At 34.8% G+C, this 72089-nt stretch overlaps 6 protein-coding genes across 6 annotated transcripts; all 6 read right to left on the bottom strand.

Annotated features, from left to right (window-relative positions):
- Nucleotides 1-26078: 26078 nt before the first annotated feature.
- LOC148570023 (uncharacterized) lies at nt 26079-27155 on the bottom strand. The gene has a single exon (XM_088506577.1). It carries the CDS (start codon nt 27051-27053, stop codon nt 26079-26081), a length of 975 nt encoding a protein of 324 aa, XP_088362703.1. The 5' UTR covers nt 27054-27155.
- A 6557-nt stretch (nt 27156-33712) lies between these two features.
- On the bottom strand, nt 33713-36237 carry LOC107629884 (uncharacterized). Its single transcript, XM_016332822.3, has one exon. The coding sequence runs from the start codon at nt 35695-35697 to the stop codon at nt 34384-34386; it is 1314 nt and encodes a 437-aa protein (XP_016188308.2). The 5' UTR covers nt 35698-36237; the 3' UTR covers nt 33713-34383.
- Nucleotides 36238-40804: 4567 nt separating this feature from the next.
- LOC107632638 (F-box protein At3g60790-like) lies at nt 40805-42262 on the bottom strand. Its single transcript, XM_016336307.1, has one exon. The coding sequence runs from the start codon at nt 42260-42262 to the stop codon at nt 40805-40807; it is 1458 nt and encodes a 485-aa protein (XP_016191793.1).
- A 1528-nt stretch (nt 42263-43790) lies between these two features.
- On the bottom strand, nt 43791-44360 carry LOC148570022 (putative F-box protein At1g67390). Its single transcript, XM_088506790.1, has one exon. The coding sequence runs from the start codon at nt 44358-44360 to the stop codon at nt 43791-43793; it is 570 nt and encodes a 189-aa protein (XP_088362916.1).
- A 3011-nt stretch (nt 44361-47371) lies between these two features.
- On the bottom strand, nt 47372-51895 carry LOC148570021 (uncharacterized). The gene is made up of 3 exons (XM_088506789.1): nt 50420-51895; nt 50155-50314; nt 47372-49290 (listed from the first exon to the last, which is right to left on the bottom strand). Exons 1-3 carry the CDS (start codon nt 51893-51895, stop codon nt 47372-47374), a joined length of 3555 nt encoding a protein of 1184 aa, XP_088362915.1.
- A 15527-nt stretch (nt 51896-67422) lies between these two features.
- On the bottom strand, nt 67423-69512 carry LOC107632639 (uncharacterized). The gene is made up of 6 exons (XM_088506788.1): nt 69472-69512; nt 69248-69386; nt 69058-69161; nt 68791-68965; nt 68546-68671; nt 67423-68340 (listed from the first exon to the last, which is right to left on the bottom strand). The coding sequence occupies exons 1-6, from the start codon at nt 69510-69512 to the stop codon at nt 67423-67425; spliced, it is 1503 nt and encodes a 500-aa protein (XP_088362914.1).
- Between the last annotated feature and the right edge of the window lie 2577 nt (nt 69513-72089).

Here is a 72089-nt window from a genome sequence, read left to right as displayed (position 1 = left end):
CAACAACGTGAACCCAACTCCCCACCAGGAAGCCAGCGATCAACATCGGGAAGGCACCTCGGATGGACGAGAGTCAGGAAAGGAAGGGCCACCCCACGCAACCGAGCTAATGGGGTTGGTCCACGGCCACCAAGGCCGTTTGGAACAGTTGGAACAGGAGTTAGAACGACAACGAGAGGCGGAGCAAAATCTCAGGAAAGAGATAGAGCGACGAAAAGAGTTAGAAGAAAAACTCTTAAAACTAGAATCCTTCCTTAGAAGTCGGAACTCCCTGGCGACCGAGAAGAGTCGCCCCTGGGAGGAGGAGATCCGTTCAGTGAGGACATCATGAGGGCAAAAGTTCCAAGAAACTTCAAAAGCCCTGATATGAACCTCTATGACGGAACCACAGATCCGAAGCATCATTTAAGCAATTTCAAAAGTCAGATGTATCTGGCTGATGCTTTTGATGCGACTCGCTGCAAAGCTTTTTCGACCACCTTATCAAAAGCAGCGATGAAGTGGTTCGACAGCCTCCCACCAAGATCGGTCACCAGCTTTGAGGACCTCTCGAGAAAGTTCTTGATGAGGTTCTCCATCCAGAAGGATAAAGTAAAACATGCACCGAGCCTCCTGGGAATAAAGCAGGAGGTCGGAGAACCTTTGCAGGACTATATGGAAAGGTTCAATAAAGCGTGTTTGGAAATTCAAGACCTACCCACCAAGGCAGTCATCATGGGGTTAGTAAATGGACTCAGAGAAGGTCCCTTCTCACAGTCCATATCAAAAAGGCACCCCACCTCCCTGAGCGATGTACAAGAAAGAGCAGAGAAGTACATCAACATGGAGGAGAATGCCAGACTGCGGGAGCCGAGTTGGCGGTCCGGGCACGCCCCCTCGACAAAAGAGAAAGAGAGAGAGCCCAAGAAGAAAGAAGAACTCGGTCTCGACAGACCGAGAAAATATCACTCTTATACTCCTCTAAAGGTTTTCATGGTGGATGTATACAGAGAAATCTGCAACACTGAAAGCCTGCCGCCTCCTAGGCCCATTAAAAATAAAAAGGGAGGAATCCGCGGTGATTACTGTGAGTACCATAAGATCTATGGTCATTCAACAAATGATTGCTACGACCTTAAAAATGTGATAGAAAAGCTGGCCAGAGAAGGTCGGATTGATAGATATCTCATGGAAAGGTCGGACAATAATGGGAAGAGAAAGCAAGAGGATGACGACAGAAGAGACCCACCGCCACAAACCCCCGAGAGACACATACATATGATCTCGGGAGGATTTGCGGGTGGGGGACTCACCAAGTCCTCTCACAAGAGACACCTCAAGCGAGTTTACAAGGTCGGGAGTGAATCACCCGACCTCCCCACAATCTCATTCACAAAGGAGGATGGACAAGGAGTAATCCCTGGACATGATGATCGAGTGGTGATAACCATGATTCTAGCCAATGCCCATCTGCACAGAACCCTAGTAGACCAAGGGAGTTCGGCAGATATCCTTTTCAAGCCCGCATTCGACAAATTAGGGTTGGATGAAAAGGAGTTAAGAGCCTACCCCGACAATTTATATGGATTAGGCAACACGCCGATAAAATCACTGGGATTTCTACCCCTCTACACGACCTTCGAAAAGGGGGAAAAATCTAAAACTCTGAGTATAGACTTCATAGTCATCGACATGGGGTCAGCATATAATGCCTTGATTGGTAGAGCTACCCTAAATTGATTTGGAGCGGTGGTGTCTACCCCTCATCTTTGCATGAAATTCCCGACATTTGCGGGGATAGCAACGATACGGGGAGACCAGAAGTTGGCGAGAAAATGCTACAATAAAAGTCTGAACCTGAGAGGGAAAGGCAAGGAAGTCCACACCATAGAGCTCGGTGGCACAAGAACCAAAGAAGAACTGCGCCCACAACCAGGAGGAAAAACTGAAGAAATACAGGTCGGCGAAGAGGAAGGGAAAAATACCAACATAGGAGCTAACCTAGAAGAAAACTTAAAACAAAGGTTGACAAAGCTCCTAAAAGAAAAATCCGACCTCTTTGCCTGGAAAGCTTCCGACATGCCAGGGATAGACCCCGAGCTCATGTCCCACCGACTCTCGGTCTACCCAGGGTCTCGACCTGTACAGCAGCGAAGGCGTAAGCTCGGCCCAGAACGAGCTCAAGTGGTAGAAGAGCATGTACAAGCACTCCTAGAAGCCGGCTTCATCAGAGAAGTTAAATACCCAACATGGCTAGCAAATGTAGTGCTAGTTAAGAAACAAAACGGCAAGTGGAGGATGTGCGTCGACTATACCGACCTGAATAAGGCATGTCCCAAGGACCCATATCCGCTCTCAAGCATTGATACCCTAGTGGACTCCAGCTCAGGGTATCAATACTTGTCGTTTATGGATGCTTACTCGGGATATAACCAAATCCCGATGTACAAGCTAGATCAGGAAAAGACACCATTCATAACGCCTAGAGCAAATTATTGCTACGTGGTCATGCCTTTCGGATTAAAAAATGCAGGGGCCACGTACCAAAGGCTGATGAAGAAAGTGTTCGCTCCCCACCTCGGGCACTTAATAGAGGTCTACATAGACGACATGCTGGTAAAAACCCGGGAACAGGCTGACCTCTTTACGGACCTCGCACAAGTTTTCAACACCATAAGGGCGCATGGGATGAGGCTAAATCCCGCAAAATGCACCTTCGCGGTGGAGGCTGAAAAATTTCTAGGGTTCATGCTAACCCAAAGAGGGATCAAAGCAAATCCCGACAAGTGCAAAGCCTCCTAGAAATGAAAAGCCCAACTTACTTGAGAGAGGTCCAACAACTGAATGGCCGACTTGCAGTCCTTTCCAGGTTCTTGGCAGGGTCAGCATTAAGGTCCCTTCCACTGTTCTCTCTGCTAAGAAAAGAATGCCAGTTCGAATGGACTCCAGAATGCGAAGAAGCGCTCCAAGAGTTCAAAAAGTTCTTGAGCCAATCTCCAATCCTCACCTGACCTCTAATTGGGGAAGAACTCGTCCTATATTTGTCTGTAGTAGACAAAGCTGTCGCATCAGCCCTAATACGAGAGGATGAGGTCGGACAACATCCAGTGTACTTCACCAGCAAAGTTCTACAGGGCCCCGAGCAAAGGTACCATAAACTAGAGAAGTTTGCTTACTCCTTAGTAATAGCCTCACGGAGGTTACGGCCCTACTTCCAAGCCCACACAATAAGAGTCTGAACGAACCAACCTATGAAGCAAATCCTCCAAAAGACGGATGTTGCAGGGAGAATGGTTCAATGGACGATAGAGCTCTCCGAGTTCGACTTGAAGTATGAAACTCGGACCGCAATCAAAGCCCAATGCCTCACCGACTTCATAGCGGAGTACGCGGGAGACCAAGAGGGAAAGCCAACTACATGGGAACTATACGTAGATGGATCCTCAAACAAGACAGGAAGCGGTGTAGGCATAATACTAGTCAAAAAAGGGGGAACACAGATAGAGGTTTCCCTCAAATTTGAATTTCCAGCTTCTAACAATCAGGCAGAATATGAAGCCCTGATTGCAGGATTAAAGCTAACAAAAGAGGTCGGCGCAACCAAAGTGCTGATATTCAGCGATTCCCAAGTAGTGACCTCCCAAATAAATGGAGAGTATCAGGCCAAAGACCCGAATATAAAAAGATACTTGGAAAAAACTCTGGAGCATCTCGGGCGCTTTGCAGAAACCGAGATCAGACACATAACTCGGGATCTTAATAGCAGGGCAGACGCCCTCTCCAAGTTAGCAAGTACCAAACCAGGGGGAATAGTAGAAGCTTGATCCTGGAAACTCTCCAAGAACCTTCTGTGGTGAAAACAGAGGACAAACAGGAAGTCCTTGAAGTGACCGGGTTAAACCTCGGATGGATGAGTCCCTTGGTCGAATACCTAAAATTCGACATCTTCCCCAAAGAGGAAAAAGAGGCCAAGAAAATCCGGAGGGAAGCACAATACTACACTTTGGTGAAAAATACCCTCTATAAAAGAGGAATATTAACACCATTGCTAAAGTGCGTACCGACCTCAAGGATAACTGAAGTACTAGAGGACGTTCATAATGGAATCTGCGGAAACTACCTCGGAGCCAGGTCGCTAGCAAGAAAGGTAATCCGAGCAGGGTTCTATTGGCCAACCTTGCAGAAAGATGCCATAGAATTTGTGAAGAAATGCCAACCATGCCAGATGCACGCAAATTTCCACGTGGCTCCACCAGAGGAGCTAATCAGTATAACTTCTCCATGGCCCTTCGCAAAATGGGGGATGGACCTGTTAGGACCTTTTTCCCAGGCCCTAAGACAAGTCAAATACTTAATTGTGGGAATAGACTACTTCACAAAGTGGATAGAAGCAGAACCATTGGCCACTATCACTGCCCAGAGAAGTCGGAGGTTCCTCTACAAAAACATCATCGCAAGGTATGGGATACCCTATTCCATTACTACAGATAATGGAACCCAGTTCACCGACTCTACCTTCAGAAACCTAGTGGCCAGTATGAAGATCAAACACCAGTTCACCTCGGTGGAACATCCACAAGTAAATGGACAAGCTGAGGCGGCTAACAAAGTCATACTGGCAGGACTAAAGAAAAAACTACAAGATGCAAAAGGAGCTTGGGCTGAGGAGCTCCCGCAAGTGTTATGGGCCTACCGGACGATGCCACAATCCGCCACAGGAGAAACACCCTTCCGACTTGTCTACAGCGTAGAAGCCATGATACCAGTAGAAATCAGCAAACAAAGTCCAAGGGTGATCCTCCATGATGAGGTCGGAAATATACAGGGGCACAAAGAGAAGCTTGAATTGCTCCCCGAAGTTCGAGAGCAAGCCCAGATAAGAGAAGCAGCGTTGAAACAAAGGATGACCACCAGGTACAACAGAAAAGTCATTCGAAGGAGTTTCACCCCAGACGACTTGGTCTTGATCAGAAACGACATTGGAGTCAACAAATCTGGGGAAGGAAAACTCGCTGCCAATTGGAAGGGACCATACAAAATTAGTGAAGTCCTAGGAAAGGGTTACTACAAAGTGACCGACTTAAGCGGAGCCGAGTTACCTAGGTCTTGGCATGCTTGTAACATGAAAAGGTACTACAGTTAAAAGCAAACTCTACTCCCTGATGTACTCTTTTCCCAACTTCATGATTTTTTCCCAAAAGAGGGTTTTTTCTGAAGGGAGGTTTTTAATGAGGCATCATAGTAGAGACTAAGGGGTCATATATAGTGAAAAGCCCTTAGTAGCAGTAAAAGTACCTTCACAAATAAATAAAGATCTTTTATCTCTTATAGATTCCTTTTCGTTTTTCTTTCTACAAAACACGCCGACGTAAGCTCGACAAAACGTGAAAATCCCATGATTGACCTAGATGGTCGTCAGGATAAAACGATGAGGTACAAGTCGGCGTAAAGAGGTTATAAAAGTCCATCGTGAGAAACTCGGAAACAATCCGACTTCTAAGTCGAAATGGAAACTGTTCCAAAGGTTACCTGAAACTGGAGGTCGATCTCGGACGAGATCTTCTGTACTGGTCGGAGATAACGTGTCCGGCTGGCTGATGGAAGAAGGAGTTGTTGTATCCGACTTGTTGGATTTACAGCACTGCTGATCCTTGGTCACCGAAGGGTGGGGGGTACCTGCAAGAGACTCCGATGCTTAAGTTAGCACGGGTATTAAGCAGGTTTTATGTAGAATCAGAGTATGAGTTATACCTGGGTGCTCTAGTGTATTTATAGTAGTGTGGGCTGACCTTTCTGATAAGATAAGTTAGTTATCTTATCTTATCTTATCCTGTTTTGGATGAAGTCAGCTTATCTTCAAGGGAACCGCCTTTATCTCTATAGGCTGGGATTGCCTTTGGATTTGGGTCGTGTTCCTCTATTTGGGCCCTTTATTAGGCTTTCCTGTCGATTTGGCCGAGCTCTTTAGAAGAGGTCGGGTAGTCTGACCTGAAGAGGTCGGTCGCTTTATCGCCAATCATCCCGGGTCGGGTAGCTCGACCCAGGGTATGAACAGTGCCCCTGCTTGAGCTCGGTCTTCTTTTTTGAGGTCGAGTCCTTTTGACTTCGATCTTTAGTGAAACCGAGTTCAAGCATTTTGTCGATTTCTTCCTTTTGTAGACTCTTTTTGAATGTAGAACGTTTTCCTCTAAAAGCGCACGCTTTTATATCAGCGCTTTGTTTTTTGGGAATGTGAGAGGGTTTAATACCTTCATTAATTGGTATTAATTGTCTCGTTTTCTCTTGGCTTTTATTTTGAACCTCTCAATCAAAAAACGGTTTCTCTTATTCACTCTTCTTCGTAACTTCTTCCTTTACTCCCTCATTTTCTGTTTCTTTCGTTGTTCCTTCCCGCAACGCCTGTTCTGCTACTGCTTTCTGAGGAAGAGGGGTGATTTCCAGATTTCTCCTTCTATCTTCGCAGTTTTCCGCTTCGAGGGGTGGCTTTGGTGATTCTTCTCTTCAGCTTCCTTTTTATTTTCCAGGTTCGATTTTCTTCCTCTGTTTCTTTATATGTCTATTTTTTGAATTTTGCTCAGAGAAAGTTTGAATCTTTTCTGCTTTTACTGTACCTGATGTGTTCTGGAATTTCTTCGTTTTTGGTGTGAATCTTTTTTCTTTTCTTGTTGCCTGAATCTAAAAATTGGGGCTTTTGCATGTTTGTTGTTGTTTCTGCTTGTGCCTTCGATGGTGGTTTTGCTTGATTCTGAGAAAGTTTGCATCTTTGGTGATTTTCTGCTGGGCCTTTTTGATTTTGACAATGCTTTGGCTGATAGACTGTAGAAAGGTAGTGACTTTGTATTTTTTACTTTGTTTTCGTTTTGAAACCTTATTTTCTCCTTTGATGAGTGCCGGGACGTAAGCAGTAGAATTTTCTTGAAACCTTGCTTTGTTACTGCCTCCAAAGAATGCCCCAGGGCTTTGGTTTGAGTCTTGGGGTTTTCCTTTCCTGTTTGTTCATCTGTCGAGTTGTTTTGCCCCTTATCCGAGATGTTTTGTTAGTAACCCACTCTTCTTTTCTTATTGTAGGATTTAGTTGGCCTCATGTCTTCTCGCAATAACGTTGTAGAGATGTCTTCCCAGGTTCCCGAGGGCATGGACGATTGGGTGGACTCGATGGTTCTTATGTGTGTCTCTTTGGTTGATTCTGAGTTTTGCGCGCAGCTTAGGCAGTTTCATAGGGTCTGTAGTAATCCTGGTGATGAGAAGAATTATGAACTTGTCTCTCTTTCTTCTGAGGAGAGAGTTTGTTTCTCTACTCGGGTTGTTAATGATCGCCCTTTTTTCTATGCTTATGACTTCTTCTTTGGTCAGCTGGGTATCACCCTTCCTTTTACTGAGTTTGAGACCGACCTGTTATGGTCCTGTAATGTTGCACCCTCTCAACTTCACCCTAATTCCTGGGGTTTCATTAAAATTTTTCAATTGTTGTGTAATGATTTTGGTATCCCTGCCTCGCAATCTCTCTTTTTCTACCTATTTGTCTTGACAAAGCCTGGAGTGGTAAAAAAGAAGGCAGCGTGGGTCTCCTTCCAATCTTTCCAGGGAAAGAAGGTCTTTTCCATGTTTGATGAATCGTTTCGCGATTTTAAGAACTATTTTTTCAAGGTCCGAGCTGTTGAAGGAGCTCGGCCCTTTTTCCTGGACGAGAATGATGAGCCCGCCTTTCCCTTGGAATGGCAAAAAGATGTGAGAGTGTCCAGATATACGTGGGAAATGTTGGATGAGGCTGAGCGAGCTTTTGTGACTGTCTTGGAAGAACACTGGGGTCAATTCCCCTATCTTGATACAAAGAAATTTTTAACCAATCCCTTCTTCTTCAAACTGAGCTGGGTATTTTGCGTTTCCTTTGTTATCTGTTTATATTGCTTGTGAATGCCTTTCCGACTTGTAGCTTAATTTCTTACTATTGTGTCTTATTTGCAGAGGCGATGAAGAATAATGAATCCATGAAGGCTTTTAAGAGGGCACAGAAGGCGACTGCTGCCAAAAACATCTCGGCTAAGGCAGTCGGGGAGGGATCTTCCCAAGTGCGTGTGAAGCCGTCCATGCCGAGTTCTCCCGAGATGAGGAAGGTGATCCCTACTCCCCGAGTTCGTCTGGCTGACCCTCTTCCAACTTCTGCTGCTACTTCTGTCGCTCCTCCCAATAAGAAACAAAAGACAGTTGAGCCCTTCGACCTCGATGCTCCCGACTTTAATGCTATTGAATTTGTAAATCAGCAAATCGGCCCCTATGGCTCCCTTTCTATGGACGATGTGTCCATCCTTCATCATTTGGAATTTATGACCCGAAACAGCATAAAGATGGTGTATATGGGGGCTGCTCTGCACCGAACTGCTCAGAACCTATCTCTCCATGCCACCAAAGCATTTATGAAGGAGGCAAAGCAAGAGTTCGACCGGATGAAGGGGCTGAAGGAGGAGCTCGAGGTGAAGGTGGCCAAGCTGGAAAAAGATCTAGAGAACGAGAAGGCGAGTTCCCTTTCTCTGGCAGCTTCTGTGCGGTTGGCCGAGGACACGGCAATGATGCATAAGGATAGTTACGTTACGTCCTATTGGGAGGTGATGCGCCTGAGGGGGGAGCTGGAGAGTGTACGGGAAGATTATTCTGAACTTCAAGGTCATCTTGTTGGCAGCGTGACTGCTGCTTATGAGAACCTGAAGGAGCACGTTCGGGTTATTGCTCCCGAGGCCGACCTGACCCTCTTCAGCCTGGATAATGTTGTCAAAGATGGCAAGATTGTCCCAGATGACGAGGATGATGATAATGTCGAACTTCCCCCTGTGTCCTCTGCTAAGGTGTCGACTTCTGCTGTTCCTACCGAGGTCGACCCTCCCGCCTCTGATCCTGACTGCCAGATCTTAAACCGAGATGACGGTACTGTGGATGCTGTTCCTCTCCAGACTCGCCCTCCGTCTCCTGCTAAAAAGTCTTTTGACCCTTAGCTTCATTCATTCTGGATATTTATATAGTTGGCCCGGCTTGTGGGCTTTTTAAACTCTTTATGTTTTGTTAACTGCTGACACTTTCTTGTTGCTTGCCTAGTAACTTTTATTTTTGAAAAACAAAAGGTAGCTCGCTTAGCTTTTTAAGGTAGGTTTTGGTGGCCTCCAAGGCTTTTATAACTTTTTGTAGACTATATCATGCTTTTTGTGCTTGATTTGGTATCTCTTCTATTTTCTGAGAATGTTGGAACCTTGCAACTCGACCTTTTTGGATTTGCTTTGTACTTTTGTAGCTTGAATCCTTTGTGGTTGTGGTAGTCCTGTTCCGGTTTTCTCAGGGGTTACCTTTGTAACTTGCTTTGTAGTAGGGCGACTTCTTTACGTCGTTCTTTTCTAAGTTATTTTTGTAATCCTCTTTCTTGGATCTTTGTCAGATCTCTTTTAGGGATTGCTTTTATAACTTTTTAGTAGTAGGAGTCCGACTTCGTTATATCGGTCTCTTTTGAGTTATTTTTGCAGATAACTTTTTAGTAGTAGGAGTCCGACTTTGTTATATCGGTCTCCTTTAAGTTATTTTTGCAAATAACTTTTTAGTAGTAGGAGTCCGACTTCGTTATATCGGTCTCCTTTAAGTTATTTTTGCAAATAACTTTTTAGTAGTAGGAGTCCGACTTCGTTATATCGGTCTCCTTTAAGTTATTTTTGCAAATAACTTTTTAGTAGTAGGAGTCCGACTTCGTTATGTCGGTCTCCTTTAAGTTATTTTCGTAGTCCTCTTTTTTGGACCTGTGTCAGGTCTCTTTCAGGGACTACTTGTATAACTTTTTAGTAGTAGGAGTCCGACTTCGTTATGTCGGTCTCCTTTAAGTTATTTTTGTAGTCCTCTTTTTTGGACCTGTGTCAGGTCTCTTTCAGGGACTACTTGTATAACTTTTTAGTTTTGGGCTGACTTTGTTATGTCGGGCCCTTCTAAGTTAAAGTAATCCTCTTTAATAGGGTTGGCCAGACCTCTTTTCAGGGTTTACTTATAACTTGGGTTGACTTGGTCCGACTTCTTAATGTCGGCCAGTCTTTAAGTTATTATTTTAGCAATCCGTAAGACCTCGTCAGGTTCTTTTTTAGATCACTTTCGATAACTTCTTACATTATTCTGTGTTCATCTTTGCCGATTTGTAAAAAGTGGTTGTCATCTCTAGATCGTCCTTTGGGTGAATCGCGTTTTCACCTTTATCAGACGGTTATCTTTATCGTGATCGTGCAGTGAAATTTTTTTTCACTTTCTGCCGATCTGTTGCTTTATAATTGGACGATGAATGCTTCAGATTAATGCGTCTTGAAATCTCGTAGAATATCTAAAATATATATTTATTCAAAGGAAAGTGCAAATATGTACATGTGGGAATTTTTCATCCCTTTATGTCGAATAGTGTTTGAGTCTCAACTTGGTGCCTCATTAAGAAACCTTTTCAGGAAAAAGAGTGCATCCAATGGTGAGATCTTTTACTTTTCTAGCTGTAGTACCTTCTTAGGTTGCAGGCGTGCCATGATCTGGGAAGCTCTCGTCCATCGAGTTCGGACAGTCTGTAGTAGCCCTTTCCGAGTACTTTTACAACTCGGTAGGGTCCTTTCCACTTTGCTGCCAACTTTCCTTCTCCTGGTCGAGTTGTTCCAATATCATTTCGGATTAGGATGAGATCGTTCTTTGTGAAACTTCTTGGCACTACCTTTTGATTATATCTGGAAGCCATTCGACGTTTTAGTGCTTCTTCCCTGATCCGAGCTCTTTCCTGAATTTCAGGTAGTAGGTCGAGTTCTTCCTTCTGAAGTTGAGAGTTGGCCTTTTCATTGTAGTGGACTACTCTGGGTGACCCTTCCTCGATCTCTACTGGGACCATTGCCTGCACCTCGTATGCTAGTCGAAAGGGTGATTCATTTGTCGTGGAGTGGGGCGTTGTTCGATATGCCCATAGGACTTGCGGAAGTTCTTCGGCCCAAGCTCCCTTTGCATCTTGTAGTCTCCATTTTAGCCCTGCCAATATGACTTTGTTGGCAGCTTCGGCCTGTCCATTGGCTTGAGGGTGTTCGACGGAGGTGAACTGGTGCTTTATATTCAAGTCGGCTACTAGTCTCCTGAAGTCTGTGTCTGTGAATTGAGTGCCATTGTCTGTGGTTATGGAGTATGGAACCCCGAACCTCGTGACAATATTCCTGTATAGGAATTTCCGACTTCTTTGAGCGGTGGCGCTGGCTAGGGGCTCTGTCTCAATCCATTTTGTAAAATAGTCTACTCCGACTTTGAGGAATTTTACTTGTCCTGATCCCTGGGGAAAGGGTCCGAGAAAATCAAGTCCCCATTTTGCAAATGGTCAGGGCGAGGTTACACTGATGAGCTCTTCTGGCGGGGCGATGTGGAAGTTGGCATGTTTTTCACATGGTGGACATGTCTTTACAAATTCTATAGCTTCCTTCTTTAGGGTTGGCCAATAAAATCCCGCTCGAAGTATTTTTTTGGCAAGAGCTCGTGCTCCGAGATGATTGCCGCACATGCCGCCGTGTACTTCTTCTAACACTTCCTTTGTGTTGTTGGTTGGCACGCATTTAAGTAGTAGTATTGAGATCCCTCTTTTGTACAAGGTGTTGTTTATAATAGTGTAGTACTGTGCCTCCCTTTTTAATCTTTTCGCCTCTTTTTCCTCCGTGGGGAGCGTCTCTTCTTTGAGGTAGTTAATTATGGGGGTCATCCATCCTTGGTCCTGACTTATGATGGCTAGGATTTTTTCTGCTTTCCGATATTGACGGGTTCTGTAGCATTTCCTAGATGAGGCTTCTATTGTTGCCCCCTGGTTTGGTGCTGGCTAGTTTTGAGAGTGCGTCAGCTCGGGCATTTTGTTCGTGGGGTATGTGGTAGATTTTATATTCCCTGAGTTGTCCGAGCTGTTCCTTGGTTTTATCCAAATACTTTTTCATGGTGGGGTCTTTGGCTTGATAGCTCCCTGTTATCTGCGAGGTGACTACTTGTGAATCGCTGTAAATGTTGAGTTTTTTAGCTCCAACCTCTGTAGCCAGCTTCAAACCAGCTAATAACGCTTCGTATTCCTCCTGGTTGTTTGAGGCCGGGAACCCGAACTTGAGGGAGAGCTCAACTTGGGTTCCTTGGTTGCTTTCTATTATCATGTCTGCGCCGCTTCCAGTCTTATTTGAAGAACCGTCCACGTAGAGATTCCATTCTGTGGGGGTCTCCAAGGCATCTGTGAATTCTGCGATAAAATCGGTTAGGTACTGTGATTTAATGGCCGTCCGAGCTTCATATTGGAGGTCGAATTCTGATAACTCGACTGCCCATTGTAAAATTCTGCCAGCTAAATCTGTTTTCTGCAATATTCCTTTTATGGGCTGGTTGGTTCGAACCTTAATGGTGTGAGCCTGGAAGTACGGGCGAAGTCGTCGAGATGTTAGAATGAGAGTATAGGCAAACTTTTCTATTTTCTGGTAGTTCAGCTCGGATCCTTGTAGTGCTTTGCTAATGAAGTAGACGGGTTGTTGCCCATTTTTGTCTTCTCTGACTAGTGCTGAGGCTATTGCCCGGCTTCCTACTGCGAGATATAGTACGAGTGGTTCTCCTTCTCATGGTCGAGATAAGATAGGCGGTCGTCCTAAGAACTCCTTGAAGTCTTGGAAGGCTTATTCGCATTATGTCGTCCATTCGAACTGTTTTCCCTTCCTTAAAGTAGCATAGAAGGGGAGAGATCTTATCGCTGCCCCTGCTAAGAATCTGGATAGGGCGGCCAATCTCCCGTTGAGTTGCTGCACTTCTTTGACACAGGTCGGGCTCTTCATGTTGAGTATGGCTTGGCATTTATCTGGGTTTGCTTCAATTCCTCTTTGTGTGTGCATGAAACCTAGAATTTGCATGCTTCTACCGCAAAGGTGCATTTTGCCGGATTAAGTCGCATGTCGTGCTTCCTTATGGTGTGGAACACTTGAGCCAGGTCGGATAATAATGTATCTTCGCTTTGTGTCTTTAACAACATGTCGTCCACATAGACTTCCATAATCTTTCCAATGTGGTCTGAGAAAACTTTATTCATCAGCCTTTGATAAGTAGCTCCTGCGTTCTTGAGACCGAAGGGCATTACGATGTAGCAGTAATTTGCTTTTGGCGTTAAAAACGAGGTATTTTCTTGATCTGGTGGATACATGGGGATTTGGTTGTATCCCGAGTATGCGTCCATAAACGAGAGGTATCTATACATGGTGGATTAGCATGTTTAATGTTATTCTCATATAACCCCATATATATATATTATTGATGATTTATATTATGATGATTCTGAGTGATTAAAGTTAGATTCATGCATTATGACACAGTGCAGTTGTAGTTGTTGCTTCCAATGAAATGCTTAAATATCGCACATATGAAATCTTGTCCTATTATTTAACGAGAAATAAACGCTACATGCCTCGATATTAAATTAAAGTTCATTCATTAAATTTTACTATTAAGAAAGAAGAATCTACCAGAGCGTCGATACTTGGGAGTGGGTAAGGATCTTTTGGGCAGGCTTTGTTGAGATCGGTGTAATCGGTACACATTCGCCACTTCCCATTTGATTTTTTCACCAAGACGACATTGGCTAGCCATAATGGATACTTGACTTCTCTTATGAATCCTGCCTCCAGCAGTACCTGTACTTGCTCTTCCACTGCTTGGGATCGCTCTGGCCCAAGTTTTCTTCATTTCTGCTGCACCGGCTGAGATCCCGGATAGACCGCCAACTTGTGGCACATTAGCTTGGGGTCTATACCTGGCATATCTGCAGCTTTCCATGCGAAGAGATCGACATTATCGCGTAAGAATTGTATCAGTAATTCTTTTGAGTCTCCTCTTAGGATCGTTCCGATATTAGTTGTTTTGTCCGAGGTGTCTCCAATCTGAACCTTCTCTATCTCGCCTTCCGGCTGCGGACAGAGTTCTTCTCGTCGCTGAACTCTGCCAAGCTCAATTGTATGAAACTCTTCTCCTCTTCCTCCGAGGTTTAGACTTTTACCGTGGCTATCCCCTCTGTAGTTGGGAATTTCATGCATAGATGTGGAGTTGAGACTATTGCGCCAAGTTGATTGAGTGTTGTCCGACCTATTAGGGCATTGTAGGCTGAACTTACGTCGACCACGATGTAGTCTATCTTGAGGGTCCTGGATTGGTTCCCTTTTCCGAAGGTTGTGTGTAGCGATATGTATCCCAGTGGTTGTACCGGGGTATCCCCTAGTCCGAACAGACTGTTCGGGTATGCTCTAAGCTCCTTTTCGTCTAAGCCGAGTTTGTCGAAGGCTGTTTTGAATAAGATATCGGCAGAATTCCCTTGGTCTACTAATGTGCGGTGTAGATTGGCGTTTGCCAGTATGATAGTGATGACCATGGGGTCGTCGTGTCCCGAGATGATGCCGGATGCGTCATCTTTAGTGAATGTTATCGCAGGGATGTCGGGTGCTTCCTCCTTTCCCTCGACATGATATACTTCTTTGAGATATATTTTTCGGGATGATTTGGAGATCCCGCCTCCTGCGAATCCCCCGTGTATCATGTGGACGTGTCTTTCTGGTGTCCGAGGTGATCGCTCAGCTCGTCCGTCATCTTCTTCCCTTCGTCTCTTTCTTTGGTCATCATCTCGGGTAGCCAGAAAGCGATCTAATCTTCCTTCTCTCACAAATTTTTCTATGATATTCTTTAAGTCGAAGCACTCGTTGGTGGAGTGCCCTCGAACTCGGTGGTATTCACAATATTCCTTCCGGTTTCCTCCTTCTCTTTTGCCTTTGAGTGGCCGTGCTGGGGGAATTTTCTCCGTATGGCAGACCTCTTTGTATACATCGACCAGGGATACTCTGAGAGGAGTGTAATTATGGTATTTTTTGATTTTCTCCCCTTGTCGATCTTCTTTCCTTTTGGATTCCTTGTCTTTGTCTCGGTAGGAGGCCTTGGATTTTGAGGTTTCTCCCAGCCGAGCATTCTCTTCCATGTTGATGTATTTTTCTGCTCGCTCTTGTACTTCGTCTAAGGAGGTGGGGTACTTCTTTGATATAGATTGGCTAAAAGGTCCCTCTCGTAGGCCATTGATGAGTCCCATGATGGCGGCCTCTGTTGGTAAACTTTGTATGTCGATGCATGTTTTGTTAAATCTTTCCATGTAGTTGCGGAGACTCTCCCGATCTCCTTGCTTGATCCCTAGTAAACTGGGTGCATGCTTGGCCTTATCCTTCTGGATGGAGAATCTGGCCAGGAACTTTTTGGCCAGGTCATCAAAGTCTGAGATGGACTTTGGAGGTAAGTTGTCGAACCATCTGATCGCTGTCTTCGTGAGGGTTGTTGGAAAAGCTTTGCAGCGAACGGCATCTGAGGCGTCGGTAAGGTACATTCTGCTTCTGAAATTGCTGAGATGATGGTTGGGATCTGTGGTGCCGTCGTACAAAATCATATCCGGGAGTTTGAAGTCTTTTGGAATTTTGGTTTTCATGATTTCCCTGGTGAATGGATCTTGTTCTTTGCGTGAATTTTCCTCAGGAGTAGTCCGAGGAGTTTTCGATTTGAGATCGGCTTCTAATTGCTGTAGTTTTTCTTCCAATTCTCGACGTCGTCGTACCTCTCTTTGTAGATCCTTTCCGATTTCTCGTTGTTGTTGGGTTTCTTTCTCAAGTTGTTTCAAACGATCTTGAAATGCCTCTATTGCTCCCGGATTTGATGAATTTTTGTCTCCGTTGGATTCCGGGGTGTCTTTCAGTGTGGTGTCCGCGTTTTTGTGTGGCATTCTGTTTTCTAGATCTGAATCGTGGTCATTGTCATGGCCGTCCGCCATGGTGGTGGGATGACTTCCAGGTTCCCCGGCAACGGCGCCAATGTTCCAAGGGTTACCTGAAACTGGAGGTCGATCTCGGACGAGATCTTCTGTACTGGTCAGAGATAACGTTTCCGGCTGGCTGATGGAGGCCGGAGCTATTGTATCCGACTTGTTGGATTTACAACACTGCTGATCCTTGGTCACCGAAGGATGGGGGTACCTGCAAGAGACTCCGATGCTTAAGTTAGCACGGGTATTAAGCAGGTTTTATGTAGAATCAGAGTATGAGTTATACCTGGGTGCTCCAGTGTATTTATAGTAGTGTGGGCTGACCTTTCTGATAAGATAAGTTAGTTATCTTATCTTATCTTATCCTGTTTTGAATGAAGTCAGATTATCTTCAAGGGAACCGCCTTTATCTCTATAGGCTAGGATTGCCTTTGGATTTGGGTCGTGTTCCTCTATTTGGGCCCTTTATTGGGCTTTTCTGTCGATTTGGCCGAGCTCTTTAGAAGAGGTCGGGTAGTCTGACCTGAAGAGGTCGGTCGCTTTATCGCCAATCATCCCGGGTCGGGTAGCTCGACCCAGGGTATGAACAGAAACCGAGCAGCAAAGAAAACGCATCGCAAAAATAACCTAAGTCATAGGAACTCAATAAATAAATAAAAATTGATTATAAGGAATACCAAAAAGAGATTGAAAAACCTATTAAAAGTGCCAAAGCAAAAGACTGTCCCAAGTTCTTAAAGAAAAAAGAAACTTAAAAGAAAGGACAGTCGGCCAAGAAAAAGGGTTTTCAGATCAAAGGGGTTTTCCAAAAACCTAAAATCAGAAAAGCATGCACACAAACAGACAAAGAAAGGTAACTTAAACCCTTATCCAAAAAAGGGGGTATTTTTTGTTAACTTAAACCCTTATCCAAAAAAGGGTATTTCTAAAATATTTTGTTTACGGCCTTAAAAGGCCAAGAAATGTGTCAGCAGACCATCACCACAAATATAAAAATAAATAGTTTAAAAATGAGGGGACCCACAGGCCGGGCCCCTATATAGCCACAATCAATTTTTCAAAGTTCATTGCCACCAGAGCCGAGAGGAGTAGTCGGAGCACCACTGGAGTTAGGAAGAGCGCCATCAGGACCAGGGAGGGAAGTGTCCATAGGAGAAGGAGTGGAGGTTCCCGGAGCCTTCGAGGAACTCGAAGCATCCTTAGGTCGGGGAGGAGACTCCATTATCCTCTGCCCCCGAGTCTTCAAATCCGATTCGGTAACATATTGGGGAGAGGGAGGAGAGACTATAGCCCGATCAATAACGACCTTGTCAGGATCCAAGGGAGAGAGATCTAAGTCGGGAGCAAGAACTCCGACTTGTTCCTTAAAGATCCTCCAGGCTTCCTCGGCCTCATCAGCAATGGAGTCCTCCAACTCGGTATAAGCCTCCCGAGCTCTCACCAAATCCCTCTTCACCACCACGAGATCCTCAAACAGACTCGAATAACTCTCCTGCGCCTTCAGCCTCAGGCCCTCCTCCATGTTGCACCGAGCCTACAACTTCCGCTCACTCTCCTGAAGGCCATCCCTTTCCTCCTTCAATTTGGCGACCTCCTCCCTCAGCGCCTTCTCATGCTCCTGATACATGAGAAGCCTCCCCTCCAGCTCTTCAACCCTCGAGGATGAACCCAGAGAGCTAAGAGGAGTCTTCTCAAAAATATCAAGGAACTCCGTGCACACCCCCAGCGCCCTGATACTCTCCTGAGCCAGAATAGTAAGGTGGTTCCGAATAGAAACATCATCCATACCTATACGGGTATGAGGATAGATGTACTTTCGAACAAACTGAGGCGCATCCACTTTAGCCTCACCTTCAAAAGAAGAGCTAGACTCAAGAGTCTTGTGCTTCTTCTTTTTTGGCTCAGGGGAAGATCGGGGAGGAGGAGACGGCTGAGAAGAAGCCGAGGAAGGAATAACAATAGGTCGGGAAGGGGTCCCCAAATTGTGAGAAAGGGGGAGGAGAAGGAAGAGGAGAGTTAGTTACCCTGGCGCCACCAACTCTGGCGCGGGATCTCTCCTTGGCCTCCTGAACTCGCTGGTAAGACTCCCTGGAATTCTTCTTCGCCATCTCTGTACAAAACAATAGGTAGCCAAAGTCAGCAAAACAAGTCGGAAGAAACGAAGTCAGAAAATATAAACAAACCAAAAGCTACCTAATTGTGTCTGGACAAAGGACGGAGCCCCCTGGAGAAATTTTTTGGTATCCAGATAGGGGCCCTCCCCCACACTTCTCGGAGGAACCCCACAATGGCTGCCTCCACTTCTTCCAGGTCATCCAAACTATATTTCTCACATGGGGAGGCCTCTAACCAGTACAGAGGAAAGCGAGGAGAAGAACTCTCATCCAGGAAAAAGGGGTGGTGACCCTCTACAGCTTGAACTTTGAAAAAATAATTTTTAAAGTCATGGAAGGATTCATCAAAAAGGGTGAAGACTCTCCGACCTTGTATAGCTCGGAAAGACACCCATTGCTGCTTGTTGTTTTGCCCACTAAAGGGCTTCGTCATGTGGAAAAGGAAAAAGAAAATCCTCAAAGAAGTCGGAAAGTCTAAGACATGGCTGATAAACTGGTAAATTTTTAGGAAACCCCAGGAATTGGGGTGAAGCTGGGTAGGAGCAACACGGCAGTGACGTAAAACAGCAATTTCGAAATCAGAAAAAGGGAGAAAAATGCCCAGGCGACTGATCATACTATCATACATATAGAAGAAATGAGGAGCCGCCTCAGACGCCCTCCCGAAACAAACCCGATCTTCCGGACCCGGGGCAAGAAGTTCATACTTGGGCTCATCCTCATCAGAGGTGCAGAACCTATGATGAGTGCGAAGGTTGATGATAAAATCGGTATCAACAAAAGGTTCTTCCCCCAGAACCGTGACATCCACCCACTGAGCCAGAATTTCTATGGAAGACATTTTTTCCTAAAAAGGATTAGTGAAACCTACAAAGGAAAAAAGAAAAAGAATAAAAAATAGGGTCTCTAAGGGGATCAAACAGAAGCCTACTCTCCTCTCTAAAATAAAGACATGCAAATAAAAGCATTTCGTAAAAAGAAAGTAAAGAAAAACTAACCTTTGCTTGGGGAAGGATAGGGGTAGAGAAAGAAAAATCCCTTCGAGCACAAGTTTCTTACGAACAGGGGAGAAGAAGTGTAAAAGTTTTCAGAAACGAAACAAGGAAAAAGAGGGAAAAGTATTTATAAAGACGTTGGGGGAATAATGGTAAAAGCGGAAGCCGTCATTTAAAGATAGGCACCATTTCCAATGTAACTGACCCCGCGTATGAATACACAAATCCCTAACGGACGCGACATTTGATTAGACGCGACTGTTTAGAATTTTTAAAACACGTCGGTTCTGAAACATCATATCGTTTCCTCATCAGGTCGGCTACAGCCCTGAGTTAAATACTCGACCACAATTCTTAAAAGAAATTGGGCTCGAGTAGGGGCACTGTTCATACCCTGCCCCAACGCTAAGGCCCAGGTCCAAACGAAAGACCCAATCCAAACGATAGACCCAATCCAAATGATTGAGCCTCACCCCACGCCGACCTTCCCCTAAAGAAGTCGGTTCCAGCCACGTCTTGCTCTAAAAGAAGTCGGGGACGAGAGTTAGCTGGCAGATAAACACTCATTCAAATGGGTAACTGCCCCTAAAATCTCTCAACCCACTTCCAAGAGCCATATCCCAACTCCCCTAAGATAAAGGGACGGTTATCCACCTTAAAAGGTGGAACTACTTCAACGATGGTTATTGGTTCACCACTATAAGTACACTGACACCCCTCAGGTATCTCTAAGTCCCAATACTCTCTAGACCTGCTCACACCCTTGCTGACTTAGGCATCGGAGTGTCTTTGCAGGTACCACCCCCCATTCGTTCATACTCACAAGTCGGACGAAGGCCCCCAAGACGCGAACCCGCTCAAAGGCTTCCTTTCTCAGACGATTGGGCTAACCCAGCGAGTCCAGCCCAATAATCTCCGGTTACCCAACGTAACAAACTATAATATATTTTTTATTTTTAGATTGTTATTTTTATTTTTTTCTATAAATACTTAAAGAGTATAATAAATATGAATTTATAAATATTTGAAGAGGATAATAACTATAAATTAATTGATGAGTTATAAAATTTAGAAATAACAATTAATTGAATACAACATGAAACTAAAGAAAAAAGGCATTTATTATGGACAAATAATAAAATAAAATTTTATATAATTATTTAATTATGACCGGATCAACTTGTGATTTACTGATTGAACCAATAACTCAATGACTCGATAGCGTAACGGTTCAATAAATTTTCTTATATTACATTAATATAATATAAAATGATGATTGAAATGTAAATAATATAGCACAAATTAACAACAATATTACATTCTATTGATCAATTAGTATTATAGAGTTACATAACGTCTAATTTTTTAATTTTTTTTTATCCACGGTACTCTTCATTTCGACACTTACTTAAGTGAACGAGTAAGCTAGTCATTCGGCGGCCAACCTAAGTTAGTTAATTTTAATCCACAAAAAAGTTACATTTTTTCGCCAAATTATAATGTTTTTAACAATTTTTTTTTTCGCTACTTATGATTTTCATATGTAGTCTTTTTTTTTTTTTGACACAATTTTGATTCCAACAAAATGAAAAAGAAAAAAGTAACGCCTCCAGCAAATTTAAAAAAAAAATAAAAAAAAAAACACCGCAGCTAGCAAATTTTCATAGTCCATTTGTATTTCCTATACTATACCCATTCTTGTGCATTTCAGACATTACTGCCGTTTCCAAATTTTTGAGCCTCTATATTTCTGCTATTAGGGGTACATATATAATTTGTGTTTTTCATTTATACGATATGTAATTTGATATACTATATTGTAGGTTCAAATCCTTTTCAATGCAAATTTTTTAATATTAAACACAATTACTCAAAATCTATTACATTTGTTTTCGATTTACGGTAATAAATAAGGAAATCTGAAAGAAAATAGGAAATGAATGGAGACAATATTAATGATACATTTGAGGATGATAAGAGTGGAGTGGGTGATAAAAGTGGCTTTAGCACGCAATACTATATATAAGTTGAAAAAATTGATAGTAGTTATATATGTGCTGATTTAGAACCTGATTTTTAATATATCCGTAATATGATTGAACTGAAAAATATAATTATTCTTTGCTCTTTTATTCATGTGGTTGTTCGTTGTTTCTTCTTGCATCTTAAATCCAACTTGGTTATGTAATTTGTAAAGTTGTTTTGATCTTGAGTGCTTTTATCTCATATATATATATATATATATATATATATATATATATATATAGTTAATTAGTTAGTTAGATCGGATAAAACAGACATATATCTACGATAAAGAATATGAAATTGTGATTCATGTGTAATGATAAAATTAGTTAGTTAATGAAAACCACTGTACGTGAATATTCATCGTTTTAATTATAAAAATAATTTTTTTTAATATATTTATTGTCTATACTTTCATTTTTATTACCTTTTAACTTTTTACCAAAAAAACACAAAAATCTATTCAAAACGGAATATATTCATAAATTTTGCTTTGGCGTGTTCTATTGTTTAGACAAAATTAATATGAAAAATATTAGAAATCTGTTGTGAAATAAAAGATATATATAATAGAGATGTACAAATAGAAGACTCTAGTATTAAAATAATTAGCCCAATAATAATTTATATATGTATAATAATATTATATGTTGTAATGTGTATATATATACAAAGATAGAAAGAAGTATTAAAAATAAAGAGAGAGAGAATCGCATCTGTTTATTGTTGCAATTTCAATATAATAAAGATGGTTAATATTGCTATTAATATTATATGTAAAGAGTAATAGAAAATAGAATTTAAAATACTTATAAAATAAAATAGGAGAAAGAATTGTAGTAGAAATATAAGGAGAATAGTATTTGATTGTAGCATAAAGAGGGAATAGATTTCTTGCTTCTGTGTAAGAAAGAAAAGAGAGAGTATTTTTATTTCTTGTTGTGTGTTATACGTAAAGGCTATGATGCCTTATTTATAGTAGTACAAAATCAACCTTCATTAAAGGTTGGTCTTCAAATTTCTTCCTTGAAAATAAATCTTTGCATGGGAAAGATTATTAACCGCCCAATTGATAAATGGGCATTCATTTCATGTTTATCCCAACACTCCCCCTTGAATGCCCATTAAGGATTATGCCTCGTTAAAACCTTACTAAAGAAAACCCAATGGGAAAAAACCTTAGTGAAGGAAAAAGAGTACAATATCCTTTAGTGATGGGGACTGCCTCATTAAAAACCTTGTCAAGAAAAACCCAATGGGAAAAAACCTGACCAAGGGAAAAAGAGTACAGTCTCCCCCTCTTGCCGACATCATCTAATGTCTCGAAATCGGCGCATTCCAATCTCATGTACCAATCTTTCAAAGGAGGATTTCGGGAGTGACTTTGTGAATAAATCTGCCAGATTGTCACTTGAACGGATCTGTTGGACATCAATTGTCCCTTGATTTTGAAGGTCATGAGTGAAAAAGAATTTGGGAGAAATATGCTTTGTTCTATCACCTTTGATGTATCCACCCTTAAGTTGAGCAATGCATGCTGTATTATCTTCAAACAGGACAGTTGGAGCTATCTTATGATCAATCAGTCCACATGATGACATAATATATTGAATCAAACTCCTCAGCCAAAAACACTCGCGACTAGCTTCATGAATCGCCAGTATTTCAGCATGATTAGAGGAGGTTGCTGCAATCGTTTGTTTCGTGGACCTCCATGAGATAGCTGTACCACCATATGTGAACAGGTATCCTGTTTGAGACCTCCCTTTATGTGGATCAGACAGGTATCCGGCATCTGCATAGCCAACTAGTTGTGACTTGGATCCATAGGGATAAAATAATCCCATATCAACCGTCCCATGAAGATATCGAAAAATTTGCTTGATTCCACTCCAATGTCTTCTGGTTGGAGAGGAACTATACCTTGCTAGTAAATTCACCGCGAATGATATATCGGGTCGCGTATTATTAGCAAGATACATTAGTGCTCCAATGGCACTAAGATATGGTACTTCAGGACCAAGGATATCTTCATTTTCTTCTTTAGGACGGAATTGATCCTTTTTCACATCTAAAGATCTTACAATCATTGGGGTACTTAATGGATGTGACTTATCCATATAAAATCTTTTCAAGATCTTTTCTGTGTATGTTGTTTGATGAATAAAGATCCCACTTTTTATATGCTCGATCTGCAGGCCGAGACAAAATTTAGTTCTTCCAAGATCTTTCATCTCAAACTCTTCTTTTAGAATTTTTATAATTGTTGGAATCTCTTCAGGAGTCCCAATGATATTTAAATCATCAACGTACACAGCAATTATAATGAATCCGGATGCAGATTTCTTTATGAAAACACACGGGCAGATATCATCATTCTTGAATCCGTTTTTGGCCAGATACTCAGTAAGACGATTATACCACATTCGTCCAGATTGCTTTAGACCATATAAAGATCTTTGCAATTTGACTGAGTATAACCCTTGCGAATATTCATTGGATGGTTTAGATATCTTTAGTCCTTCAGGGACTTTCATATAGATATCACGATCTAATGAGCCGTATAAATAGGCTGTTACCACATCCATTAAATGCATATGCAGTTTATGATATGCAGATAAACTGACCAAATAACGCAATGTTATCGCATCCACTACAGGGGAATACGTTTCTTCATAATCTATACCGGGCCTTTGTGAAAAACCTTGTGCCACAAGTCGGGCTTTATAGCGCACAACTTCATTTTTCTCATTTCGTTTTCTCACAAATACCCACTTATATCCAACAGGTTTTACATCTTCAGGGGTACGGACTACAGGTCCAAAGACTTCACGTTTTGCAAGTGAGTCTAATTCAGCCTTCATGGCTGCTTCCCATTTTGGCCAATCATTTCTTTGTCGACATTCTTCAACTGATCTTGGCTCAAGATCCTTACTTTCATGCATGATATCTAATGCCACATTATATGCAAATATTTCATTGACAATTGTCTTATTTCGGTCCCATTTCTCTCCTGTAAAGACATAATTTATCGAGATCTCGTCATTTTCACAATTTTCAGGTATCTGAACGTCTTCTGGCGTTATATCAGAATTTTGGACAACTGCGGGTGTCTCTACTATGTCTTTTTCAACAGGAATCATATTTACCTCTTTTCTCTTTCGAGGATTTTTGTCTTTGGAACCGACAGGCCTGCCACGCTTCTGGCGTGTATTTGCTTCAGTGGCAGTTTGTCCAACTGGGACATCAATTCGAATTGGGGCATTTTCCGCCCTGCCACGCTTCTGGCGTGAATTTGCTTCAGTGGCTACTTGTCCTACTGGGACATCAATTCGAATTGGGGCATTTTCCGCTGGTATATACGACTTGGTTATCCTCTTTGTATCGGAAAATGCATCAGGCAATTCATTTGCTATTCTTTGCAAATGTATAATCTTTTGAACTTCCAGTTCACATTGCCCTGATCGAGGATCTAAATGCATCAATGATGATGCATTCCAATTAAGTTCCTTTTCAGGAAGCTTATTCTCTCCCCCTAATGTTGGAAATTTTGATTCATCAAAATGACAATCCGCAAACCGGGCTTTAAACACATCACCAGTTTGTATCTCAAGATACCTCACTATAGAGGGAGAATCATATCCAACATATATCCCCAATTTTCTTTGAGGTCCCATTTTGGTGCGATTAGGTGGTGCAATGGGAACATATATCGCACACCCAAATATTCTTAAATGGGAAACATTTGGCTGCTGGCCAAAAGCTAATTGTATAGGAGAGAATTGATGATAACTCGTTGGCCTCAAACGAATAAGTGCTGCGGCATGTAAAATAGCATGCCCCCAAACCGAGGTTGGGAGATTTGTTCTCATAAGCAAGGGTCTAGCAATTAATTGGAGGCGCTTAATAAGTGATTCTGCTAACCCATTTTGTGTGTGAACATAAGCTACTGGATGTTCAACACTTATTCCATTAGCCATACAATAAGCATCAAAAGCTTGGGAAGTAAATTCACCAGCATTATCAAGACGAATTGCTTTAATTGGATTTTCTGGAAATTGTGCTTTTAATCGAATAATTTGAGCCAGTAATCTCGCAAACGCCAGGTTGCGAGAAGATAATAAGCACACATGTGACCATCTCGAAGATGCGTCTATCAGGACCATAAAATATCTAAAGGATCCACATGGTGGATGAATAGGTCCACATATATCACCTTGAATCCTTTCTAGGAATTCAGGGGACTCAAATCCAATCTTTACTGGTGATGGCCTTAAAATTAATTTCCCTTGAGAACATGCAGCACAACAAAATTCACTAGATTTAAGAATCTTCTGGTTCTTTAGTGAATGTCCATGAGAGTTTTCAATAATTCTTCTCATCATGGTTGTTCCCGGATGACCCAATCGGTCGTGCCAAGTTATGAACTCATTTGAGTTAGTAAACTTCTGGTTTACAGTGGCATGTGATTCAATTGCACTAATCTTGGTATAATACAACCCAGATGAAAGAGAGGGTAATTTTTCTAATATAACTTTCTTATTTGAATCATGAGTTGTTATACATAAATACTCATGATTTCCCTCATTCATCGTCTCAACATGATATCCATTTCGGCGAATATCTTTGAAACTCAACAGGTTTCTCAGAGACTTGGTAGATAATAGTGCATTATTTATTATAAATTTTGTTCCTCCAGGAAACAAAATTATAGCTCTTCCGGAGCCTTCTATCACATTGCCTGAGCCAATAATAGTGTTAACATATTCCTCTTTTGGCACAAGATGGGTAAAATATATATCACTTTTGAGAATAGTGTGTGAACTTGCACTATCCGCAAGGCATACATCTTCATTACATATCCTTGCCATTCTTCAAAAAACAAATAATAATTAAATGAGTAGTATGCACAGTTAAATTGAATACTTGATCAGAATTATTTTTCTAAGAAACACTGTACATAAAATAATGTCATATACTGAAATTTTATTTTAAAATTTGACACAATTAATAATTTCAAAATTCATAAATATTAATATTTCATTATTTATGTACATCACATTTGAAACTTAAATACATAGAAAATAAAACTTAACAATAAGTTCTTTACATTATTTATATACTTCACAATCCCATAGATTAAACTATTCCATCATTGATCAAATGACCAATATTTCCTTCAGGATCCTCAAAGAAATCAGATACATCATAATGAGTGGTGGAGTTCTCAGCATCATTTGAAACAAAATTTGTTTCCTTTCCTTTGTCGTTCTTTTTCAAAGATGCCTGGTAAAGATCGACTAGGTGCCTTGGGGTACGACAGGTACGAGACCAATGGCCTTTTCCACCACAGCGGAAACACTTCTCCTCGGTTGATTTATTCTGCCCGATATTCTTTTCTTTGTCCCACTTCTGGTGAGATCCTCTCTTTTGAACATAATTCTTTTTCCTTCCATAATTTTTCTTGTTATTAAAAGCTTGCCATTTACCTCTTCTGGGGTAATGATTTGCCGCATTTACTTCAGGAAATGGGGCGGCGCCAGCTGGGCGCGCTTCATGATTTTTCAATAACAACTCATTGTTGCGTTCGGCAACAAGAAGGCAAGAAATTAACTCAGAATATTTCTTAAACCCTTTCTCTCGATACTGCTGCTGCAGGAGCACATTCGAGGCATGAAAGGTTGAGAAAGTTTTCTCCAACATATCATGATCAGTTATTTTTTCCCCACACAATTTCATTCGTGAGGTGATTCGAAACATTGCAGAATTATATTCATTTATAGATTTAAAATCTTGTAAACGCAAATGCGTCCATTCATATCGGGCCTGAGGAAGTATCACCGTTTTCTGATGATTATACCTTTCTTCAAGGTCTTTCCAAAGATCTGCAGGATCTTTTAATGTAAGATACTCATTTTTCAATCCTTCGTCAAGATGACGACGGAGAAAAATCATGGCTTTAGCTTTATCCTTCTGGGATGCATTATTTTCAGCCTTAATGGTATCTCCAAGATCCATTGAATCAAGATGGATTTCAGCATCTAGTATCCATGATAAATAATTGTTTCCAGATATATCGAGAGCATTGAATTCAAGATGAGAGAGTTTCGACATAATGAAAATTTGTTACCTGAGTCTTCCTAAAGATTTGATCAGAGTCTCGTGCTGATAACGTGTTGTGAAATAAAAGATATATATAATAGAGATGTACAAATAGAAGACTCTAGTATTAAAATAATTAGCCCAATAATAATTTATATATGTATAATAATATTATATGTTGTAATGTGTATATATATACAAAGATAGAAAGAAGTATTAAAAATAAAGAGAGAGAGAATCGCATCTGTTTATTGTTGCAATTTCAATATAATAAAGATGGTTAATATTGCTATTAATATTATATGTAAAGAGTAATAGAAAATAGAATTTAAAATACTTATAAAATAAAATAGGAGAAAGAATTGTAGTAGAAATATAAGGAGAATAGTATTTGATTGTAGCATAAAGAGGGAATAGATTTCTTGCTTCTGTGTAAGAAAGAAAAGAGAGAGTATTTTTATTTCTTGTTGTGTGTTATACGTAAAGGCTATGATGCCTTATTTATAGTAGTACAAAATCAACCTTCATTAAAGGTTGGTCTTCAAATTTCTTCCTTGAAAATAAATCTTTGCATGGGAAAGATTATTAACCGCCCAATTGATAAATGGGCATTCATTTCATGTTTATCCCAACAAAATCTAAGTTAATATTAGTTTTTTTTTTTCCAGGAAAACTGTGTCAACGAATTCTATTGACTTATACATACCATTGAGTCGTACAATATAAGGTGTGGCTTTGAATCACACAGCTTCCATACTAGTTCTTTAATAAAAATCTTATGCTATTAGCTTTAATAGTCTCTATAATTTATCATTTTGAATAAATTAATCATATCTTCCATATATGGGTCAACACATAAAATAATAGATTGGTTAAGAAAGGTAGAAAACTCAAAGATGTCCTACCGTCACGATTAAGAAATGTAGATGATCTCATGGGCCGGTGAATGGGCCCACATCCTTCCATCAACCAGTCAATCTTTGTTCTAAGATATGTATATTAATTACAATAATTAATGTGAAAAGTTGTTACTTACTTTTGTCCTTATTACTCAATCAAATCATCGTTTAAGACTTAAAAAATTGAGACAATTCGGTATTCCCTATTTGGTGGGATTCCTAATGGACACTATCAAACTAGAACTATATTCTTCATCCGTATATTATATTTGGAGATAGAGGTTTTAAAAAATAATTTATAATTGTCAACGAACTATAATTTAAATGGTATAATATTTCTATTCTTATTTAAAAGTTTTGAATTAAAATGTCATTTCTAATTTTAGAAAAAAAAAATTTACAATTGATGTAAGATAAGAATGGTAGAGCTCAACATTGCTGATCATCAATTATATAACAGTACTAATTTATTATCATTTTGTTAACCAAGAGGTTTAGAATTCAAGTTTTACTTTAAACATGAAAACATGTCTTCACTCTTTATCTAGCAATAGATACTTTTCTTTATATTTGAGCTTCGCAAATAACTGAATATAGTGCTGCTAGGTTAATTTTACTTGAAATCTCATACTTTATTTTGTAGAAGGGTATGTTTGACATGCCATTAATGTAAGGAAATAATTCTTTTTTATTTTTCAAATCTAGTAAGATAAAGATTAATTTGTCATTAAAATCTGACATAGAGGGAGAAATAGGGGTGAGCACGGGTAGCAGGTACCCGATTACCCGTCCGAACCCGAACCAAACTAATTAAATTGGATCTGGAACCAACGGGTAATCAAGTTCAACCCGAACTAAACCGATGGCTATTTCTAGTGATTAGTTCGGATATCGGTTCTGGGGGTGCGGAACCCGAACCAACCCGTGAATCCGATCATATATTAATTAAATAAAAAATATATATTTCTATTACACTTTTGTATTTAGCTTCTAATATGTTTGGTATTTAATATGTTTGGATTTTAATGAGTTTAGTGTTTAATATGTTTGGATTTTAATGTGTTTAGTTTTTAATGTATTTTGTGTTTAACATGTTTGGATTATTTCTATTGATGTTACATGTTTATTGTACTTGCTGAATTTTTAAGATAAAAATTTGGATTTTTTTATGAATTTCAAAGTCATCGGGTACCCAATTATCCGAACTGAACCAATCCATTCTTAATCGGTTTAGTTTGGTCCAAATACATACACAAAAAAACACAAATCCAAACCAAACCAAGCCAATTACATTTTAATTGGTTTGGTTCTAATTTTACCTTGAACCCGAACCAAACCGACCCATGCTCACCCCTAGAGAGAAATGAGTGGAGGTCTCAGATCCTCCAACTTAAAATAATAATAATAATAATAATAATAATAAGGTATTAAGTATGGTTTAATTTTTAAAAAAATATATTTAATATTTAGTTTATTATAAATAAAAGTCTAATTCAATTTAAATATTAAAAAGTTTTAATATCTAAAAATAAGTAATAATATTAAAAAATTCTAAAAAAGATATTATTACTATTATTTTTTAGTTAAATAAAATTTTTTAAATTACATAAAGTGGATTTTTTTTATGATCGTCTTTCTTAATTCGTTTTATATTAATTCTTTTTTTTTAAATATTACAATTGAGAGATATTTTTCAACTATGAATATTGTGAAGAATAACTCAGAAACAACGTAGAAAATTAATTTCTTGCTAATTGTCTTTTAATTACATTGAAAAGAAAATTACTGAAAATTTTGATACAGATTTTATTATCGATAAATTTTATGATACAAAGAATCGATCACTTCCTTAGTAAAAAGTACAGACATATCTTTTATACTTTAAAATATATTTTCTATTGATATATTTTTATAATACATCTTATATTATATACTTTTTTCATATTTTTTTAATATTATATATATTATTGACTCCTAATAATATTTTTAGATTCATTCCTGTCTGTTATGAATTTGAGTTATATTTAAAAATTTATTGTTGATCAATATATTACTGTACAAATCAAAATTTAAATTTTTAAAATTTAATTAAATGAACAAGTGAAGTAACTACCCTAGGCACAAATTAGTTGCAAGAAAGTAAATCTTAATCTAGTTAATTTGAAATCTTAATTATGTTTGGTTCACAAACTATAGAGTTTCTTCCTACCATTTTTTTGGTTATAAGTTTCTCTCATATTTTATCCGCGCTAATGGATCTCATTCACATCACCTCTTGAAGTCAGTCGTGCAGTATACAAAATTAGATGAATATAATGAAATCAAATTCTAAATCAAATCATTAATTAAAAAAAAAAATCAACTTAGTAGATATGGTCAAATGTCAATAAAATGGGAAAGCAATGGAGTCATTTATTTATTTATTTCATCCAACTCAACTGTCCTCTTAAATAAAGTGAAGTCATGTTGCTAATTTGATAAATGATTATGTGGTCAAGCAAAGTGCCATTGCTTACAAGAAATTCTCAGGGATCCTAAAATAATACTGTATTCTTACCTTCTTGGTATGTAAGTTTCTTGAAGTCAAAGATTATCTTCATTCTTCACCGAAGGTTTTAAATCTTAAATTAGATATATAGATATGCTTGGTGCAAGTGTATAAGGTTACATTACATCACACTATTAATGCATGCATGTCAATATGTCATATTAGTTCATCATTATCTTTATCTATAACCGCATTTAGTTTGACAACTTAAATTTTCCTTTTGGTAATATTGGATCATTTGAACAATTGATATTATTTTTTAATGATCTTGAGTATGGTTGGAAATGAATCAAATTAAGTTGGGCAAAAATTTAATTTGGCTCATAAAACACTCACCACTTAGTTTAAATAATATGAATATAATTTATAATTTGGGTTAATACTCAAATTTGTCCATGAAAGATCACGCGATCTTTATTTTCGTCCTCGAATGATTTTTTTAATCAAATTAGTCCCTGAAAGATAAAATGTAAGTCAAATTAGTCTTTTGTCAGAAAGTGTCACGTGACAGGCCAGCGACACGTGTCATGCCACGTGGCAGGTCAGTGACACGTGGCACTTGACATGTAAAAAAGTTTTTAATAGTCAAAATAGTTCTTGAAAGTCCAGATGTAAATTATTTTCATCCCTCAAATTTTAAAAATTAGTCAAACTAGTCCTTATATAATTTTTTTATTTTTTTCATAATATTAAATTTGAAATATTTTTTGATACTACTAATTTTAATAGAAATATAATTGACAAACAAAACATTAGTAATAGTATATTTTTTTCTTAAATTTTTTTTCAATAAAATTATCTCTCTTCTTTAATTCTTCTCAAAATCTCTCTTATTCTTTTATATTCTAAAATCTTTTTCTTACATTATTACATTTTGCTGGAATATATATATACTCAAAATTAAAATGTATGTATTTATTAACTTAAACAAAGTTATATACTCAAAATCAAAATTTATTTATGTTAAACTAAACAAAGTTATATCACTATTTTTTTCTATTACATCTTTTTTTTTTCATTATAGTATTACATCCTATATGTAAGTTATACCATTACATCCTATATGTTTTAAAAAGATGTAGTAGAAAAAAAAAATAGTGGTACAACTTTATTTAGTTTAACATACATAAATTTTGATTTTGAGCATATAACTTTGTTTAGGTTAATAAATACATACATTTTAATTTTGAGTATATATATATATATTCCAGCAAAATGTAATAATGTAAGAAAAATGTTTTAGAATAGAAAAGAATAAGAGAGATTTTGAGAAGAATTAAAGGAGAGAGATAATTTTATTGAAAAAATTTTTAAGAAGAAAATATACGATTACTAATGTTTTGTTTGTCAATTACATTTCTATTAAAATTAGTAGTATCAAAAAATATTTCAAATTTAATATTATGAAGAAAAAATAAAAAAAATATATAAGGACTAGTTTGACTAATTTTTAAAATTTGAGGGATGAAAATAACTTATGTCTAGACTTTCAAGGACTATTTTGACTATTAAAAACTTTTTTACATGTCAAGTGACACGTGGCATACCACGTGGCACTGACCTGCCACGTGTCGCTGACCTGCCATGTGGCGTGCCACTTGTCGTTGACCTGTCATGTGGCGTGTCACGTCATCATGCCACATGACACTTTCTGACAAAATGACTAATTTGACTTACATTTTATTTTTTAGGGACTAATTTGATTAAAAAAATCATTCAAGAACGAAAATGAAGATCGCATGATCTTTTAGGGATGAATTTGAGTATTAACCCTTTATAATTTTATATAAACAAATTATAACTTTTTTTTTAAAGATAGAAATGAAACTCAAATTCGAGATCTCTAAATGAAAATGGAGATATTATGCCATTTGAGTTAGAGTTCATTGGCATAATTATAACTTATATATAAAAAAATTATCTATTATACATGTTGTTTATCTATTAATTATAATTTATATCGTCTATAATAATTATATATAAAATTATGGGGTTAAGTACGATTTTGGTCCCTAAGGTATAGGCCGAAATTTTTTTTCGTCCCCAACCTTTTTTTGCATACAAAATTGTCCCTAAGGTTTAAAACCAAGTTTTAAAATCGTCCTTTTTACTTAAATATTAAAATTTTGGACCAAATCACCCATAACAAAAAAAATTATAAAAAAAAAAAAAAAAAAATAAGAGAAAGAAAGTGTTTCTGCTCCTGCAAAGGGAGAAGGAAAGAAGAAAAAGGAGGAAGGGAAGAAGAAGAAGAAGAAGCTGTCCACGATTCACCTCTGCTTCGCTGTCGTCACCACCTCCGTATAATTTTGGTCCCTAAGGTAAAGATGATTTTAATACGTTAAAGTTTATGGACAATTTTTGTATGCAAAAAAAGGTTCGAAACGGAAAAATTTTCAACTTATACATTAGGAACCAAAATCACACTTTACCCTAAAATTATGCATATGTAAAATTATATATTATTACTATAAATTAAAAGTATAAAATTCATAATATATTATTTAATATAAGTAATTATAATAAGTACTATATAATCGAGTAAGCTTACGAGTCAATGAGTCAAGTTTACCGAAATTTAAATTTAGCTCATTTAATATATGAGCTCAAATCTAGGTTCAAACTTAGCTTACAAGTTCATGAATTTAGCTGATTAAGCTGTTAACTAGTCGAATTCGAGTTAGCTCACGAATTAGTTTGACTCATTTTCAATTTTAGTCTTGAGTTAGAATTTTGCAAATTAAAAAAAATTAGTGCAGAAAAGGCAATCATAATTTATTATATCAAATCATTAAATTTTAGTCACAAAAAAACATTAAATTTTGATAATAAAATTTAAAATAATACTACACGTCAAAATCTTTTTGTTAATTAAGTCTAACAAAATTAGTATAATATAATAAAAATCAGTTATAATTAACATTATTTTAGGTCTTATTGTTTAATTTAATTAGACTTAATTTATAAAAACACTTGAATGTACAGCATTACTCTAAAATTCGGGAGCCTATAAAAAATATACAAGATCCTTTTAGTTAAAAAATAGTCACAACTCACATGTTTGTGTTGTTATGATTAGTGGAATACACTTCACAAATATTGTGTTCAATGAGAATCTCAGCTTTTTATTACTTCATTTTGGATGTTTAAGGGAGGGGGGGGATCCGAAGTGTTAAATGTTACTTCATTTATGGACGACCATTCCATAAACAAAGAATAAAAACTTCCAATAACATGGATTAAAATTCTACATGGTTCTTGATTTGTTAATGACTAGAACTAGAAAGGATACATTACATTATACCAGTTCAAACTAGAAGCAGCATGAAAATGTACATAAACTATAAAATTAAGTAGTAATATTATACAATCACACCCTTGGAGCTGAAAAATAAATAGCTCATAATGGGTTGGACCATTGGAGAAGGAAATCACAAAAACGTCTCCTTCAACCTTGGTCATGCTAAACTACAACTACTACATAATAAAAGGCAACAAATGATGTAAATGAACTAAGATTAAAAAATAGAAAAATGAAAATTACCACTAGGGACAAGGGTATATTTAATATAACTATAAGGCTCATAAGTCATAAAGTATGAACCATGCATATGCTGAAAGGCCTATAAAAATATGCAGCCTTTATTACAGCAGAAAATTTTGAAGTAGTGAAAAACTATGCTTCAAGGATCCAAGATTCACAGGTTGTTTTATGAAATATCTGCAACCAGTGAGAAATTAGAATAGAAGTTTGGTGGGTTTTGGTGATCAAATTTGTCACTAATATGTGAAAGGTGTAGAAGTTTGAATTATTATCTGATAAGAAGAATCTTCAAGAGATGAATAAGACCCACAATTTTGATCACTGAAAAGAACCAAACTTTGGAGTGAAGTTTCAATCTTGATCCTTCCAGAAGAAGGGTCTAACAGGGCAAGAAGAAGAGGAAGAAGAACCTGGTTTTCTGTTATTATCTCCTTCTATTGTTCTATGAGCTTCAGGATCATCATCGTCATTGAATTCTTGCTGATTGTGATTCATAAATGGAATTTGTGATTGAAACAGAAGATTGTTGTTTGAGTCCAAATCATCCCACACAGGACTACCAGGACCCCAAGCTGCAGGAATTGCATTAAACCAAGCAGCCATTTCCCCCCAAACCAACTCCTGAGACTGCGGAGCTCCTGAATCATTATCAGCATTGTCATCAATCATTGAAGCCGGAGGCAATGGTGGCGCTGGCGGCGGCGGCACGCTCTCAGTGTTCAAATCCTGCTGCATAGTGATGTCTTCTTCTGGCTCCGGCTCTGGCTCTGGCTGCTCTGCCTCTGGTACCTTTGATGCCGAAGCAGAAGAAGAAGAAGAATCTTGTGCCATTTTTGTTGATTGATCTTTCTCCTTGTTGAGAAAGAGCTCAGGGAAATTTAGCCTAGCATTCTCCCCTCTAAGCTTGAAGGCCTCGCGGTCATAGGCCATGGCGGCGTCCTCAGCCGTGTCGAATGTCCCAAGCCATAGGCGAGTCCTATTGCGAGGGAGGCGAATCTCTGCTACCCATTTCCCCCAATGGCGCTGCCTCACACCTCTATAGAGCTTTGTAGCATTCAAAGGCACCGGAGGTGAAGGCGAAAACAATGGCCTTCCATCAGGCCCTATTCTGTTGTTCATCATGGCCATGGCTCTCCCTCTTGGACTTAGATTCAGTGTGTCACTCCAATACTGAAGATTTTGAAGGTGTTGTTGGTGTTGAGACCCAAAAGATATCATGTTTTGATGTAATGGTAGTTGTGATGGCTGAATTTGTGGTGGTGGTGGATGGAAGAGAGGCATGTTTGTGGTTCCAAATTGGTGTGGGAATTGCATTGCTTGATTCTGAGTTTGAGAGCCTTCAAATGCAAAAGGGAACACTATTCTTGAAGAAGAAGAAGAAGAAGAAGAAGAAGAGGAAGAAAAATGAGGTGGTTGTTGTTTTAAAAATGACGATGATGGTGATGGTGGTGATTGATTAATCTTTTTATGAGGCCTGGTTGACATGGAAGCTTCATCAAAAACTGGCTTCCATTGCCGCCTCTCAACGCCTTTTCCCTTATCCATCATCATCATCTCCAAATCTTGTTGGCTTCCACTTTCAGCAATTACCCTTTGATGATGAGAATCTTCAACAACAGCATCCTTTGTGGATTTACCACTGTTCCTTGCAGCAGAAGCAGCCATGATCACACCAACAATTGAAATCTTCAATAATCTTTCAAGCTCCCTCCTCCTCTCTCAGAAGCTCCACCAAGAACTTTCTTGTTCAGTGTTTTGTTTTACAACAAATAGAACAGAGATATATTGAGAAGGGTGCAGTGTGAAAAATCGAATTATAAATATATGAATCAAAATGAAAGCGAAACACAAAAAGGAAGTGGATTTTGGAAATCAGAATCAGATATGGTCAAAGAATATAAGGAAAAAACAATGGAAAAGAAAATATTGAATTTTGAAATCTGGGTTCTGATTTGCAAGCTTGATCCGATCAAAATCAAAAACAGAATCGGATGCCAAAAAACGTCTTCACTTTGAATTGACCCATTTCTCAATACTCTGTTCTTTCTTATTTTGTGTATACCGCAAGAAAGCGCAGAACCACGGGAGAGAAGAGAGAGAGAGAAAAGCGTGAATCAAAAGAGAAGCAAAGTTATGAGTTATGTGTTTGTGTGTTTTCTTCTTTTCTGCAATGAAAGAATTTGGGGAAGTGAAGGTGGAAGGAAAGCAGGGGAAGAGTATGGAAGGAAAAGAGTGGGAGAGTGAGTGGGGTTTATATAAGACCAGAAAAAATCAATAAAATTCATTGGTTGGTTGAGGACTTACACTTCAGTATGGAAGTTTAGTTTATGTTCTAGAAAAAAAAAAAAACATATGTACAAAGTTTAATTTTGATGAACTGATAATATAAAATATTTTATACAATCATATAATTGTATTTATTTTTTAAATAATTATTTATGTAATAAATGTAAAATATAGTTTTTTTTGTTAATATTATATAATTAAATATACGTATAAAATTATTTTATACTGAAAATACATCAAAATTAAATTTATATATGAATTTAGAAGGTTGAGTTGATTGATTTTAGATGTTACTAGAATCATGAAAAGGTATTGTGTATTACGTTATTTATACTATTGATTTGTTTTCTCTGGTTTTTTTTTAATATTATTTTGTCTTTTAAACTTATAGATAACATTTATATAAATAAAAAAATCGTTCATTAATCAATCAATATATAAAAAAATGTTTGATTAAGATGTTGTAAAATAATTTAATTATTCGCCAACGAGTTATAGCTCAAATGATATAATATCTCTATATTTATCTAGAAGTCTAGAGTTTGAGTCTCATTTTTAATTTAAAAAAAAAATAATTTAATTATTCTTAGATTTGATTATTTTGTTATAAAAAAGTTTAACTATTCTAATAACTTGTTATTTTACTAAAAGAAATATGTAAAACATGTATAAATATATAGTAATTTATTTAGTAATTAATTTTTTATATTCATTGAGTATTATTTTATTTATTAATTTTATATTAAATGAAACACATGTTTAATAAAAAATTCCAAAACAAATATTTATCGTTTTCACTTTCCTTTTAATAAGTTTGGATGCATGTAGTATTTTACTCAATGTTTAATTGAAATTCAATACTTAAAATTTATAGTTAAGTTCTTATAAGTTTACGATCAATTTTTTATAGTATAAATGCTTTTAATTATGTCTTTATAATTGTATAAAAATACTTTCAAATAAAGTTTTTGTAATATACACATATTAAAAAATCAATTTTATATCAAATATAAAGGTTTATTGATTAACAACTAATTATACAATATACAAAATTTGATTAAAAAGATACTTACAGAATAAAGAATCAATTACGGAAGCTTTTGTATAACTTAATCAAAATTTAAAAAAATATTCCAACTTATAAAATAATTTAACCTTATTTGTAATGCAATATGAGAAAAAAAAAAAGGGAAAAGTATGTAAAAAGAAAGGAAGGAAATGGGATAGAAATTCGGAAAAACTTTTGAGAATTAATGCATGAAAAGAGAATTAGTTTAGGAATTAGAATTGAGATTAGAAGATTGAGATTTAATGTTGTATTTTATGGTTAGAAATTTAAACTAAAATTTTAATTTTGAGATATAAAATTTTAATTTTTTTAATTAATTTTAAAGAGTGAAAACACATATTTTTTAGAAAAAAATTTAAAATTTTAATAATATTTCTTCTCAAACATATTTTTATTTTATTTTTTAATTTTTTATTTATCTTAAACTAAATATTATATGTCACCAAAAAAAAAACTAAATATTATATTAAAATATAATTCAATTTAATATATTTTATAATAAACACAATATAAAAAATTTAATCTATTTTTTATCTTTCAATATTTATTTTCTAATTTGAATTTCTAAGGTAGTGTTTGTTTTGAGGTACTGAGACAGAAACTGAGAGATTAAAACTCAGTATCATATTTGTTGGTTCAGAGACTGGTACTAAAATTTCTGTCTCTGTATCCAAAATTTCAATATTTCAGTACCTTCAAAAAGTGAGAACACGGACGACTAAAATTTTTAGAAATGGAAACTGAAATTTTAATAACATTTTATGCCTAAAATATTCTCATTTCAATTAATTAATTTTAATTTTATGCTTTGTGCAAATAAATTTTTTTTTTCAATTTCTGTCTCTCATTTTACACCAAATAAAACACTAAGATTTATTTCAATCTTTCTATCTCTGTCTCTCTACCAAACACTACTTCAATGGATTAAGGAATGAAGGGTGATGATGAGTGGTTGACAAGAAAGGGTCCCACACGGGTGAATAAGCTGTGGTTACGTTTTGATCACTCAAACTGAAATTGTGTGCGTCTCTTTCTTTTTCCTTGGTTCTTCGTTCTTAGGCTTTCCAACTGTTGTGTTGTTTTGTTTTGTTGCATAACGTACCAGGTGTGCTACTCCTATAACTATTATGAGGTCACAACTCACAACAAGATATTATTAATACAGTTATTTAACTGTCTCTCATTACTGTGGCGACCACCCATTGGTGACTTGGTCATCCTAAGATATTTTCTCTCCCCCTCTCTCATCTCTCTCCTCCACTTTCTTTATTAGAAAAATAATAATATAATTCTCAAATTAATAATATTATTTCTTTTTAATTATATATATATTTTATCTTTTTTAAAATTATTTTAAATGTTTATTTTGTTATATTAATATTTTATTATAAACTTTATAATATTCATAAGAATTGTACATAATCTTGAAAAAGATAAAAAAAATATAATTAAAAAAATAATATAATCCATTTGAAAGTAATATGTTACTTTTTTATTATTAAAATTATTTATCTTATAAAGTTATTTATTTCAAAAATTTATCATAATAAATTTTTATTTGAAATATATTTTTTTATATATTTTTCTTTTTGTGTTGTTTTATATATTAGAATTTTTTTAATAATAATTAAACTCTAAACTATTTTTATATTTTTTAAAAATTAGTTATATTTTACATTTTATTACCTATTTTTTTACAATAAAAAACTTTTTCGTTTACATTGCTATTGAGATAAATAATAGATTTGTATTATTTGTCTATTTAATTTGAAGTGTAAACTTGTTTATAATAACAACAAAATGCAAAAATATAATTAACTTTCAAAAATCATATATGTGAAAATAATTTGTTTTATTTATTTAAAATATCCATTATAATATTGAGTTTATAATTAAGTATTTCTCCTTAAGAACTAGGTTTCAACCATCTTCCTTCTTTAAAGCATGTTATGATCAATAATTAAAAAATAGAAATATTATATCGTTTACCCGCATAAATTAAGCTGAAATGTTCTTAGGATAAGAAGACAGAAAAGAGATGACTAGAGCAGCAGAAACCGACATTTTTCTAAACGTTGGCGTGATCATAGAGTAACCTTAATCAAAACAATCTCCTTACCAAATGCTATATTAAATTAATTGACTGATAGGTGTTTTATACTTTTATATTTATATAGCAAAGTTATGGTTGGAAGATATTTTTATAGTGAACGAAGCCCTATCAAGGAAACTTCAATTTGTGGTTGCTCAGTGCAATATTATATTATATTATATATTATCATTTTCTTAAACCCTCCATCGATATCAAGATGATTTTAAAATACCATTCATTGGCTGGAGAGCTTAAATTAGATCCATATACCTAACATAAAAAAAAGACACTAAACTATGAGTTACGAGTACGACTAATTTGATCTTTAAAATTTTCTTTTCTCAGTTTCATCAAGTCCGTAAAACATATAACAAAGCTATTGTTTAAGTTGTGCAACAACTTATTTTAGAACAGTTTATTAAACTACTCTCTCACTTTAGTCCATGATAACAATTAAAAAGTTTTGTGGTCCACAAATTCAACCCAAACAAAATACATAAATTTGATTATCATTTTTGTTTTTATTATTTTATCTTATATTTTTTTTATCTTATCTTTAGTTGTTCTTATATCTTTATTTGCTTATATATATATATATATATAGTTTTTACCCTCATAGTTTACAATACAATTCAATCAATCAACAATCAATAAAATTTCTTTATCTTTTCTTTTCTTATTCTTTCACAATTTTGTCATGGTATCAGAGCCTTAGTATCCTCCTTAAAGAGGATACATAACCTATCATCTTTCTGGTGAAAAATCACCTTACTTCTTTTTCAACCTCTTCCCACGATGAATAATTAATCTTTTAATTTAGCTCAGAATCCAACCAATCTCTATTACATCCATCCAAGTAAAGATCCAACATCAGTCTTGGTTACACCCGTTCTAACAGGAAACAACTATCATTCATGGAATAGTCACTATGGACTGTTTGCGCCTTCTTCCAACAGTTTCATCTGCACCTTCTTCCGAGAGTTTCATCTGCATTCTGTTTCAGCAGTCATGTCTGCATTCTATTTCAACAAGTTCAATCTATATCTGTTTTAGCAATTTCATCTGTACTCTTATTGCGCTCACGCGCCCTCTTTTATTGCGCTCCACGCGTTCTTTAAAGACCACTCTTATTGCGCCATACGCGCCCTTTAAAGATCAATCTTATTGCGCTCTACGCGCTTATTTTTTTTCTTTTTTCTTTTTTTTGAAAGTGATCTATAATGCAATTTCACAATTAAAAGTTGTATTACAATTAAAAAAATATTTGATGATTTACAGTTAAATAACAAAAATTAAGAAGATTGAAACACTACTAATCATAATTACTATAAAAATGACATCTTATTCTGGACTTGGGAAGTGAGCTGAGCAACATCATTTGATTCTGACTTGAATACTATGGAGAGGTAAATTGAATTTCTTGGTAATCTAAATAGAGCTTTCGCCTCTTTCACTATTGTTGCTGAATCACTGATTATGGTAATCTTTTTTATTATTGTGGCCTTTTTTATGATGTGCTCGATAAATTTGACCTCTTGTTCTTTTCCTGTGAATCCTTTTATGGTTGCAAACTTTAATGTGTGATAAATACAATTGTACAGGTTGTTCCTCTCCGAAAACATTGACGTTGGAAATGGCAAACAGACATTATCATAAGAATTATTTGCACCCGCGGAGCATTCTTCTTCCTCTACCGGCGGTATTGTTATTTCAAGAGTTTCAAGGCAGGGGAATAATCTTAGTATGTAGGAAAATGCCATAGATTCTCTTATGTTATTCAAATCCAAGTCAATTGACGTAATCAGTATATTTTGAAAAATGTTAAATGAGTTATATCCCAAAAGATTACTGCAATATTCAAAAATATCTTGCATTTTCAGAAGAGGTTGGTCATGTGAACGGATACGTATTCTCTGAGCAATTGAGTTGCAAGAAACGTGTAAAATCCTCAGGTTAACTGTATAGATTTTCAAACCCTTTGGTGGACACATTAAAGAATCAACAACCAAGGTTTCAAGTCCCTCAATACTGACATCAACCTCATTCACAATCAACCACCCAAGCTCCAAGAACTTAAGCCATGGATTGTTGATCTCAAGTGTCTTAAACCCCTTTGACTCAACAATACTCAAACTCTCCAAACCCAAACATTTGCGCAAAACCCCATTGATGACGTCATCACTCATACGCATGTTCTTCAACTTTAGGATTTTCAATTTCCCGCCACACCCATTAAAAGCTTCTGGCGTTGACATAGTCATCGTGTAATTGGTCAACTCTAACGAATTCAGATTTGAAAAAATCATAGGGCGGAAATTAAGTTTGACTGTTCTAGACCCCTTAGGAAAAAATGGGGGTTTAGGTTCTACAACCAAACACTCACATTCTAAACTCAAAGAATTTATCTTTTTGAATTTATTTAGAACAAAGTCAACCCAAAATTCCAATTCGCCAACGTCAATGCTCCTAGGGAACTGTTTGAAGCTAATACTTGTTAAATCACCAACATAGCCATTAAAGACCACACCTATGACGGTGCCACATAGGCTACCAGTACCATGTTGTCTCTCAGGCAATATGAAAGGTCCTGGCATGGTTGTTTCATCGAATTCGAGGCGTTCGGCGTGCCTCCACAATCCCTGCCATGATTTCGCCAGGGTGCTTGTCCTCACGGCTTCGGCAACAACGAGGGAAGAGCTGACCATAGTCAACGGCTCGTTTGGGAGGTAGCTGAGCCTGTCTGACGGTGCATCATGGGCAGTTTCATTTTCTTCTTTTCTCATGATTTTAGTTTCTCTTGCCATCGAGAGGGAAGCTTGTTAGTATCTTATGTGTTGTCAGAGTCTTAGTATCCTCCTTGAAGAGGATACATAAGCTATCATCTTTCTGGTAAAAAATCACCCTACTTCTTTTTCAACCTCCTCCCACGATGAATAATCAATATTTTAATTTAGCTCAGAATCCAACTAATCTCTATTACATCCATCCAAGTAAAAATCCAACATCAGTCTTGGTTACACCTGTTCTAATAGGAAACAACTATCATTCATGGAATAGTCACTATGGCCTGTCTGCGCCTTCTTCCAGCAATTTCATCTGCACCTTCTTCCGAGAGTTTCGTCTGCCTTCTGTTTCAGCAGTCATGTCTGCATTCTATTTCAACAAGTTTAATCTACATCTGTTTTAGCAGTTCCGTCTGCAATCTTATTGCACTCCACGCCCCCTTTAAAGACCACTTTTATTGCGCCATACGCGCCCTCTAAAGATCAATCTTATTGCGCTCTACGCCCTTACTTTTTTCTTTTTTTTTTTGAAAGTGATCTATAATGCAATTTCACAATTAAAAGTTGTATAATAATTAAAAAAAATATTTGATGATTTACAGTTAAATAACAAAAATTAAGAAGATTGAAACACTACTAATCATAATTACTATAAAAATGACATCTTATTCTGGACTTGGGAAGTGAGCTGAGCAACAGCATTCGATTCTGACTTGAATACTATGGAGAGGTAAATTGAAATTCTTGGTAATCTAGCCTCTTTCACTATTGTTATTGAATCACTGATTATAGTAATCTTTTTTATTATTGTGGCATTTTTTATGACGTGCTCGATAAATTTGACCTCTTGTTCTTTTCCTATGAAGCTTTTTATCGTTGCAAACTTTAATGTGTGATAAATACAATTGTACAGCTTATTCATCTCCCAAAACATTGACGTTGCAAATGGCAAACATACATTATCACAAGAATTATTTGCACCCGCGGAGCATTCGTCTTCCTCTACCGGCGGTATTGTTATTTCAAGAGTTTCAAGGCAGAGGGATAATCTTAGTATGTAGGAAAGTGTCATAAATTCTCTTATGTTATTCAAATCCAAGTCAATTGACGCAATCAGTATATTTTGAAAAATGTTGAATGAGTTATATCCCAAAAGATCACTGCAATATTCAAAAATATCTTGTGTTTTCAAAAGAGGTTGGTCATGTGAACAGATACGCATTCTTTGAGCAATTGAGTTGCAAGAAACGTGTAAAATACTCAGGTTAACTGTATAGATTTTCAAACCCTTTGGTGGACACATTAAAGAATCAACAACCAAGGTTTCAAGTACCTCAACACTGACATCAACCTCATTCACGATCAACCACCCAAGCTCCAAGAACTTAAGCCATGGATTGTTAATCTCAAGAGTCTTAAACCCGGCTCTTTGACTCAACAATACTCAAACTCTCCAAACCCAAACATTTGTGCAAAACCCCATTGATGACGTCATCGCTCATACGCATGTTCTTCAACTTTAGAATTTTCAGTTTCCCGCCACACCCTTAAAAGCTTCTAGCGTTGACGTAGCTATCGTGTAATTGGTCAACTCTAACGAATTCAAGTTTGAAAAAATCATAGGGCGGAAATTAAATTTGATTGTTCTAGACCCCTTAGGAAAAAACGGGGGTTTAGGTTTTGCAACCAAACGCTCACATTCTAAGCTCCAAAATTTTATCTTTTTGAATTTATTCAGAACAAAGTCAATCCGAAATTCCAATTCGCCAACGTCAATGCTCTTAGGGAAGTGTTTGAAGCTAACACTTGTTAAATCACCAACATAGCCATTAAAGACCATACCTATGACGGTGCCATATAGGCTACCAGTACCAAGTTGTCTCTCAGACAATATGGAAGGTCTTGGCATGGTTGTTTCATCGAATTCGAGGCATTTAGCGTGCCTCCACAATCCCTGCCATGATTTCGCCAGGGTGCTTGTCCTCGTGGCTTCAGTGATGGAGAGGGAAGAGATGACCATAGTCAATAGCTCGTTTGGGAGGTAGCTGAGCCTGTCTGACAGTGCATCATGGGAAATTTCATCTTCTTCTTTTCTCATGATTTTAGTTTCTCCTGCCATTGAGAGGGAAGCTTGTTAGTATCTTATGTGTTGTCAGAGCCTTGGTATCCTCCTTGAAGAGGATACATAAGCTATCATCTTTCTGGTGAAAAATCACCCTACTTTTTCAACCTCCTCCCACGATGAATAATCAATCTTTTAATTTAGCTCAGAATCCAACCAATCTCTATTACATCAATCCAAGTAAAAATCCAACATCAGTCTTGGTTACACCTTTGAAGACCACTCTTATTGCACCATACGCGTCCTCTAAAGATCAATCTTATTGCGTTCTACCCCTCTAAAGATCAATCTTATTGCGTTCTACGCGCTTATTTTTTTCTTTTTTTTTTTTGAAGATCGCTGCTCAAGCACATCATCTCCTTTTATATTTTTGCCGCCGGCAGCTCAAGCTCTGCCGCACGCATCTTCCTTCGCGTCACCACGTCAGACGGTCAACAATTTCATCGGAACTTATCCAAACTGTGGATTATTGACATTTTCCATCTACTAGCTTGCAGGGGCGTATTAAACTACTCTTCCACCTTAATCCTTGACAACAATAAAGAAGTCTCGTGACCCACAAATTCAGCTTAACAAAATACATAAATTCAATTACAATTTTAGTTTTTATTATCTTTTCTTATCTTTTCTTTATCTTATCTTTAGTTGTTCTTATCTTATCTTATCTTTATTTGCTTTTATCTTTCATAGGACAATGCTCTATATATATTTAGTTTTATCCTCATAGTTTAGAATATAATTCAATCAATCAACAATCAATAAAATTTTTTCATCTTTTCTTTTTTTATTCTTTCACAATTTTATCACATTTATATATGGGTTTCATTCTTTTCTCCTTTTTTTTTTACCCTTTCTTGTTAACTTATTTATTTTCCCCTGCCTTTTATAAGTCACGAACTTTGTTAAAATATTATATTAAACTTTTAAACTAAAATTACAAACTATATCCATAAATAATCCGGTAATAATTTTCTAGTCGATAACTTTATTTTCAAGGTTGTTGAAATAGCAGTATTGAAGGAAAATATAATTATTATCAATTTAGATTACTAAAGTATTAAATTTATCTTTAAAATTGTACAAAATTAGAGACCAATTTAGTGTATTAACAATAATGATACAGTAGATGACACATACACGAATAATTTTGCGACATAAATTGACACATGAGCAAATAATATTGTGACACATGATAAGATCATCCACATCATCATATTATGTGTAACTGACCGATCTGTTCCCGTATCATTACATGTGGTCAAATTATGATATAATACGTGTCACTAAAGATCTACGTTATCGAGCTATATTAGCAATGCAAACCGCTAATTGAAAACGTGTTAGAGTGTAATATGATGCATTTTTGTCAATTTTAAAGACATAATTGATGCAGTTTTAATCTCAGAAACGATTTTAGAAACGATTTTAATGTACACTCCAATCTCATATACCATTTTAAAAATTTACTTAATTAATTGACTTTTAATATATCAGTTTAATAAATCCCTTAAAGATACATATAATGTCATTTTAGATTTTAATCTCTAAAATAAAATTATTGAGTGCATAGAAAATAAGCAATCGTGTTATGTATATTAAAATTAGTCACTAATATAGAATATATAGATTAAAATACATTAAAAATAAATTAAATTATACAGATATTTATATATAAATATATAGTAATTAATTTGATGACTAATATTTAGTGTGTAATAATGTGTACGTAATATTTTTAAATGAAAATGTTTGATAACAAAAAATATTAACAAAATAAAACAATTAGAATTTGTCTTATTTAATATTTATTAATTGTTCTAATTAATTGTTAACAATTAATAAATACTAAATTAAAAAAGTTCTGACTATTTTTTTTATTTTTTAATTAGCATTACTGACTTTAAAAAAATAAAATATTAAAGGAATATAATGTGTATCTTTCAAAAACTAATAATTAATGTGACACATTATTAATTATATGTTTCTCTAAAGGGACTAAATTGATACAAATATAGTATTTTAGAGAGTGAATTGATGATGGCATGTAAAAGCTTTTTCAGATACATGTTCCTTTGCTGCTCCATATATGTCTCAAAATTTCAGCCACAAGCTAGCATCCCTCCTCGACCAAAAAGAAAAGCTTCTCTTCTTCACACTGTTCAATTACATGTCTTTATTATTACTATATTATTCATTACCACCATATCCGCGTGTGTGTGATCGTAGAATCGGGAACACATTCACAAGTTTTGCTTTCATAATTATTGAAGACTTGTGTCGGAAATTAAATGAAAATACCTTTATTATTCTCATCCTTATCATCACTCGCTCTTTCAATTTCATCGGATACTACGCGCACACACACATACAATAATGAATAATGAACTCTGTCTTCATGCACCATATAGTTGTGTGTATTATTCTTTAAATTTTTAGCAAATTTATCGACTATAAATTTAGTTAGATCAGTTATATTGATCTTATTTAAAATTAGGTGATATTTAACATAATTTTAAATTTCTAATTATACTAACTTTCGATTCGTTTTGAGTATGATAGTATCATGTTAAAAAAATTTCTAGAAAACCAATATTAATTCAGCCGACTAATTTTGTAAAATGATACAAAGCTTAAAATTCAAGTGAATTACAAAAATAATTATAAGAAAATAAGAAGGTTGGTGATGTATTCTCAGGTCATTGAAATTTAAAGTAATGGAAGAAGAATTAGAAAGAAGTGAAAAGAGAGAATAATTGATTAAAAGAACCACACTCTGAGTACCAATTACAATATATATAGCAAAAGGGAAAATAAATTACTAACTAATAGTGCTATAATTATGTCTAACAAACTAATCAACTTGACAGGTATACAAAAAACAAACTCTATTATGTTACATCCCCCGCAAGCTGGTATTACGTGGTTTGTGCAAATCAAGTAATCCCAGCTTGGAAAGCAAATGAGAGAATGGTCCTGGAGGAAGGAATTTAGTGAATAGACAGCCGGACAACGTGCCTAAGATTAGAAACCCCTTCTTTGAACTTGTTTCGAGCCACATGACAATCAACCTCAACATGCTTGGTTCTTTCATGAAAGACAGGATTTGAAGCAATATAGATAGCAGATTTATTATCACAGAAGATATCAACTGGAAGAGGAGGAAGAATGTTGAATTCTTTTAGTAGTTTGAGTAACCAAACCAGTTCACAAGTGCCATTAGCAAGGGCGCGATATTCTGCTTCTGAGGACGACCTTGAAACTGTAGCCTGCTTCTTACTCTTCCAAGAAATAAGAGTTTGGTCAAGGAAGAAACAATAACCACTGATGGATTTTCGGGTGTCTTTACAAGTCCCCCAATCAGAATCAGTGTAACCAGATAGTGTGAAAGAATTGTTGACAGAGAAAAATAAGCCAGTTGCTGGTGATTGTTTTAGATACCGGATGATCCTATAGGCAGCCTTCAAGTGGGCATCAGTTGGTGAATCCATGAACTGAGATAGGCATCCAACAGAGTAGCTGAGATCTGGTCTTGTGTTAGTAAGGTACAGAAGTCTGCCCACCAATCTACGATAGATGGTTGCATCAGGAAGAGGGGAGCCTGAAGCCTTAGACAGAGAAGTAGTGTACTCCATAGGAGTAGATGCTGGTTTTGCACCAAACAAACCGCAGTCTGTGATCAAATCCAATGCATACTTTCTTTGATACAGTGCAATACCAGCATTGCTTCGTGCTACCTCCATCCCAATAAAGAACTTAAGAAGGCCAAGGTCTTTAATTTTGAACTTATCATCCAAAAACATTTTGACAGCTTGAATTTCACTCAAATCATCTCCAGCTAACACAAGATCATCAACATAAACAAGAATAGCTGTGAAAGTTGTACCTGTGGATTTGGTAAAAAGCGAGTGATCATTTTCAGATGGAGTAAACCCCAGATCAGCAAGTGCAGCAGACAACTTGATGTTCCATTGGCGACTAGCTTGTTTCAAACCGTACAAAGATTTTGTCAACTTGCAGACTAAGTTTGGATTGGAACACTGTAACCCCTTTGGAAGTTTCATATAAACGTCCTCATGTAGGTCTCCATGGAGAAAAGCTGTATTCACATCAAGTTGATGAAGATGCCAATTCTTTGCTGCTGCAACGGTAAGAAGAACACGCACAGTGCTCATTTTCACAACGGGACTAAATGTGTCAATGTAATCGACTCCAGGAATTTGAGTGAAACCTTGGGCAACAAGACGTGCCTTATGCCTCTCGATAGTGCCATCTGGGTGGAATTTTGTGCGAAAAATCCACTTACAACCAACTGCATTCTTTCCAGGAGGAAGAGAAGTGATGATCCAGGTTTTGTTTTGCTCAAGAGCAGTGAGTTCTGCCTCAATAGCCTTCCTCCAACAATCATGCATAACAGCCTCAGAATAGTGTTTGGGGTCCGAGTTATTTATGAGAGCAAAAGTGAAGGCCTGGTGCTTGGGAGTAAACAATGAATATGACAAATGGTGAGAAAGTGGATACTTACATGTTGAAGGTAATTGGGCCGCATTGATTGGATCTCTATGTGATGAAATATGGAAACAATGAAAATCTTTAAGATAAGAGGGTGTTTTTCTTTCTCGTTCAGACCTTCTCAAAACTGGTGCAGCAGATTGTGACTCAATATGAATGGATGAATGTTCCAATGGTGCCAATGCAAATGCTGAGTCTAAGGTGGCGGGTGATGCAGAATCTGTTATATCATGAAGAGATGCCATAGGTGATGTAGAAGTGGCAGATAAATCAGGTGTAGTGTGTATGGTGTGAGGTGCAATTATGCCATGAGTATGCTCATATGAAGAAGTATGTGCAGAGTTATTATAAAAGAATGCAAAAGGGTCAAAATTGGATGATTCAATTGAAGGCTGATCTATAGAAAAATCAGTGCTTGGTATTTGTTTGAATGGGAAATAGTGTTCATAAAATTCAGTGTTTCTTGATATAAAAATTTCTTTTGATTTTAAATCAAACAAAATGGACCCTTTTGTTCCTGATTGATAACCAAGAAAAACACATTTTCTAGCTCTAGGATCTAATTTTCTTCTATTAGTACTCAAAGTGGTAGCAAAAACAAGACAACCAAACACCTTGAGATGAGTCAAATCTGGTTTATTCTTGAAAAGTGCCTCATAAGGCGTTTGATGATTCAAGAAGGTGCTTGGTAGTCTATTTATTAAATGTACTGAATGTTGCATAGCATAGTGCCAAAAACATTTTGGCACATTAGAATGAAACAAAAGTGCTCTTGCAATATTCAGTATATGTTGATGCTTCCTCTCAACAATTCCATTTTGTTGAGGAGTTTCAACACAAGATGTTTGATGTAATATTCCTTTTGAGTTATAGAAGGAGTTCATTTTAAATTCCATCCCATTATCTGTTCTAATTTGTTTCACAACTTTATGAAATTGAGTTTGCACCATTTGAACAAAATTTTCTACTAACACTCTAGTTTCGGATTTTAGTTTCATGCAATAAATCCAAGTAAACCTCGTTTTATCTTCCACAATTGTAAGAAAATATTTATGGCCAGCAGTAGATAAAAGTGAGAGTGGTCCCCAAATATCTATATGTAACAAATCAAAAATATATTCTGATTGTGTATTACTAATGGGAAAAGACAATTTCTTTTGTCTAGCCAAGTGGCAAGAATCACAAACATGAGATGATGAAATGCATTCAATAAATGGAAATGTATTTTTCATGATTGACATTCTTTTGGATGGTAAATGACCTAGTCTAGCATGCCATAGAGTTCCTAAATCTTGCTGCACTGTGACATTTACAGAATGTGTGTTAACTTCTGGTGTAGTTAGTTTCCAAGGTTGAGCATCCATCACATAAAGATCACCAACGACTTTAGCTTGCCCAATCATCTTCAATGATGGGAGTACCTGTATCTCACAAAAAGAATTAGTAAATTTTAATTCACAATGTAATGACTTTGTGAGTTTAGACACTGAAATCAAATTATATTTAAAGTGAGGTATGAATAAAACATTGGTAAGAATCAAATATTTAGAGAGTTGCACAGTGCCACAAATGTTTGTTGTAGTGGTAGAACCATCAGGTAGATTTACCAAAACTGGTCTCATATAATGAAAAGTTTTGAAAGACTCTTGAATATAGGATGCATGATCAGTAGTTCCACTGTCAAGTATCCAAGAAGTTTTAGTAAAATTTGATGATACACTCAAGCAATGCCTACCTTTTGGTTGAGTAAGGGTGGCGGAAGAAGTAATGTGGTTTACACTATTTGAAGTTGGCATGCGTGGTTGTTGAAGGAGTGCTAGTAAGGTTTCCTTCTGATCTGGAGTCAACACAAGTACTGTATCATCGCTCTTTTTATCCTGGTTAGAATCAGCAATCTCAGCACTAGAATTCTCAACTATCTCGTCAGTGCTAAGTTGATTGGCTACTCGCTGCTTTTGGTGAGTAGGAAAGCCATTTTTCTTATAGCATGTCTCTGCTAAATGACCAATTCGATTACAGTAGCTACACTTTGAAGTGTAGCCTCGACTATAAGATTTTTGATTTCCTCCTCTGCCTGAATTTCTTCCACGGCCTCTGCCTCTTCCAGAAAATGAACCGCCTCCAGTTGAAGTTTGCACCTCTAAAGAGTTAGTCACTATGTTGCTATTTGACGGGTCACAATTCAATTCTTGCTCTTGTTGGGTTAACATAGATAGTACTGTGTTGATTTCAGGTAACGGCTTCATTAGCATGATTTGTGATTTAACATTTGAATATTGCTCATTCAATCCTTTTAAGAATTTGACAACATATTCCTCAGAAGCATAGTCTCGAACAATTCGTAATCCACATGAACATCCATTAACACAAGCAACACAACTAGGAATAGCACGTAAATTTTCTAATTCTTTCCAAATAGCTTTCAACATAGCAAAGTAAGAGGTAACAGTAAGATCACCTTGTTTGAGTGCATAAAATTCTTCTTTTAATGCACCAACTCGAAAGACATCTCCCTGTGAGTAACGACGTTTTAAATCATTCCACAAGTCTGGAGCTGAGCTAATCCACATCACGCTCTTAGCGATTTCAGGGCTGAGAGAGAGGTTGATCCAGAAGAGGAGAAAATTGTTACACCTATCCCATGCTTCAAAATTAGGATCACCTTCACCTGGTTTTAGAATGGATCCATCGAGGAATTTTACCTTGTTCTTCGATCTGAGTGCTCTCCACATATCGTGCGACCACTGATAATAATTTTGAGGTGTCAATTTAAGCGGAATTAGAGCCAAACCAGGACTTTCTCCTGGATGAAGAAAATAAGGGCTAATCGGATCAGAAATTGCAGAAGAGGAACTAGATCTGCCAAGATGTGCCTGGAACTGAGAGAATTGACGCATGAAAGCGGTGAAATTCTCAAAATCTGCAGCGGAATTTGATGAAGGGCTTGCATTCGGATTAACTAAATTATCTGCCATAGTTGGATCTTCTCGCTCTGATACCATGTAAAATGATACCAAGCTTAAAATTCAAATGAATTACAAAAATAATTATAAGAAAATAAGAAGGTTGGTGATGTACTCTCAGGTCATTGAAATTTAAAGTAATGGAAGAAGAATTAGAAAGAAGTGAAAAGAGAGAATAATTGATTAAAAGAACCACCGCAGAGTATTGAGTACCAATTACAATATATATAGCAAAAGGGAAAATAAATTACTAACTAATAGTGCTATAATTATGTCTAACAAACTAACCAACTTGACAGCTATACAAAAAACAAACTCTATTATATTACAAATTTAAAAATAAGTTAATAATTGAAAAGAAGTGAACATAAAAAAGAAAACTCAAATTAAAAACAAGAAAAATATCCAAAACTTAAGTAAAAAGAATATTTAAAAGTGAAACAAAATAAAACTAATTAAGAGTATCTGATTTAGGATTTAAGTTTAAAATTTAATGTTAGATTTTCATTTCTAAGATTTAAAACCTTTTAAGTTTATTTTAAAGGGAAAGTCTCGGGGGCAGCAAGTTTTTAAAAAGTTGGCCAGCATTTAACCATTAAAAAAAAAATTGAATGATTCCACACCATTGGATTTAATCTCACACCATTAAAAACACTATTGATGGCCAATTGATAGTTACAAAACACAAAAATTGCTGGCCCTAGCACTCCTCTATTTTAAAATTATGAAAAAAGATGGCACGGCAAGCGGCGGACGTGGGAGAGGGGGTGCGGTGTGCAGCGACCGTGGAAAAGAAGGATAAAAAAGGAGGGATAAGGTGCGTGATAAAAAAATTAGCACTTTTATTAAAATTTGGCAAGCACTTAACTAGCAAAAGAAAAATAAGTAATCCTAAACCATTAAATAAAATCTCACACCATTAAAAATACCAATAATAACTAATTGATTACTACAAACACAAAATTTGTTGGCTCCTAACGCTCCTCACAGTCTGTGACGGTAAGAAAAAGGAATAAAAATTTATATGGTTTTGTTTTTTGTACTGTGAATAGAGTGTGAGTGAAATTAAATTAACTATTTGAATTTTTTTTAGATATTTAAAATTGAACAAAACAAACCAAACGTATATGAAAAATATATTGTTGTGCCTTGTTTTTGTTTCGATACACAATATATATTCTCTACTATTTTATCAACGTTATGTCCTTGTTTGCAAACTTTAATGGATAAATATATAACAACTTCGAATCCGATTGATCCAGAGGAGACTCTGGAAGGTATAGAGATTAAAGTGGATAGAAGGGAGAACAGAATTCTCACAAGGCCGATCTGTGATAAGGAAATCAAGCGTGCAGTCTTTTCTATTAACCCATTTTTAGCACCAGGAGAGGATGGATTCACGGCAAAGTTTTATCAATTTTACTGGAGTATTATTAAAGAAGATGTAAACATGGCTGTCAGAAATTTTTTCTCAGGGGAAAAGATGCTGCGCTCCCTCAATCACACCCAAATTTGTTTGATTCCAAAGGTTTTAGGGGCAAATACTATGGGGCAGATCAGACCAATCAGTTTGAGCACGGTATTTTATAAGATAATAGCCAAAATTTTGGTGCATCAGATGCAAGGAGTGATGGATAAAGTAATTAGTGGGAACTAAAGTGCATTTATCAAAGGGCGGTTAATTAGTGATAACATATTAATAGCCCACGAATACATGCATTACTTGAAGAATAAGAAGTACGACGAGTACGACTTAGCTCTTAAACTTGACATGAACAAAGCCTATGACCGGGTTGAATGGAGTTTTGTGTGGGAGGTTATGAAGAGGCTTGGCTTTTGCAAAAAATGGATAGACTGAATGAAGGAATGTGTTACGACGGTTTCTTACTCTGTTACTGTGGAAGGACACTCTCACGGCTTGTTTAAGCCAACAAGAGGACTCCGACAAGGAGATCCTCTTTCCCCTATCTATTCCTAGTCTGTGCAGATGGTTTATCTTATATGCTCCACAGAGGAGAACAGAGACAACAATTTTCTGGACTTAAATTAAACTGGAGGTGCCCTACAATCAGTCATCATTTTTTCACAGACGACTCCATCCCCTTTAGTAAAGCAAATGTTCAAACATGCCAAAGATTAATGCAAATCCTACAAGACTACACCAGAGTAAGCGGCTAGATTGTTAACCTGAATAAATTATCAGTCTTTTTCAGTCAAAATACTCCTCAGCAGATCCGGGCAGAGCTTGCACAATTCCTTCAGGTTCCACACGTTGGAGCCCAAGATAAATATCTGGGTCTACCTGCAATTATGTCACGATCAAAACGGAAAACAGTTAAATACATAGAAGATAAGACTGCGAAGAAACTGAGCTTGTGAAAAAGATCGCTATTATAAGTGAGTGGGAGGGAAGTGCTGATTAAGGCAGTGGGACTGCTATTCCTATTTACACATTAAGCTGCTTTAAGATGCCAGAATCTCTCCTAGAAAATATTCAAAGAAAGATGATGCTGTTTTGGTAGGGCCAAAGAGGTGATGAAAGAAAGATGTAATGGCTGAGTTGGGACACTGTATGTCGAGACAAAAGTCATGAGGGACTAGGATTTAAAGATCTCAAAGCTTTCAATCTAGCTATGCTAGGCAAACAAGGCTGGCGGCTACTCTCTAAGACAAATTCTCTAGTTTACAAGATATTTAAAAGTAGATATTTTTCTTTCTCCAATTTCTTAAAAGCCTTACCAGGTAACAACCTATCTTAGACCTGGAGAAGTGCTAGAAGGCAGAAAGATTATTGAAAAGGGTGTTAAATGACGAGTGGGGAGTGGCAGTATGATTCTTATCTTTGAAGAGTCTTGGGGCGATAACAAAGAAAAGATTCAGAGATCCCAATTAATCAATCCCATTCACAACCTACACTGGGTGAACCAATTGCTGCTTCCAGACGGGAGTTGGAATATACAACTCATCAACGATAGTTTTCCCCCCAATATAGCTCAGCAGATTACCCAGACTCAAAGAACAGAGCAACAAGATAAACTGATTTGGGCAAAAGACAGAAGTGGTTCTTACAAAGTGAACTCAGGATACCGAATTGCATTCCAATTTTTTCACTCACCAATAGAGTTCCTCCCGGAAGTCTTCAAGCAAAAAGATGTGTGGCAATCGATCTGGTCCTTATATTCCCCAGCAAAAGTGAAGGTATTTTTGTGGAAAGCTATTCATGGAGGACTCCCAGTTAAGCTCAAGCTGTAGTCCAGGTTTTCGAATGTGAATCTCCAGTGTCCTAGATGCATAAATGAACCAGAATCAATTATTCATTGTTTAATTCATTGCCCTCATGCTGACCAAGTATGGAAAAAAATTGATAATTTTAGCTTACTTGAAAATACCACAGTATTATGAAAATGGTGGAGAGAGATAGTAATTCGATGCGGTGGTGGAATCCACGGAAAACAGCGACGGAGCCTTGCTACAATCACCTTATGGAAGATTTGGTTGGCGCGTAACATGCAAATCTTTGAACATAAAACGATCCCATGTGTTGAAGTTGTTAAAGAGGCCAGGAAGCTCATAGAAAATTTCTTCTCCAGCAAGAACCCTTGTTTCTAATTTCCTACTTTTTCCTAATGTTATTTCCTATTTATTTATTTCTTTCTTAAAGTTAACTTTTGCTCATGTTAATTAATATAATTGGTGGAACCATCTTCTTTTAGTTTTGTCCTATTTTGAACCGTTTATTTTAATAAATCAATAAAATATTTCCTTTGTTAAAAAAAATGGCTTAGGTTTTTAGAAAATAAAATAATATTATATTAAAAATTTCATAAAAAAATATTTTTTATTTCTTAAAAATAATTATTTCAAGAAAAAGACTCAATTTTCTGTAATTTTGTTCCTATATATTCTTGCCTTGCTCTTATTATAAACTACTTTTGATTTATAATTGACGGTCTATGTATAATTGAAAAATAGATTCTCTTAAATTTTTTTTTCAACTGAAAATGTAAATTATGATTTATAATTTTTTAATATTTTTTCTTTTGTTATGAAATGTATAATAAGAGATTATACTTTATATCTTGAAGTGTAAAATTTTTTTTTGAGAGAATTTAATTTCTGTATAATTATTAATTGATAATAAGTATAAAATCGCACATGCAAATAGAAAATTGGTTGACTCACCACATTAAAAATTAAGCAAGTATTTTGTGTAAGCTATCTATCATTCTAATAATTTTTGCTAACCTGTAAGCAATTACATGATTAATTAACAAAGTATTTGATCAATGTAACAAACTTCATCCATATCATCATCACTTATCATGATGACTAATTAAACTAAAAATTAAACTTCAATCTGTATCAGACTTTTAAGATGATGGGCAACATATAGATCCAAATCTCTAACCTACTTTTTTAATATAGAAATTTATCTTCTTATTATGATAAGCCATCCATGCCTTTTATGTTTAAATTAAAAATTGGATACATAGAAGAGTTCAATTGAAGCACGAGTTACATTGAGTTGGTCAATCACACAATTTAAAGTCCATATAATATTGCAAAATTGGTGGTCTTAATATCTACGAACTATATATCCTATTAGTATTTAGCTTCAACGAACTATGATTTTAAATTACAATTGCAAATGTGTTATATTACCAATTGATTCTCTTTTTATTTTTTTTAAATTACTCTTAATATCTAAATTGTCATCATCATTATTTTACACTCAACGTTTGTTAATATTTTCAAATATATCTAGGAAACAGTATATGTAAATTTTATATAATTTAAATATTAAAAGCAAAATTACAAAATTTCAATAATATCACCCTTAAATTCAACTCTAAAAACCATGGTTAGGAGAATCAGATCAAATTGGTCAAATCAATTAGATTGACTCGGAATAGGAAGTTGTTAAATCCGTTTTGTTTAGGCAAAAAATTAGTTGACAATGAATTAGTCAAAAAACCAGAAAAAAAAATCAAAGAATTAATTAATCGATCGAACCAATATAATTTTTTAGTAAATAATTAATTTAAAATAATAAAATAAAAATTTAATTTTTACTAAAAATTATATTTTATATATAAATATATTATTTTATTAGATTAAAACTGATTAAATTTAATTAAATTTTGTATTTTATCGATCTAATGATTGGTTCGATTTTATAACGGCCTAAAAACTAAAGGATCGAAATTAAGAATGGAAAGATAATTTTTGTTTAAGAGGCGCATGTGTAAAGGGGGGTGAGGTAAGCAGTGCAAGTTTTGTGTTAGGGAAAATATCCACGTAATGCAAGGTGCTTTCACTTTCGGTGTAATGGCTAATACCAAAGGGGATTTGAAACATATATGAAAACCACTCTGATCTGGGATTTGCATTGTCCTCACAAAGTCAACACCAAACAACGCTGTCTTTCTAAACAGGTCGGCGAGAATCGGCACCGGTGCTGGTCCACACATACAAACATCTCCATCATTTTGTTCTTCCATTATTATTCTAATTATTTTAATAATGCTGATATTTTCTTTTACCATATATTATAATTTTTCTTGGTTCACGTTTTACCGCATAAACATGTCAGTTTTTATTTGTCCACCAATGTACGCCAAGCAAGCCCATGCCAACACTTTGACATTGGGAAAAAAATATTATTTTTCTATTTGATTTGATGACATATAGTCACATACATTGAGCAACATTGCAAACACCTGGTCATTTTATTTATTTATTTATTTTCGTTACCCCGGCTTGATGATTAGATCTAATGCGATGATTTGGACTTATTCAATTCAAGTATAAATCTTGCTATCCTATAAACGAAAGTATATTGGAAGTTATTGTATTTTCGAACCAATAGTACTAGAGAGCCAGCAGCCCGGCACATTTAGTAATTTATAGTTATTATTAATATTAAAAATAAACACTGTTTTAATTCTTAAAATTTAAGATCAAAATCAAATTTATTCTTAATATTTTATTAAATTTAAAATTATTTTTAATATTTTATTTGATATTAAAATTATTTTTAATAAAATTTTTAATTTTATTACTAAATTAGTCTATTCTAATAAAAAATGATAAAATAAAATAAAAATGAAAAAAAAGAAAGAAAAAGAGAAAATGAGGGGAGAGAAAGAAAAAAGGAAAAGGAAGAAGAAGAAGGGACAAAGTAGGAAAGGAGAAGGGGAGGATGAGGGAAAAGAAGAAGAGGGGGAGAGGGGATGTCACCGGCAAAGTTTAGAGTCGTTGTCGCCGTCGGAAATCAAAATCAGAGGGAGAGAGAGCTCGTGAGGGAGAATGGAGACACGAGCCAGGGAGAGAGAGCTCGCCATCGCGTTCCGCCACTGCCGTCGCTGCTATCGACCTCGCCGACACTTCACGTTCTCGCTGCTGTACCTTGCCGATTCGGCTTCTGCTTCGGCTTCGGCTTCGACTCCGGCTTCTAGGTCTGCGTCTGCTTCTGCTTCTGCTTTTGATTTGTTATTTTTCTGATTTTATTGTTGTTGTGTGTTGGTTTTGTTGTTGAATTTGATGTTATTGTTTCTGAATTTGAATAATGTGTTATTATTGGTGTTCTTGAATCTGATTATTGGTATTTGGTAGGAGTAAGGGAGGTGGTGGTGGTGATAAAGATGGTAGTAGTGGAGGATATTTTTATCCGTAAAAAGTCAAAAGGACGATTTTAATACCAAATAAAATGCTGGGGACGATTTTAAATCCAAAATAATATTGGGACGAATTTGATTCTGACCCTAAACTTTAGGGACCAAAATATATAGTACTTATCCCTTAATATTATTAATGGTGTAAAATTATATCTAATAGTATAGAATTTCATATTTTTTAATAATTAAATACTGGCTAAATTTTAATAAAAGTGCTGACCTTAAAACTTTCTCTTTTCGAACGATAAAAACTTACGTGCAGTTATTTTTATGTAAAATATTAAATAAAAATTTAAGATAATTTAATATATTTAAATAAATTATTATCTTACAATTTTTTATTATTAATTTTATATAAAGACAATCGTATATAAATTTCTACTTTTTGTATATGTAATTTTTTTAAAATTATTTTTATTTGATAAAAATGTAACTTATTTCTTTTTATTAGATAAGACATGCACAAATAATTGCTTATAAATTTTAATGGTCAATTGATGACGTTTTGTAAGTAAAGAAAATTTTAAAAATTCAACCAGTTATTAAACTAATAAAATTAAAAATTAAAAGATTTAAAAATCTTAATTGAAATTTAATTTAAGTTAAATGGAATATAATAAAAGAATATCTTTTTAACTAACATTTTACATCAATTTTTTGTTAGAAAAAACTAGCAATTCACCGATTTTTTATCTATTCACCTGCTGCAACTGATTTTTTTATGCTAAATTATATTCGTTAAATAATCGATTATTCTCACTTAACCTGATTGAACTTATAATCAGTCCTATTCATGAACCAAGCTTTGTCACATAGCTTTTATTATGTACATACACAAAATAAGAAAAAAAAAAGACTAGAAAATCAAGTATGCCGTCTCTCCTCTTTGTGAAGGAAAGAGAATAACAATAGAATTATTAATTATATATTGATTAAAAAATTATTGTACACCAATTTTTTTTTTTCATGAAAAAATATCAAATCAAAGTTGAATGGAGCAATAACGAAACTTCCCTTTGAAGTTGGACTAGCCATTTTAGTTGACATACATGCGCTTTCAATTTCATAGTTTGTGGATCCAATCACAATTTATCTATGTATCTAGACAAATGAAATGAAAGATTATGATTTCTTAAATTCTTTATTATTATCGTGCGATCCATGGGGAAAGCCGAAAGAAAGGGTTTATACAATATAATAATACTGGGTGTCATTTTCTTTGACCAAAAAAGACCAGACAACAATTCACCCACTTCTCTTTGTTTAGGGTTCCCTACGATGTATACAAATTTAGGAACACATATATGAATGATGGATCCGATAATGTTGGGGAATCAAAATGGCGACTTACGTTGACATGTCTTATAGTTATGTTGTGATATGTGAAAACATGCATGCATGACTATGTCACAAAATCATAGAGGCTATGTTTTACTTTAATTTCAAAGCCACTATCATGTATGTTGGGTCTAAATAATTAGCTATAAAAAGTATGTTTCTTGAGAAATACTTCTAATAATGAAATGAAATACCATTGTTGCTATCCTTTCTACTTAGCTTGTCTATGAAAACTCAAGTAGAGTTACGTTGCACACTTGTAGCCTAGCTTGGCATCTCAATCTCATGATAGCTACTACTATATATATAGATTAAACAGCTGTGAAATTTGTTAACAAAAGAAAACGGTCCTCAAGGAAAATACGGAGAAAAAATAATGGCAATATCCCAAATATTAAATATCATAGTTAGAGAAGCGGATCAATAATAGTAATATAGTATCGGGCAGACGACTAGATTATTAAGTCATAAATTCAACCAATAAATCACAAATTGAACTTCGTAATTAAATAAAATATAAAATAAAAAAAAACAAATTTATAATTAAAATTTTAAATATATATCTTTACAAATATATTAATAAAATATTAATTTTTAGTCATAACTAATAATAATAAAAAGGTAAATACTAAATTAATACTCGAAAATTCACAAATGGTACCTTAAAGATTTTACCGATAAAAAAAATCCTTAAAAAAGGTTAATTTTAACAAAAGAAACCATCAGTCAATTGAGTTATCTGGAGCTAAGGTTAAATGTTGAGATGTCAGTTATCATAATTACAAAAATTATTCATATTTTTAATTTTTATAATCTTAAAAATATTCTAATTTTAATTTTCTAAAAATCCTAATTCATTTTTTTTCTTCTTGAAACTCTCATCTCTTCCTCTTCCTCTTCCTCATCATAATTCACTCATGTTTTCTTCTTCTTCCCCAATAAACTCCTTATTTCTATTTGTCGTCGTCTAAATTAAATTACCTGGGGTTAAGGTTAAATGCTGCGGTATCAATTATCATAATTACAAAAATTACCCATACTTTTAATTTTTATAATTTAAAAATAACCCAATTTTAATTTTCTAAAAATTTTAATTCCTTTTTTTTTGAAACTCTCGTTATCTCTTCTTCTTCCTCGTTATCATTCACTCATGTTTTCTTCTTCTTCCCCAATAAACTCTTCCTTATTTTCATTTGTCGCCGCCACTACCTTCCTCCTCGACAGCGATGACCCATCCTCTGATAGCTAATCTATTCGGAGAGGTGTTCTCTGGACCGAAAATGTGGGCTAGACCCAGGAACCCGTGCTTACCTTCAACAACTAGATTTTGTGAAGATGATGCAAGATATTCAGAAAGATCCGAACAATTTAAATCTTTATCTGAAAAATTCAGATCCGGGATGATGGCGACAAAAATATGGGGGAGGCAAAGGCGGCTCCTTTAGCTTCATCTCAACTGCCGTAGGCCCAGGCGCAAGAGAGGAAGTGAACTGCTATTGTAAAAAAGGACGCTCACTCATACAAGCGTGTTAATACGCGCTATTCAACGGTTTTCATAGTTCGCTTCGCGTTCCTCCTCTTCCTTCTTCTCCTCATCTTCCTTCTTCTTTGATTTCTCCTCCTTTTTCTTCGCGTGTTTCATCTTCATCGTCATTTTTTTATTACTGTTGTTATTGCTGCATTTTTTTCCTCCTCTTTCTATTGATTTTGCAACATTATGTATTTTTTTTCTTTATTTGATTTTTTCCTCCCAAGAAGAATTATGAGAATATGAAATAAGAAGGTGAAGAAGAAGAAGCAGCAGAAGATGAGGAAGAGGAAGAGTTTTGAATTATGCAGAACTTATCAACACATATACCGAAAATTCTTAAACAATACACCCAAATATCTTCGTGTTACATCCAAATTTGCTGCAAATACAGAAAAATGTTTCCTCTAATGCTGCATTTTTTTGTTCTTATTTTTTGTTCTTATTTCTTTCTTTCTTTTAGTTGAACGAATGTAAGTTTATCCTCTTCCAAGTAATTTTGTACCATTATATGTTTCTTCTTCTTCTTTGTTCGATTTTTTTTGTTTTTATTCTTGTTAAAAGAGTAAAATAAGAAGAAACTTGAGAAGATAAAACAAGAAAAAAAAGATGAATAAGAAAAAAAAGAAGATGATGATGAAAAAGAAGAAGAAAAAGCAACAGAAGATGAGAAGGAGGAAGAAGAAGAGTTTTGAATTATGCAAAACTTATCAGCACACATACACTGAAAATTCTTAAATAATACACTCAAATATCTTCGCGTTACACCCAAATACAGAAAAATATTTTCTTTAATGCAGAATTTTTACATTACATTCAATTCAAACCATAAACGATGAACAACAATTTTCACAAACAAAAATAACATTATTCACCTACAGAATCATAAACTATTAACTAGAATCGAACCATACCTCAGCCACTTGATTGGATTCAAAATAATCAATTTTGTGCTGGTTCAATTGACAATCTGAACTTGAATTATTCATTATCTTCAACAACGAGATAACTGATGATGGAGGATAAGGAGGAAAAGGAAGGAGGAGAAGAAATTCCAATGAAAAAAAGAAGGAAAAAGAGGAGGAGGAGGAGGTGGTGGTGTTGGTGAGAGAGTAAAACAAGAAGAAACTTGAGAAGGTAAAATAAAAAAGAAAAGATGAATAAGAAAAATAGAAGAAGATGGTGATGGTGATGAAAAAAGAAGAAGAAGAAGAAGAAGCAGAAGATGAGGAGGAGGAAGAGGAAGAGTTTTGAATTATACAGAACTTATCAACAGTTCAACACATATATACCGAAAATTCGTAAACAATACACTCAAATATCTTCGTGTTACACCCAAATTTGCTGCAAATATAGAAAAATATTTCCTCTAATGCTGCATTTTTTCTTCTTTTTTTTCTTATTTCTTTCTTTCTTTTAGTTGAATGAATGTAAGTTCATCATCTTCCAAATAATTTTGTACCATTATGTGTTTCTTCTTTTTCTTTGTTTGATTTTTTGGTTTTTATTCTTATTAAAAGATTAAAACAAGAAGAAACTTGAGAAGATAAAATAAGAAAAAAAAGATGAATAAGACGAAAAAAGAAAGATGATGATGATGAAAAAGAAGAAGAAATAGCAACAGAAGATGAGGAGATGAGGAGGAGGGAGAAGAAGAGTTTTGAATTATGCAGAATTTATCAGCACACATATACCGAAAATTTTTAAAGAATACACCCAAATATCTTCGTGTTACATCCAAATTTACTACAAATACAGAAAAATATTTTCTTCAATGCAAAACTTTTACATTACATTCAATTCAAACTATGCATCAACGATGAAACATTATTCACTTACAAAATCATAAATTACTGACGAAAAAATTAACTAGAATCAAACCATACCTCAGCTACTTGATTGGAATCAAAACAATAATAAATTTTGTTTTGGTTCAATTGATAATCTGAACTTGAATTATTCATTATTTTCAACAACGAGATAAGGAGAAGGAGGAGGAAAAGGAAGGAGAAAAAGAAATTTCAATAAAAAAATGAGGAAGAGGAGGTGGTGTTGGTAATGACGATAACGAAAGAGAAGAAGAAGAAGAACGTACAGTAACAACTTGAAAAAGAACGTGCGCACATTGATTGAAAAATCTGTTAAATTAGGAGGCGCATGAAATCGACGTACTAAAAGAGGCACGTCTGATGTAAAATAGAATATATAGACTTGTACAACTTGTATAGGTAAAATGTTTGTACGTGGAGAATAATTGTATTTCATATATTAAAACATTTATTGATGTTACTGTCTGGATATTTAAAAAGTGGGTCTTTTAACTTCCTTTTTTGGTAATATCTTTTTGTGGGGTTAAAAATTGTGCTAATTATTTTAACGATTTGCATTATTCTGTCTGTTTCTATGCTAATGAAGCACAAGTAATGTGTTAGCATTGGGTTTCGATGATATAGATTTTCCATGATTTAAATTGAGCATTTATTTCTGTTAAACTATGTTCTTGTGTATGGTCATAATGTTTAGTAAAGTATTGTCAACCGGACTTGCATTGCGTGTAATTACATTTGTGACTTGCTTGAAATGACCTTGCTCGTCAGCAGAGCACAATATTAGCTTATGTAGATTGGGAAAAACTTATACACATGGTTTGTACAAATTTTGAATTTTTTTTTTAGAAATGTTATACTAGTTATATTAATTTGAGATGTTATACTAGTTATGTTAGTTATAAGTTTTGATGGTATGTGTAAACTTATGAAAGTTATATTTGAGTTATATGGTTCAATTAAGTTATATGGAAGTTATATTTAAGTTATATGGTTTAATTAAGTTATATTTAAGTTATATAGTTTAATTAAGGATCCGTTTAAAAAGCTTCAAAAGTTAATTTTTTGAGTTTTTAACTTATGAAAAGTAGTAGTATTAATGTTTAGTGTAATTTTTAAAATTAAATTGTAACTTTTTAAAAATCTATTTAAGTGTTTATGAAAAAGTTAAAAAAATAATTTTTTTCATAATAAATTTTTTTTATTATATTTCTTTTAAAATAAGCACTTTTAGAACTAAAAAATCAAACACAAAATAACTTATTTATAAGCTACTACTTTTAATATAAGTATTTATTATTTAAGTTATTTTTTGTAAAGAAGCTTAATTAATCTGTTTATCCAAACTGGACATAAGTATATTTAAGTTATGAATTTAATTTTGATGTATTGACAATGTAAAAAATTTCACACACTCGAACAATTACATCCGTTTTTTTAGATAACCATTCACACCGTCAATAAAAATAGTAATTATTTTTTATGATATGACGTTATATACGTAATTGGATGTATGTGTAAAATTATTTTACACCGATAATACATCAAAATTAAATTCTTAAGTTATATGGTTACATTTTATGATTTCTTCTAATTTTACAACGTCATCTTCGGTGTAAGCCACTAAACCCTCAACCAGTGGCGGAGTTTAAAACAAAATTTTGGGAAGACAAAAATTTAACATAAAAATTTAATAATAATATTTATATTAAAATAAAATTTATAGATATAATTATTCTTTAAGTTTGTTACTAATAAAATAATAAATAAATAATTCTACAGATAAAAAATATAAAATAGTTTATAACGGTACTTTTCGAGTTTTCAGTGACTTAAACTTTTCAATAATTGAATTAGAACTAAACTTTTCAACAATTTATAATATTTATTGAATTATTTTTATCAATTTATACAAATAAAATAATATCAATACTTATTGAATATTCTAATATTTTTTATCATATAAAAAATTAAATTAAATAAATAATAAAATATAAAATAATATTAAATTAAATAAATAAAAATACCTAATTTTTTATATTTTAACTCAAAGGTAAAGGGAGTATTACTTGTTGAATAGAGAGTTGCGAAATGCAAATAGAGAAGCTACTTTTTTTGTTAGATAACTTTTTTGATTTGATTTGATTATTAGATGATCTTTTTTTATTCTTATCTTTTTTGGTTAGATAACTTTTTTATTTAATTTGATTTTATCTTTTAATTTTGATGTGTTGTAAAAGTCAACAAAAATCACCCAATTCAGTCCAAATCTAATATGTTTTTAATATTATGAGAATTGAATGCTTTAAATCATAATAAAATATGTGAGTCAACTGAACTATTTTTTATTTTTTAAAAAAATACTATTAATTTTTTTATAAAAAATTTGAAAAGATTATGACCCCTATTATCTCAATTAAACTCTGCCCTGCCTCAACCATGCCAATCTTGATTATTAAAGGAGTAAAACTCCTCCTCGATCTCTAACCATTTACGAAATTGACCTGGCGCCCCCTCACCATTGGAAATTAACAACGCGGTCCTTAACCATTTTCTCCGTGTGACCAAAAAGACCCTCTTACCGGTACTTTCGGTTATTTTTTACCTGAAAACCGACAAGAGGGTCCTTTCGGTCACACGAGAGAATGGATAAGGATCGTGTTGTTATTTTCTAATGGTCAAGGGGCGCCAGGTCCTTTTCTAAATGGTTAGGGACTAAATATCTTAGTAGTAGGGTTACACGTAGAGACTAAATATTCTTTTTAGATTTTTAGAAGTAATATATGTTTCATTCAAATGTACTTATGTTTCATTCAAATGTTCGTGATATGACGAATTAATTTTAATTTAATTTTACGTATTTTAATTTTGTTTATTTAGTTATTAATTTAAATTTTATGTCAGAGAATTTAGAGTTTTCTTTATTTAACCTAAAGTTGAGTGAGTTTCTTCAATTTAATTTCCAAACGAACAAATTAGATTGAGGTATTTCTTTTTTGTTGCATTAAGAAATTGAATAAAAGATCAACTGATTCTCTTTGTATTCAATTACTTGATGCAATAAAAAAGAAATATCTCAATATAATTTGTTCATTGTTTACAAAAAAAAAATTAAAATTAATATAAATTAAAGTATATTGTTATGATTGATTTTTATTGTGGTAGTAAATAAGAAAATCAAATACCATTTGGTATGATTGATATGTGATACAATATACATCCTAACATTAAATAATATATTATTAATTTATTATGATTAATATTTGAGACCATAAATAGGTGATAAGTTGTATGATAAACGAGTGTGATAGGAATTCCATACGTATAGAGGTGGTATAAATGAAGTTAATTTAAAAAATTTTTGGCAATTTAATGCTGGATTATTTTAATTCCCAAAAGATTTTTCTAAATCTAAAACACCAAGTCCCCATCATAGTTTAGAGAGTGAGAGAAGAAAAACTGGTATCTACTCATATATACCCCATCAATTAAAATTATACTTTAATAATTTTTAGTTAGTATCAGTTTGTTAGATTATGGAGGCATGATTAGTTGAACTTGAGAAATTTTGTTTTTTATTCTTCTTTTCTCGCTCGCGCTCTATTTTTTTTTTCGGACGCAAAAAAATGTTGTTCTAATTCTAACTTCTGATAATAAGGAACTATATGAAGTTTACAAACATGGAAGAGGAAATGAGTTAAGAAAATTAGTATCACAAATAAAAAAGATAAAAGTAAATTAATATCGGGGCTTCACTTTAGGAAATTGGGCTTTTTATTAAGAGAGGTTTTTCGATTAAGCTAAAAAAGAAACTCTTCAAGAAAAAAGATAAAAAGTGTAGTCCATTATCAATTTATCATTGATGATTACGAATTGGCCAATAAAATCAGTATAAACACGTGCAATTTCACTCGAACAATTATCAATTCTGCGATTCAAACTCCTATTAAGATGGTCAGTTACAAATCACAAAGTAGTGGAAGTTGTAGTACTAAATCTTGAATCTTCATCCCATGCATGAGAAATAGGATCAATTAACTACCTCAAGAAAATCTTAGTTGCAGTAAGTTGGTACTTAATTGAAAATTTGTATTCTTCATGATCATGACAACATCAACCATATAACAAAATGAGGTCTACAATAAAGAACATTCAAAGAAATACCTGCTTCTATTCCTACTCTATTCTAATTCCAAGCTATTGTTTTCTATCTTTGGTTTCTAGGCGTTCTCTCTTGAGAGCAGTGAACTTAGCATATATGTCTTCGTACTCAGGCAACTTTGGATGAACATGCTTCGGCTGCCGAGGAGAGAGTGAGTATGTTCTTAAGATCTTGTCGTCGCGGTTGTTGTGCCTCTCCGGCGGCATAGTCGCGGCTCGCGAGACATGAGCTTTAGTCCTTGAACTGGGAAAAGCAGAGCTGACCAGTTGGGATGTCTCCAATGTTTCCACCAATTCAGTTTTTGGTTTTCCTCCATGGTGATGGAAACCTGGATATGTGAGTAAAAGTTCCCCAAATGCACCATTATACCTAGTACTTTCTCCATCATTTGTATTTGTAACCAACTCCATTTGCTTGTTTGATAATGCTTCAAAGCTATCTTCATCATAGTATACAAAGCAGTAACAAGGTTGGTCTAAGCTGCATTGACACATATCTAAGTTGGAAGATTGCTTAATTCTCTTTTGGGTATAACCATATTTATGATCAGAGGAAGAACTACTACTACTCCTGCCTGGTGATCTGTGATACTGTCCAATATCCATAAGGCATTGGTTTTCAAATAGCATTCTGCTTTTTCTTGATGAGCTCCTTATGTGTGATGATTTTTGTTCTTGATCCACATCAGTTTCATCATCAAGAGGATCATCTACCTTTGTTTCATGATGTGGTGGCAAATTTAATGTCTCTGTAGATGGCACCAAAGCCATAATTTCCGCTTTGTTTTCTGAGTAATCAGAAACTGCAATGGAGATTTTCTCAGTAGTAAACTCTTCCTCTTGCTGAAAACTAGACACCACCAACGCAGAAGAGGCATCAATTGAGGAAGTTGATTCTGGCACAGTGAAAGTGTCACTTGGTACTATTTGGTACTGTTTATTCTCTTCCTCCACCTGAACAAATAATTTGATATCAGTAAAGCAACATAGAACAATATAGGATTATAATATGGAGAATGCATCAAGTAATCAAATGGTGCAAAATTTAACAGTATACTATTTGTGCATGAATCATGACTCCCCATAGTCATCCGAATGTTATTAAATTAAAGACATTGTAGATTAAATGTACAATATTTTCATCAAAGAAATTAAATACCTGAGATTGTTCTATAGCTAAGATCTCAGGTTGTTGTTGGCAATTATCCCTTGCTATTTCATCAGCCTTCCTATACCGGACATGTTCTGGCACATAAATTACTGGGGGTCGGAGAATCTCTTTTAACTGTGATTTTAAAAACATATATATGTTAAGACAAGTGAACTTTGCATATAAACTTGAATATGTCTTATAAGTAGAAGAGATTAATGAGGGAAAATAAAATATGGAAAAATTAGTAATACCTCTTTGTTTACAAGATTCCCAGAAGAGAGTTCAACTGATGCAGTTACAAATTGGTGACCGTAACGCTGTCCAAAAAGCTTCCTAAGTACATAAAGCTCCGGAAGATCGTTGCCGCATCTTGCAGAAGCAAATATGAGACTTGATACTGCTTCATTAACATCATCAGGGCACTTCCTGATTTATGAAAGTGACAATGAACAATTCAGTTTCAGTCTATATTTTTATTTTATTTTATATAATTAATACATAGAAATTAAAAGACTTACTTGTGTCGTCTTATAAAGGAGAGTTTCTTAAGGATGAAGTCACAGTAGTGATCTAACAATCCATATGCTCTAATGAGGCTTTTATCTTGATATAGTTGCGCGGCCTGAATTTTACAAATTTACAAGCGATAATAATTAACTAAGTAATTAAGCACTAATAACACGTATGAAGACATGAATTAATTATTACCTTGTTAAGAGCAATATCTTCATGGCCATTAATATTGTTTAACAACTCAATCATGTCTTGGTGTAAGTGCTTTGCCATTACAAGCCTCTTGTTCTTGAGTTCTCTTATTCTACGCTTTGCACTTGTTATCGTCCTCTTGCTGCATATCAAATAAAAAAATTAAGAAAGTTTGAAACAAAACCAAGATTCGTAGTAGAGAGAATAAATCAAAGCAGAATCACCACCATTTGGAAGCTTTAGGCCAGCCGAACAAGATGTCAAACATGTCTAGAAAACCTCGTAGCTGCTGCTTAATTTTTAAGACAAAGGCGATAGAAACATGTATGAATGCAGAAAAAATGAAAAGAAGGTAGAAGCAAAATGATAGTTATGGTTATTGTTATGCATGCATGTGTACGTTGAGGTGAGTGGGTTGAGAGAGAGAGAGAGAGAGTAACGAAAAGTGCGTGTTGGAGACAAGTTGTGTTGTGGTGGGCGTGAATATCTGCTCCACTATCTCCTCTCCTTCCACTCTCTCCGTTCTTATAGCACAGTTATTTTCTTCGTCCATTTTCTTTTTTTACTTTTTCTTGTTGTATACTTTGAATTTATCTAATCATTCTAGTACATCTTTAAACGCTCCTTACAGTACGGGGAGTACTGCACTCTTTATTTTTTAAGTCACACATGTTTATTTATTTTTCATAACCATCACACCTGTTCTAGAACATACCATATATATGAGATATAGACACTAGAATTTGGGAATATCACCATTGTAGGGAAGGTTGTTACTTATAGACACCAAAAAAAAACATCCCACTAATTCTGAATGAGTATGAAGACACTATACCATTTGAATTATAACTCATTGACAAGGATAAAAATGATATATATTTACAGTCACTTGTATCAAACTATGATATATTTGAAGTCACTATATAATTTATGGATAGATAATTTCGGTGTAATTATATTAAGTTATGGCAATTCTATATTTATACGGAGGCGATTAGATTTAAACCGTAAATAAATTAAGTCGTATAAATAACACTATTTTGCTAGTGGATTAATACACTTTTTTTTTAATTTGTTAATGAAAAAATAATTTAAATATATAATTAATTAATAATAAATATATTTGCATACAAAATTTAAAAATATTTTGTATATAAATAGTATTTTTTTTAAAATTAAACACCAAATATGCAAAATAACATTAAAATAAGACTTTAAATTAAACCAATATTTATAAGTTAAGGTTGTTGAAGACTTTGACGTGATACTAATGAATAATATAAAATTAAACAGTATAATAAGTAATTCTAAAAGATCGTGACAATAGTGTTAGAACTTTATTTAAAACTTAAAATTTTTATTTTGAAATTACTATAATTTGTTTGGTTGAAAGATATGCTGAGTTGTAGCTATCCTATATTTAGGTAATGTTGAATCATTTTATAAAATCTTTGTAAAGTTAAAACAAATTAGTTATTTCATCTTGTAGTCCTATGACTTGGACATCTCTTTTCATTTCTATTAATGAATATCTACTATTTTCAGTAAAAAAAATGTGCTTTATTTATTTATAATATTTATGTAGTATTCATGTTGTAATTTATTTTAAGTAAATATAATATTAATTGAAATATTTTACTGTTTTAATTTTTTATTCTTTATTTTTAAAATTGAATTGAATTGTTAAGTTCAACTAGGTTAATTAAGAAGCTGTTATATATTTAATTTAGTATGGTTGAATTTAAAATGTCAATTACAGAAAATAAATTAGCGATAAGTCGTTAAAATCAATAGTAATTTAAATAGTTAAAAGATTAAAAAATTGATAAAAAAAATTTTTAATGATAAATTTATTACTTAAAATATGTTATTTTACAAGTGTGGAAACACGTGCTATGCCAAAAACATTTGAATTAGCATTAATGTTATTCATAATTTTCCTTAAAAAAATATGCATATATAAAAAGATAAAGTAAATTAAGTGTGTTACATATCTAATTTTTTTTTAAAAAAACTAATAAAAATACAGAAGAGTTAATATTGATTTTTTTTCACACAAGTTATATTAACATGTCTTTAATATGATATAGTTTCACAAAGTTTTTTTGTAATATTGATAATTTCCCTTTTCATTGAATAACATAATGATATATCTGTTAAGTTAATTAAATAAATATTATATTAATTTTTTTTATATCTTAGTAAATTATAATAAGTGAATAAAATATCATTTTGCATATATTTTTTTTCCTTTTCTCCTTACCATAAAAATAAAGGTTAAATAGAATAATTATTTGTTAGAGTCATTCTTATACAAGTAACGAGTATTCTTAATTTTATATTTGTAATGTTTTATATCAATCAGCTTCAAATTTTAATTAACTTTTAATAAAATTAAAAAAGAAAATAATACCAATAATTGTTTAAATAAAACTGTTCATTTAAATTTTTCATTGGTTGTGTTTTGGATCTCAATTTTTTGATTAAGTTGTTTTTTTAAATTGAATATTTTTTTATTTATAAATCGGCTCCTAAATTTGTATTTATTTAGAAATGGACTTCCTAAAATTCTGAAACCTGAATTATTTAGTAATCTTTGATAGTAAGTTAAATTTTAAGAAGCGATGAACTTTCTACTTTTTCTAGAGTACAATAGCTTTTGCCATTAATATTGTTTAACAACTCAATCATGTCTTGGTATAAGTGCTTTGGCATTACAAGCCTCTTGTTCGTTAGTTCTCTGATTCTACACCGTGCACTTTTTTTATCCTCCTCTTGCTGCATATCAAATAAATAAATAAAGAAAGTTTGAAACAAAACCCGATTTGTAGTAGAGTGAATAAAT

This window comes from Arachis ipaensis, chromosome B3, assembly GCF_059453495.1.
Source record: "Arachis ipaensis isolate K30076 ecotype BB chromosome B3, ASM5945349v1, whole genome shotgun sequence".
NCBI lineage: Eukaryota > Viridiplantae > Streptophyta > Magnoliopsida > Fabales > Fabaceae > Arachis > Arachis ipaensis.
This window is presented reverse-complemented; position numbering and strand designations above follow the sequence as displayed.

Bases quoted from the DNA above. Each gene is read 5' to 3' on its own strand.
- LOC148570021 (XM_088506789.1), bottom strand. From the start codon at position 51,895: ATGGTATCAGAGCGAGAAGATCCAACTATGGCAGATAATTTAGTTAAT. The intron at 50,315-50,419 runs GTTTTATTCATA...TGTGAGATACAG, and splicing joins AATATTTGATTCTTACCAAT to GTACTCCCATCATTGAAGAT. The intron at 49,291-50,154 runs GTCATTTACCAT...ATTTTTCTATAG, and splicing joins TCTATGGCATGCTAGACTAG to ATCAGCCTTCAATTGAATCA.
- LOC107629884 (XM_016332822.3), bottom strand. From the start codon at position 35,697: ATGGCTGCTTCTGCTGCAAGGAACAGTGGTAAATCCACAAAGGATGCT.
- LOC148570022 (XM_088506790.1), bottom strand. From the start codon at position 44,360: ATGAGAAAAGAAGAAGATGAAATTTCCCATGATGCACTGTCAGACAGG.
- LOC148570023 (XM_088506577.1), bottom strand. From the start codon at position 27,053: ATGTCGAAACTCTCTCATCTTGAATTCAATGCTCTCGATATATCTGGA.
- LOC107632639 (XM_088506788.1), bottom strand. From the start codon at position 69,512: ATGTTTGACATCTTGTTCGGCTGGCCTAAAGCTTCCAAATG. The intron at 69,162-69,247 runs GTAATAATTAAT...TGTAAAATTCAG, and splicing joins AAGATATTGCTCTTAACAAG to GCCGCGCAACTATATCAAGA. The intron at 68,672-68,790 runs GTATTACTAATT...TTAAAATCACAG, and splicing joins GGAATCTTGTAAACAAAGAG to TTAAAAGAGATTCTCCGACC.
- LOC107632638 (XM_016336307.1), bottom strand. From the start codon at position 42,262: ATGAGAAAAGAAGAAAATGAAACTGCCCATGATGCACCGTCAGACAGG.